General features: G+C 44.5%; 2 protein-coding genes across 10 annotated transcripts in view; one reads left to right on the forward strand and one right to left on the reverse strand.

The window, feature by feature from the left end:
• The first annotated feature begins 9,091 nt into the window (after nt 1–9,091).
• LOC112113545 (UDP-glucuronosyltransferase 2A1-like) lies at nt 9,092–43,698 on the forward strand. 8 transcript variants are annotated; one of them, XM_026653325.1, is made up of 11 exons: nt 9,092–9,116; nt 9,730–10,419; nt 13,605–13,620; nt 24,363–24,383; nt 28,588–28,619; nt 31,379–31,382; nt 34,444–34,472; nt 35,647–35,843; nt 38,791–38,878; nt 40,636–40,855; nt 43,005–43,698. In XM_026653325.1, the coding sequence occupies exons 1-11, from the start codon at nt 9,092–9,094 to the stop codon at nt 43,282–43,284; spliced, it is 1,602 nt and encodes a 533-aa protein (XP_026509110.1). In that variant the 3' UTR covers nt 43,285–43,698. The 8 variants fall into 8 exon arrangements, with proteins under 8 accessions (XP_026509110.1, XP_024065633.2, XP_024065634.2 ...); XM_024209865.2 differs by lacking the exons at nt 13,605–13,620; nt 24,363–24,383; nt 28,588–28,619; nt 31,379–31,382; nt 34,444–34,472 and adding an exon at nt 37,970–38,101 and having other exon boundaries at nt 35,695–35,843; XM_024209866.2 differs by lacking the exons at nt 13,605–13,620; nt 24,363–24,383; nt 28,588–28,619; nt 31,379–31,382; nt 34,444–34,472 and having other exon boundaries at nt 35,695–35,843.
• A 4,389-nt stretch (nt 43,699–48,087) lies between these two features.
• YTHDC1 (YTH domain containing 1) overlaps nt 48,088–71,016 on the reverse strand; it is a 31,528-nt gene continuing 8,599 nt past the window's right edge. Inside the window, exons 3-17 of one of the 2 annotated variants that reach the window (XM_026653344.2) lie at nt 70,238–70,566; nt 69,749–70,103; nt 68,140–68,229; nt 67,624–67,677; nt 66,950–67,044; nt 59,506–59,614; nt 59,273–59,390; nt 57,944–58,028; nt 56,248–56,414; nt 53,505–53,587; nt 51,735–51,771; nt 51,603–51,642; nt 51,455–51,517; nt 49,571–49,705; nt 48,088–49,050 (exon numbers count right to left, since the gene is read on the reverse strand). In XM_026653344.2, the coding sequence (XP_026509129.1) occupies nt 48,832–49,050; nt 49,571–49,705; nt 51,455–51,517; nt 51,603–51,642; nt 51,735–51,771; nt 53,505–53,587; nt 56,248–56,414; nt 57,944–58,028; nt 59,273–59,390; nt 59,506–59,614; nt 66,950–67,044; nt 67,624–67,677; nt 68,140–68,229; nt 69,749–70,103; nt 70,238–70,566 (1,979 nt within the window). In that variant the 3' untranslated portion in view covers nt 48,088–48,831. The remainder of the gene's footprint in view (nt 49,051–49,570; nt 49,706–51,454; nt 51,518–51,602; nt 51,643–51,734; nt 51,772–53,504; nt 53,588–56,247; nt 56,415–57,943; nt 58,029–59,272; nt 59,391–59,505; nt 59,615–66,949; nt 67,045–67,623; nt 67,678–68,139; nt 68,230–69,748; nt 70,104–70,237; nt 70,567–71,016) is intronic. The other variant, XM_026653345.2, reaches the window with a different exon arrangement.

Consider the following 71,016-nt stretch of genomic DNA (forward strand, 5'->3'; position numbering starts at 1 on the left):
ACTTTCCCTGCTGCAGGGCTGAGCATCCAATCTTTTCTTCTAGATCAGCATTGTAGAAAGCTAATACAGTGTCCGGTTTTGTGTAGATTTGAAAGGATTGGGTTGAAAATTAGCTGTGAAGTCATTTACCGTTTACTCATCTATTCAGAAAAACCTGTAACTCTTGTACCACCAGTACATTCTTTGTATCCATAGATTCAGCGGATTTGAGACCAAAAGGAGCCATTCGATCATCTAATCTGACCACCTGTATAGCACAGGCCATTACATTTCACCCAGTTACTCCTGTACTGAGCCCAGTAACTTGTGTTTGGCTAAAGCATCTCTTCCAGAAATTAGGGCTGTCAAGCGATTAAAAAAATTAATCATGATTAATCACGCGATTAAAAAAATGAATCGCGATTAATCGCATTGTTAAACAATAATGGAATACCATTTATTTAAATATTTTGGATGCTTTCTACATTTTCAAATATATTGATTCAATTACAACACAGAATACAAAGTGTATAGTTCTCACTTTATATTTTTTTGATGACAAATATTTGCACTGTAGTGTAATCTCTTTATCATGAAAGTTGAACTTACAAATGTAGAATTATGTACAAAAAATAACTGCATTGTTTTATTTTTCAATGTAAAACTTTAGAACCTACAAGTCCACTCAGTCCTACTTCAGCCAATCGCTCAGACAAACAAACTTGGTTACAATTTGCAGGAGATAATGCTGCCCGCTTCTTGTTTACAAATATCACCTGAAAGTGAGAACAGGCATTTGCATGGCACTGTTGTAGCTGGTGTCGCAATATATTTACGTGCCAGATGCACTAGAGATTCATATGTCCCTTCATGCTTCAACCATCCTTCCATAGGACATGCGTCCATGCTGATGATGGGTTCTGCTTGATAACGATCCAAAGCAAAGAGGACCGATGCATGTTCATTTTCATCATCTAAGTCAGATGCCACCAGCAGAAGGTTGATTTTCTTTTTTGGTGGTTCGGGTTCTATAGTTTCCGCATCTGAGTGTTGCTCTTTTAAGACTTCTGAAAGCATGTTCCACACCTCGTCCTTCTCAGATTTTGGAAGGCACTTCAGATTCTTAAACCTTGGGTCTAGTGCTGTAGCTATTTTTAGAAATCTCACACTGGTATCTTCTTTGCGTTTTGTCAAATCTGCAGTGAAAGTATTTTTAATACAAACGTGCTGGGTCATCATCCGAGACTGCTATAATATGAAATATATGGCAGAACGTGGGTAAAACATAGCCGAAGACACAGTTTTCCCCCAAGGAGTTCAGTCACAAATTTAATTAACACATTATTTTTTAATGAGCATCATCAGCATGGAAGCATGTCCTCTGGAATGGTGGCTGAAGCATGAAGGGACATAAGAATGTTTAGCATATCTGGCACATAAATACCTTGCAACGCCGACTACAAAAGTGCCATGTGAACACCTGTTCTCACTTTCAGGTGACAACATAAATAAGAAGCAGACAGCAGCATTTCCTGTAAATGTAAACAAACTTGTTTTTCTTAGCGATTGGCTGAACAAGAAGTAGGACTGAGTGGACTTGTAGGCTCTAAAGTTTTACATTGTTTTGTTTTTGAGTGCAGTTATGTAACAAAAAAAAAATCTACATTTGTAAGTTGTACTTTCATGATAAAGAGATTACACTAGCAGTGGTTCTCAAACTTTTTTTTCCGTGGACCACTTGAAAATTTCTGAGGGTCTCTGCAGACCACTTAATGATCTTTCCAAATATTGTTTGTACGATTAGCTAACTATTGTAAAGTGCTTTGGATAAAAGTGCTATACTGTGGTTTTTAAAAAAAAGTAATATTTAATGTTATTTGTTCTACAAATAAAAGCACACAACTCATATTTTAATATCAATAGTGTTAACTTTTTAATGGATGTGCCCTCTCTCCCTCACCACAGCAGCCCCTGAGCTGGGGGTGGGAAGGAGGGCCATCTTTCCCCAGCAGCCACAGCCCTGGAGCTGGAGAAAGTCACCTCTTTCTCTGGCTGCCGCAGCCCTGCATGTCCCAAGTTCCCCGCACCCCCTCTTCTCACCCCACTGCCCCCTCCCACCTATGCCCTATTCCCCCCAAGGCCACCAACTCACCTTACATGTGCATCTTCTCCAGGGTCCAGGCACCTAATTAGTCGAGCCACGCCTGTGTGGCTCCACTAGTTAGGTGGGTGGCTCTTCATTCTCTCATGTGTGGCCACCCAGGCACGCACCTTAGAGGGAACTATCCACGGACCACCTGAATGGAGCTCGTGGACCACTGGTAGTCCACGGACCACAGTTTGAGAACCTCTGCACTACAGTATTTATACAAGGTGAATTGAAAAATACTATTTCTTATGTTTATCATTTTTTACAGTGCAAATATTTGTAATAAAAATAATATAAAGTGAGCACTGTACACTTTGTACTCTGTGTTGTAATAGAAATCAATATATTTGAAAATGTAGAAAAACATCCAAAAATATTTCATACATTTCAATTGGTATTCTATTGTTTAACAGTGCGATTAATCGCGATAAATTTTTTTAATTGTGATTAAATTTTTGAGTTAATCACTTGAATTAACTGTGATTAATTGACAGCCCTACCAGAAAGGCATTCCGTGTTGATCTGAAGACATCAAGAGATGGAGAATCCACCACTTCCCTTTTTAAAATATGGACATCGGTGTGGATGCAGTATTCTGATATCTGTATTCAGAGGCAAAAACAGAATGCTGTATTCAGAGGCAAAATCACCTCCCCTGTTTATACACTCAAGGGTCTGGATGTCTGGAGACTGGTAATGGGGTGGCTTTTTTGGGGTTTCTCAATTGTCTGAAAGAGTTGGTTATAACATTCAGTGCATAGCTCTTTTGTATGTTCAGAAAGACTGAATTTTTAACTGAAGAGTAGGTTGCATTCCCTTAAATGCAGCCAAAATGTTGGATTGTTATTCATGTGCGCATCCTCTTTAGGCAATGGGTGTCTTTTTATTTTTTTATGATAAAAATAAAATAAATACATATATCTGATTGGTTAACATTACGTGCTTTCAAGATGAAAAGCACTATATATATATATATATATATATATATATATATATATATATATAAAATGTATAATCTACTAAAGCATTCTTATTATGATTTATTTATATTTGGAGAGTAATTTCTTTTCTCCTTTGGAATGACTCCAGTTGCTCCAAATAACCAGCATTTCCTGCCAGAGAATGGACTTACCAATGCCTTATCTCGCCCTCATCCCTAAACAAATTATTCGGTTTGAACCCTGATTGGCAGCTTGAGATGTTTGTCAGCTAGAGATGCATCAGAGCCAGAAGCATTTATCTATTATGCCCTGAAACTGTGGGGATGTGGATGTAAGGGTCCCATATCCAAATCACCCCAGATTTGGGTTTTGTTTTCCTAGAGCAAAATCCTGAGGAGCAAGTTTTGCAGAAGTGCAACAAATAAATAAATAAATTAGAATTTGCCCAATGCTATTGTCAACCTTTGCAGATGTGTTGATCTATACCAAGTGAGGTTTTCAAAGCAACCTAGGGGATTTGGATGCTCAAAATCCATTAATTTTGGCAAGAACTGGTTGTCCCGATCTTTTAAGCAGCTCTGAATAATCTCAGTTACCATATTTTATAGTAGTCCCAGCCAAAAAACGAGGTGGCATCACCTAAGGATTGAAAACGAGTATATATCACAAGGCAGGGATAGTTAAACCCCTTTCCTTTATTGTTTGTCTTTTTGTTGCAGACTAACAAAAACCTCGACACGAGCAACACCAATATCTGTGCACTTACATGTAAAGATGAGTCCACGACGCCGGAATGGGAATAAAAAGAACTAGTAAAAACTTGAATTTAAACAAATAAAACCTTGTAAAATAACAAACTTAACCTGTGAGATTTTTCTGGAGATGGTGCCTCACAGTTTGAACGCACCAGGCCATGTCCCCAGCTAGTGTTTATTGGCATAGGTTCACTGAAGTAATCGGAGTTGTGCAGATATACACCAGCTGCAGATCTGACCTGTAATTTCTTACTTTGTCATTTCATAATCTCTGTTATAGTTAGTTGTTTGGCATGGTAAACTCCAGTTTTGGTCCTGTCCCCATCCTTGCTAATTTGCTAGATTGCACACTGCGTAATTCACGCACAAAACTGTGTTGCTACACCACATTCTAGTAAAATTTGGGACACAGCGCTCAAGTGAGGTCTCATGCTGTAAACCAGGCAAAGCTCGGTCAGTACAAATCATAGCTTTCCTTGTCTACACTACGAGTTTGTACCAGTTCAGCTACAGCATTGGGACAAATTTCCAATGGATACTACTTCTGCCATAATAAAAGGATAAGCCTGTGCTTTACTGAACAGTTACACTTGTGCCCCTGCAGATATTTCAATTTGATGTTACGTCTATATGATTGCACTGTAACTAGCATCTCTAGTTAGGAATGAATTGAGATTTAAATTATAGACCTCTTCTTTTAGCAGTCTGATCATTTTCCCAAATAAAATGAGCTTTTGGGCTTAGATTCCTAATGGTAGCCTTCAGTTCAGAAGCTGCTTTTTTCAGAATAATTAACGGAAAACTGCAGTTGTTTGGAGTGATCCCAATATGAAGAAAAATTGTTTTCCAGTTCAGAATCTTCTTGGCTTTGGATGGCTCAAAAATGATTTGGAAATAAAATAGAAATGTCAAATACACCTAGACCACGATTCATCAAAGTACTTAATTTGTACATGTACTTAAATTTTAGCATGTGCTTAAGTCCCGTAGGTCACCGTGGGAACCATAACTCTGAATTTCATAACTTTTGTGTGACTAAATCTCAACCTTGAAGAACCAGTGGACACTAAAGCAGTGTCAATTACTATGATATTTGGGATTTGTAATACTAGAACTGTGAAACAGGTCTGAAACATAACACCTGCAATTTTCCAACCTACTTTTCTCATTTGTTTGCCACACAAACCTTAAAAAAAATTCTTGGTCAGTTAATCCTCTCAAAAGGCTTTTCTTCTACTTTTTGCGTTATGGATAATTGGATTATCAGCTTTGAAAAGTAACCACTGAGAATACTGGAACTTGAAACCATTTTGCTTCCATTAGAAGTGGCTCTAATTTCCCATGGAGCTATTTATTAAGAAGGAGGTCTTCAAAAGCACCTAAAAGATTTAGAAGTACTGCTTCCATTGACTTTCACAGGGACTTTTGCTTCTATGGGTTTGTCTACACCACAAATAAAGGTATAATTGCAACATGAGCAGGAATACCTGCCACTAGCTTTAATCTACCTAACTTCAGGTAACAACAGCAGTGAAGATATGGCAGCAAGGACCCCAGCGCAGGTCAGCAACTCAAGTACATACCCAGAGTCCCTGGAGGGCTTGTACCACCGCATTTTCACTGCTGTTGTTACCTGCACTAACTAGATTAAAGCTAGCACTGTATGCCTACCTGTGTTACAATCACACCTTAATTTGTGGTGTAGACGTACCCTTAATCTCTTACCAGTTGTGTCAGTAGAGTTATACAGATATAATCCCTTGTGTTGACCCTTCTTATGGTATAGGAATGCCTTATCTTGATTTAACAAAATCCTTTCCAACGCAACATAAACAAAACCAAAAAAAGACATTGTTATATCAGAACAAGTGTTTACGTGGGGTTATAGTGGTATGACAATGTTGGTTTAAAGTCACACCATAGGTTATACTTTCCCATGTAGACAAGGCCATAGGTACTGTTGAAAATCTTGCCTCACGTTCACCTTACTGGCCTGATTTTAGTGGTAGAACGTGCCCAACATTCTGAAGGTTTTTTCTGAAAGGTTGAAATTGAAATGTGATACTAAGGTCAAAATTTTCTAAAATGGGGGCTCCTAAGTCTGTATGAAGTGCATAAGTAAGCGTCCTGATTTTCAAAAGTGCTGCAGACCTAGCAGCTCCTGCTGAAGTCAATGGGAGCTGTGAGCCACTGAGCATTTCTGAAAATCGTCACTACGAACTGTAAGCAATAGTTTCTCTCTGGACTTCGGTGGGGAACTACGGCGTGCTCAGCACCTTTGAAAATTAGGCTTTTATGAAAGGGCCAAATTTTCAGAAAAACACCGCTCCCGTTTAGGCACTTAAATGAAGTGACCAGGTTTTTAAAAAGGCTCAGCACTCAGAAGTTCCCATGTTTTTCAGTGGAGCTGCCGGGTGCTGAGCATCTTTGAGAATCTGGCCTTGATTTAGATGCCGAAACTGAATTGATCTCTTCTGAAAATCTGGCCCTAGAAGTAGATACTTAGCACTTGAAAATCTGGCCCTATTTGGCTATTGGAGGTTGCCAGTTACGATGTTCCCACCCGTACTAGATCTGTGGAAATAATATTATTTAGTAACTGGAGCATAAAAAAGTGATCAATGACTCCAAAAAATAGTTCCTGGTGCAGATGAGGTTGGCTCCTTATCATATTACTTTCTTCCTGTTTAAAAGCTCTATTCGGGGTAAACATATTTAAGCTCCTTTTATTTTTGCCAGAGCACAAGGGCTGCCAGCGCTTCTAAGGGAAAGATCAGGTGAGTAGCAATGGGACAGTGTGTGCAGTTGGTAATACATTAGGTTGACATAAACTGTACTTCATTATGAAGAAAAAGAAGTAATTAGTTTAAATATATATCAGGATGTTCCGTTAGGTAAGAGATTTTTGCATGATTTTTTTTCTGCAATTTGCTGTGGGGAAGTTCCATATTTTGTGTGATTGGTGATATAATTTTATATCGATTTCTTACAGGATCATCTTATTGAGATAATGATAGGCAAACCAAAGCCCAGGTCTTGCAACTGCATCTGTGCTTTCAGGCTCCAAAGCAGGAATCTGCCTAAGAGGAACCAGTTGCCGGATTAGGGCCCAAGAAGACTGCCTTCTGGTACATGTGTATGCATCATCTCTTAGGGCTTGTTTACATGGGGAAATTGACCAGAATAGCTCCCAGTTTGGGCAGTCTATTCCAGACTAAAAGTCACTTTATTCTGGAATTATTAGTGGACTTTGTGAGTGCACAGATTATTCTAGAATACAGTGATTTTTATTCTGGAATAGTCTGCCCACAGTGGGGGCTATTCCAGAATAGCCACTGCATAACGGTAAAATTGCTTAGTGGAAAATCAGGCACTGGCGGAATAGTTAATGTTACGAGGTTAGTGGTGAACTGTGTTGGGGTATATAAGTGAACCCCACTTGTCTACTTAATTCATAGAATTAGTAGCAATTGAAAAACTACCTGTTGATTATAAGAACTAGGTATGAATTATTATTGTGATGGTAAATGATTTTGATTTGGGATATACTGTACTGTTTCAGGACACTGCCTTAATTTGCTTTAGACTCATGGATTTGGGGAACTTTGTCAATTTAAAAAGTCTGAATATGAAAAAGGCCAAAAATTTCAAAACTGGGGATGTAAAGTTAGATTCCTACATCCACATTTAGGCATCTAAATAACGGGTCTGATTTTCAGAGGATTTGAGCACCCACAACTTCTATTAGAGTCAGAGAAAGCTTCATAGGATACTTATTTAGGTACCTAAGTAGGAACTATGGGATTGAATTTTCGGTGCCTGTGTTTTAAATGTTATGTGTGAATTACTAGTTATGCTGGATGGTATAGGGAGTGACCAATATTCGCGGGTGTTGACGGAGGCTCAGAAGGGCATGGCAGTCAGAAAACATTGTTAAATCAGCATCTGTACTAGATGATTGGAGGCGAGCTAATGTAAGGCCTATTTTTAAAAAAGACTGCAGAGACGATGTTGGCAATTCCAGGCCAGTAAGTCTAACTTCAGTACTAGGCAATCTGGTAGAAATGGTAGTAAGGAACAGAATTATTAGACACATAGATGAACACAATATGTTGGGGAAGGGTCAAGATGGCTTTTGTAAAGGGAAATCATGCCTCGCCAGTCTATTTCTTTGAGGGTGTCAGCACACATGTGGACAAGGTGATCCAGTTGATGTAGTATACGTGGACTTTCAGAAAGCCTTTGACAAGATCCCACACAAAAGGCTCTTAAAGTAAGGAGTCGTGATAAGAGGGAAGGTCCTCTCATGGATCAGTAACTCATTAAAAGACAGGAAACAAAGGGTAGGAATAAATGTTCAGTTTTCAGAATGGAGAAAGATAAATAGAAGGTCCCCTAAGGATCTGTACTGGGACATAGAATCATAGAATATCAGGGTTGGAAGGGACCTCAGGAGGTCATCTAGTCCAACCCCCTGCTCAAAGCAGGACCAATCCCCAACTAAATCATCCCAGCCATCCCAGCTTTGTCAAGCCTGACCTAAAAAAGGAAGGAGATTCTACCACCTCCCCCAGTAACCCATTCCAGTGCTTCACCACCCTCCTAGTGAAATAGTGTTTCCTAATATCCAACCTAGACCTCCCCCACTGCAACTTGAGACCATTACTCCTTGTTCTGTCATCTGGTATCACTGAGAACAGTCTAGATCCATCCTCTTTGGAACCCCCTTTCAGATAGTTGAAAGCAGCTATCAAATCCCCCCTCATTCTTCTCTTCTGCAGACTAAATAATCCCAGTTCCCTCAGCTTCTCCTCATAAGTCATGTGCTCCAGACCCTTAATCATTTTTGTTGCCCTCCGCTGGACTCTTTCCAGTTTTTCCACATCCTTCTTGTAGTGTGGGGCCCAAAACTGGACACAGTACTCCAGATGAGGCCTCACCAATGCAGAATAGAGGGAAATGATCACGGCCCTCGATTTTCTGGCAGTGCTCCTACTTATACAGTCCAAAATGCCATTAGACTTGGCAACAAGGGCACACTGTTGACTCATATCCAGCTTCTCGTCCACTGTAACCCCTAGGTCCTTTTCTGCAGAACTGCCGCCTAGCCACTCGGTCCCTAGTCTGTAGCAGTGTGTGGGATTCTTCCTTCCTAAGTGCAGGACTCTGCATTTGTCCTTGTTGAACCTCATCAGAACGTATGCTGTTCAACGTATTCATAAATGATCTGAAAAAGGGGACAAACAGTGAAGTGGCAAAATTTACAGATGTTACAAAATTTAGTATTGATAAGTGCAAAGTAATGCACATTGGAAAACATAATCTCTACTCTACTCTACTCTACTAAATATATGGGGGGTGGAGAGGGATAGCTCAGTGGTTTCAGTATTGGCCTGCTAAACCCTGCTAATAGTTTTGTCTGGAAATACTATGGTACTACCACAGATAAAGCCAAAGGATTAAATTCATCCCTATGCAGAGGGATCAACACAAGGCTCCCACTTAAGTCTCATTTGAAGCCCTATTTTTGAAGACTTAACTAATGTTTAGGATTTCTACTGGCCCTCTTTCTCCTCAGCCGAAACTAACGATTAAAAAACAAGTGGAAAGAGAAAAGTTAAACGAGAAAGAAATGTCGTAACCCTTTCTGTCTTTTTAATCCAGACACCTAAACTGTACTTGTGTTCCAGGTGTATCCATCGCCATACAGGTTTGGAAAACCCACTCTTCTGGAGCATGTCCGTTCGTCATTAGGAGTACTGGTCAAGTGGCTATTCCACATCACTGAGAGAGACTGAGAAAGTGATTGAGAGTGAAAAATATAATCCCTTTCCAGTAACCAAACCTGCCATGGCCTCCGCCACAGCCCGAACCAGTGTGTCAAAGAAGCACATCCAATTTATAGCTTTTCAGGTCACTCTGATAGGAACGGTCTTCTGTGGGAATGTGCTGATTTGGCCTACGGAAGCCAGTCACTGGCTAAATGTTAAGATCATTATACAGGAACTGATACGCCGAGAGCACAATGTCACCATCCTAGTGTCAAACGCTTCCCTCTTCATCACACCGCATGCCGAGACGGCTGAGAGGTTCGAGGTGTACCCTGTGCCCTTCGGAAAGAACTACATTGACTCCTTGATCAAGGAGATGGTGAGCTTGTGGCTGTATAACAGACCAACCACACTGACCTTTTGGCAGTTCTACAAGGAACTGGGAAAGCTGATCAGCAAAGCGAATGAGATGAATAGACAGCTGTGTGATGGCGTGCTAGCCAACCGGGATTTAATGGCCCGGCTGCAGAGGGACAAGTACGATGTGCTTCTCTCCGATCCGGTGACTATCGGTGGTGACCTAGTTGCTCTCAAACTCGGAATTCCATTTGTGTACTCTCTGCGTTTCACACCAGCCTCAACAGTGGAGAGGCATTGTGGGAAGATGCCCTCTCCGCCTTCGTATGCACCCGCAGCCCTGTCTGAGCTCACAGACAAGTTGTCATTCAGTGAAAGAATAAAAAACATAGTGTCTTACCTCCTACAAGACTATGTGTTTCAGAGCTACTGGGGAGAATGGGATTCATATTACAGTGAAATTCTAGGTAAGCATTTAACTCTTTCATTCTTAAATGATATTACATCCAAAAATCTATGTCAGAAGAATGTTCATGTTGCAAAGACAAGCGCTTAAAAATTAGGAGGCACCAGAATTAAAGTTGCCCCAGACAACATCAGTCCGGCCCCACTGTGCATCTGCATGGGCATAACTGAGCCTTGCCCCACACCACACCATTGTGGCAGAGCTAGGAATAGAATTCAGCTCTCTTAGGTTCCAGTCCAATGCCTTAACCATGGGAGGACAGCCTTTATTATTATTATTTGTATTACTGTATGGCCTGGGAGTCCAAATCATGGACCAGGACCCCATAGGGGGACCAGATGTCCCAATTTTATAGGGACAGTCCTGATATTTGGAGCTTTGTCTTATATAGGCGCCTATTACTCCCTACCCACTGTCCCAATTTTTCACACTTGCTGTCTGGTCACCCCGGGACCCGATTGTGCTAGGCACTTTAAGGACCTTACAATCTAACCTTTCCAACTGTCTGTCTCATTTACTGTCCCTGAATGAGGTAGGGGTCCTGTAGAACAAATTGCATGTGGTCATGTAATTACAGATTGTTATAATGTGTACTTACAAGAGGACAGATGAGAGACCAGGGTTCTATTCCCAGCAGTGCCAGAAGTGAACTTGTGTCTCCAGTCGACTACAGTTATCCCATCTCTAAAAGAGGATTAATGATTCTTGTTTCTCTTCCAGGACAGGGGCACAATGACTAGCTCAGTAATAAGGGGTGTGAGGGAACTACTAGTGTGTTGGAAGAGGTGACACTAGAAGTCCTAGTCCCTAGCCCAGTGCTGCTCCTAGACCAAAGGATGTTTGATGGGAGTATACAAGTGCAACCCACTGGTTCAGTGATGTTATGTGTCCTCTTCAAGTGGCTGGTTCCCATAAGATGATAAAACCTACAAGGGCTGCTAGCTAATTGAGGTAGTTACTGTTTTAGTTCAAGTGGTAAAAGTCTGTACTGTGGTGTTGGAGGTCCTGGGTTCAAATCCACCTGAGAAGCAAGCAAGCACATCATTTTGCCCATTCCCTCTGTGCTTTTTGTTAGGTTCAGAGGAGAGCTAGTGCTGAACTCAGTCAGGAGTCTGCACACAATGCTAGTGTGCCATACAGTCATAGATTTTAAGGCCAGACAGGACCATTAGATCCCTTAGTCTGACCTCTATCCATGGATCACCAGCAGTCCCCGTGGTCTTTCCATAGCTCCTAAAAAAAAGCTGAATACCTTTCAGAGTGGTAGCCGTGTTAGTCTGTATCAGCAAAAAGAACGAGGAGTACTTGTGGCACCGGTGCCACAAGTACTCCTCCTTCTTTTTGCTAATACCTTTCTGTATTTTATGTGCCAAATTTTCTTTGTGGTCCCAGGCACAAGATGTCAGCCACAAAAGCACAGGGGTAGACATTTCACCCCTCCCGGAGGGTGAGCAGAAAACGTTACAATATTTTTTTTTATTTTGAAAAAAGAGTCAATTTTGTAGTGTGCTGTTTCTTAGGAACCCCTAGTTCAACTGACTTGAGATTCTCCCCATGAAGCCAACCCTGGCCCATGGCACAACCTGCCGACATTCAGAATGAACTGTCTTTTCTGGGGCATTTTTAGAATCTTAGTTACAGCCTAAATTAGAGAGGCTGCTGCCACGATGTTCTAAACCACCACCATGGGTACTCTCCTTCTTGAACCGCTTCCGTATTGGGTAGCACTGATCTGACCCAGAACCCAAGCCATATTTTCCCCTAATGGCAAGATATGGTAACTTTGGAGGCTCTTCTGTGATATAGAGCTCAATATAGGGGTAACTGGGTGAAATTCTCTGGCCTGTGTTACACAGGAGATGAGATTAGATGATCTAATGAGCCCTTCTGGCCTTAAAATCTATGAATATAGTGAAGATGGCTTTCCAGTTTTCTCTGTGTCAGTGCTACAAATCAGTTGTGGATAAAGGCTGAAGACAAAATACACTCTGCCGAAACCGTTCCTTCCCAGCATGGCAAGTTGGCCGGGTGAATGAGAGGAAAATTCAGAGGTTCTCAGCAGATATACTGAAATCAATCATGGCTTTGTAACCAAAGCCCATACTTACATCACAGGTTAGTTAAAACCAAGCCTCTCTTTTCAAAACAAATTATGCTTACATACACTGCATCCAGTAATACGCAATGAGGGCACTGCGATTTCTTTCATTTCACATAGAACCTTTGTTCTGAATTGTTATCAGTGGAGCTAATCTGTCTTGTAACGCTGATCGTTTACTTAAATATTAATTACATATGATCAGTGAATGACATTTTAATAGGTTTGAACTGTGAACTGCACCTTCAACTCCCACTGACTCCGGCACCTGACTGAGGCTCAGCTCCTTCACACTTCAAGAAAACGAACCTCTATTGTCATACTGCAATCACGGCAGATCACTTGACTCAGCTTGGTTTCCCATAGCGGTTCCATTACAATACCTGTCTGCTTTTGTATGGGAAGAATGGACAGAGAGAATGAAAAAGGAAAGAATGATCCAAACAGTACGCATAAGCTGCAATGAAAGACATTAGGACAACAACAATGTGACTTGGCAAACAATGAGAACTTTTGCAGAGCAGAAGCTGTTTTTCTCTCACAGTGAAAGGGACTTCAAGTGATTTCTGAAGTGCAGAGAAAATAGGTTACCAGGAAAAAGCTACAAAAACAACAAGGAGTCTGGTGCAGCTGAAGAAGTGAGGTTTTTACCCACGAAAGCTTATGCCCAAATAAATCTGTTAAGGTGCCACCAGACTCCTTGTTGTTTTTGTAGATACAGACTAACACGGCTACCGCCTGATACAGGAAAAAGCTAGTGCTTTACCAAAGACTTTCAAATCCAGTCTACAGTACGTTACTGTCACCTAGTGGCATACAGAAGAGCATACAGCTCTTATACCAAACATCTCATTGCATGGTATCTAGTCTAGTTCCATTTCAGGTACTGTATTTATTTGTCCTGTGTTACTATAGCATCTGAGCATTTCACCATCTTTAATGTATTTATCCTCTGTGACAAAGTTCCTCCTCTATCTTGGTGGGTCGGGGTTATTGCAGAGGGCAGTCCGTAGGTCTGTGAATGCTTCCTCTGCTGCGTCAGACCATCTCACCAGATCAGGTCCACGGGCTTTCACTAGGTCTGTCAGGGGGCTTACCCTTGTGGCAAAGTGGGGGATAAATCGTTGGTAATACCCCACCACACCTAGGAACGCCCGGACTTGTTTCTTGCAACTTGGTCGGGGCCAATTTTGGATGGCCTCTAACTTGTTCACTTGGGGTTTTACCAGACCTTTTCCCACAATGTAGCCAAGATATTTGGCCTCTGTAAACTCTACAGCGCACTTGGCAGGGTTTGCTGTAAGGCCAGCTCGCCTGAAGGTATCGAGGACTGCCTCCACCTTCTCCAGGTGGGTTTCCCAGTCTGGGGTATGAATGACCACATCATCCAAGTAGGCAGCAGCATAACTGTTATGCGGGCGTAATAGCTTGTCCATGAGGCGCTGGAAGGTAGCTGGAGCCCCATGTAGTCCAAAAGGGAGGACAGTATATTGAAAAAGACCCTCTGGGGTAGAGAACGCAGTCTTTTCCTTTGCGTCTTCTGCAAGGGGAATCTGCCAGTACCCCTTTGTCAAGTCTAGGGTAGTCAAGTACCGGGCATTACCCAGACGGTCCACTAGCTCATCTATGTGAGGCATGGGGTATGCGTCGAACTGGGATACTTCGTTTAGTCGCCAGAAGTCGTTGCAAAATCTTGTGGTGCCATCAGGTTTGGGCACCAGCACGACTGGGCTGGACCACTGACTGTGGGATTCTTCGATGATCCCCAACTCCAGCATTTTTTTTACTTCTGCTTTTATTTCCTCCCTTTTTGCCACTGGCACCCGATAGGGCCTCATTGTTACTCTGGCCCCAGGGTTCGTGACGATGTGGTGATATGTCTCGGTTGTTCGACCCGGTTTTGTCGAGAACACATCTTGGTTCCGGAAGATCATCTCAGACACCTCATTCTTCTGGTCTGGTGTTAAATCGGGAGACACTCTCACCTGTTTGGAAGGCTTGTTTTCCTGGGTTAGGTCTTTTTGGACCGTTGTGCATGCCAGGGTTTCAGAAGATTAACGTGATAAATCTGTTCTTGTTTTCTGCGTCTTGGCTGCCGCACCTTGTAGGTTACTTCCCCCATGGGTTCAACCACCTCATAGGGCCAGAAGCTTGCTTTCTGCCGTGGGTACCAACACCATAACCCGATCCCCTGGTTGGAACTGTCGCATTTTTGCCTGGCGATTGTAATGGGTTCGCTGGGCCTCCTGGGCCTTCTCCAAATGTTCCCGTACAATAGGGGTAACCTGGGCTATCCGGTCTCGCATCTGCATTACATGCTCTATTATATTTCTCCCCTCATTGGGTTCCTCTTCCCAGATCTCTTTGGCGATATCTAGTATGCCACGGGGGTGACGCCCGTATAATAACTCGAAGGGGGAAAACCCAGTTGAGGCCTGTGGTACCTCCCGGATAGCGAACATAAGGTAGGGTAGTAGGGTGTCCCAATCCTTCCCGTCCCGACTTACCACCTTCCTTATCATAGCCTTGAGGGTTCGGTTAAACCTTTCTACCAACCCATCAGTCTGCGGATGGTAGACCGAAGTTCTCAGGGTATGTATATGGAGCAGCGTACAGAGGTCCTTCATTAGCTTCGACATAAATGGGGTTCCTTGGTTGGTTAATATCTCCTTCGGTAGCCCCATTCAGGCAAAGATCCCCACCAGCTCTTTGGCTATAGTTTTAGAGGCCGTGTTCCGCAGGGGGACGGCTTCTGGGTAGCGAGTAGCATAGTCCAAAACAACAAGTATATATTGGTGGCCCCGAGCTGTCTTCTCCAGTGGTCCCACTAGATCCATGGCTATTCGCTTGAAGGGGACCTCTATGATGGGAAGGGGTACTAAAGGTGCCCTCAAGTGGGGACGGGGACTGTGCAGCTGACACTCCGGGCAGGAGGCACAGCACCTCCGCACTTCTTCATGTACTCCGGGCCAGAAGAACCGTCGTAGGACTCGTGCCAGGGTCTTCTCTACCCTCAAATGCCCCCCAAAAAGATGACTATGAGCCAGACTTAATACAGCGTTCTGGTATTTTTGAGGTACTAGGATCTGCTGTACCTTCTGCCCCTGTACTGGTGCAACCCGGTATAAGAGATCCTTCTTCATTATGAAGTAGGGTCCTGGTCCCTGGGTTTTTCCTTCCACGGGGACCCCATCTATTTCAGTCACCTCCTTCCTAATGTTGTCATACCTTGGGTCTTCTGCCTGGTCCCATCCAAAATTTCCTCTCCCAGGGCTAATCTGCCCAAGATCTAGGGTCCCAGTCTCTGTTGCCTCTACTGGTTCAGAAGCATTAGGGTGGAGGTCAGACTCAGGTGCTTCTCCCTCCTGCGTGGCCTCCTTTTCAGCTGCGCGGGTCCGCCTACCTACAAGAGCAACCCTCTGGCTTTGGGTCAGTATTCGGGTTCCCAAGGCCTTAGCTGCCCTTCTTTCCCTTTTTGTCTTTCTACCCTGTCTGGGAGTGGAGAACAAATCGGGGGATATTTCAGAGAAGATTGGGGGTTGACAGTCTGCTGTGGATGCCTCACCAATTTTAGGGTCACCATCTTTCTCCAATCCCCCTACTGGGAGTAAGTTTCCAAACCCTGGGAAGTCCCTCCCTATGAGCACTGGGTATGGGAGTTTAGGGACTACACCTGCTGCTACCTCAGTAGTGTTCCCTTGGATCTCGATTTTTACTGGGATGGTGGGGTAGTAACTAACTGTCCCATGGACACGTTATCCCTGTACGTTTAGCCTGCAGCAGCTGACTACGCTTCACGAACTTCCCTGAGATAAGCGTGATAGCACTTCCCGAATCAACCAGTGCCGTGGTCCCTACCCCATTTAGTTTCACTGGTCTAGTATACATATGTGGGGTTAGTGAGACCCCCACAAGGTGGATTAGGGAGCATGGATCTGCCCAGTTCCCCAGGTTACACTGCATAGGCTCCTCGGCATTGTAACACTGTGCAGCTATGTGTCCCCACTCCCCGCAGGCATAACATCTGTATGGAGCCCTAGGCGTTCCCCGGTCTCTTGGTTTGGGCAGTCTAACATCACGATCCTCTTCTCCCTCAGTGCTCCGACTCTTTGTGGCCTCTGATGGGCCTTCAGCCTCTCTCTTTTTCCACCTGGGCCCTCCTGGTGGCCCAGTCACCCAAACTTTAGGGCTTGGTGCTGCTAGTTTAACCCGGGGTGCCTCTTCCTTAACTGGTCGGGTCAGCTCCCTCGCTGTCCTTCGCCTCTCTACCAGGGCGACAACCTCGTCATAGGTGGAGGGTTCGTTCTGGCTTACCCAGGCATGAAGGTCTGGTGGTAGTCCCCTCATGTATTGGTCGATGACCAGAACCGCTAGTATCTCTTCCAGACTCCGGGACTCTGTTTGCAACCACTTTCATGCAAGATGGATGAGGTCATATAATTGGGACCGCGGGGTTTTGCCTTCCTGATACCTCCAACCGTGATACTGCTGGGCCCGCACTGCTGTCGTTACCCCAGATCTGGCCAGGATCTCTGCTTTCAGCTGGGGGTAGTCTGCCACAGCCTCTTCAGGCAGATCATGGTAGGCCTTCTGGGCCTCCCCACACAGGAATGGGGCAAGGATGCCAGACCACTGATCTCGAGGCCAGGCCTCCCGTAGGGCTGTCCTCTCAAAGGTCAGAAGGTATGCCTCTACATCATCCTCCCGTATCATTTTCTGCAGCCAATGGCTGGCCCGTATGAGCCGCGTCCCATCATGGCCGCGATTCAGCTCTGTAAGGGACTTTACCTGGTTTACCAGTTCCCGCAACATAGCTCGGTCTTGAGCAGCCTGGTCCATCAGCAGGCGATTAGTCTCTTGCTGCAGCCGCATTGCCTCCTGTTGGGCGGCTGCCTGGACACGGGTAGCCTCTTGCTGGGCCGCCTTAGCTTGTATCAGTGCCCGCACTACGTCATCCATTGTGGTGGGGAAAAAAAATAAACCCTCTCCCCTTTTTTTTTTTTAAATCACCCTCCTTCTTCCGCCGCACTGTGCACCCCAAGATCCCACTTTTGACACCAGTGTGACAAAGTTCCTCCTCTATCTTGGTGGGTCCTGCGCTTAATGGCGGATTTTCTTGCCTCAGAGATTCACCATGTGGGTTGGGGAACAGCCCAGAGACCTTCCCCTCTGGAAGAACCCACAGTCCAGGTCAATTGGGAGGTTTGGGGGGAACCCGGGCCCGCCCTCTACTCCGGGTTCCAGCCCAGGACCCTATGGACTGCAGCTGTCTATAGTACCTCCTGTAACAGCTGCCTGACAGCTACAACTCCCTGGTCTACTTCCCCATGGCCTCCTCCAAACACCTTCCTTATTCTCACCACAGGATCTTCCTCCTGGTGTCTGATAACGCTTGTGCTCCTCAGTCCTCCAGCAGCATATCCTCTCACTCTCAGCTCCTTGCACCTCTTGCTCCCAGCTCCTCACACTCCCACCACAAACTGAAGTGAGCTCCTTTTTAAAACCCAGGTGCCCTGATTAGCCTGCCTTAATTGATTCTAGAAGCTTCTTCATAATTGGCTCCAGGTGTCCTAATTAGCCTGCTTGCCTTAACTGGTTCTAGCAGGTTCTTGATTACTCTAGTACAGCCCCTGCTCTGGTCACTCAGGGAACAGAAAACTACTCATCCAGTGACCAGTATATTTGCCCTCTACCAGACTCCTGTACCCCACTGGTCTGGGTCTGTCACTCCTCCCAACACCCCTGTGAGGTAAGGAAGTGCTATTATCTCCATTGTACAGAGTCAAGGCCACCTCAGATCCCAGGGGGTCAGGGAAAGGAGCTCAACTTCAACTCCCCCAAAGGGGCAGAGGCCCTCAACTCCTGGCCCACATATGGGGGGCAGGGAGAGGAGCTCAGACCCAGTGTTGGAGGGGCAGAGTCCCCCAGATCCCAGCTTGCATGGGGGTTTGAGGAGAGGGGCCCCCCCGAAAAGTTAGAGCCCCTTCTAAATTAGCTGTACTACTCAGGGCCCATTCCTAAAAAGAGGAAACCCATTTATCAGAGGCAGATAGTAGCAACAGGCCTGTAGCTCATTCTCACATTTCTGCCAAGGGCAGAACATGGAGTGCAGCGCATATTCAATGGCCAGAGCAGGCCTCTTTCAGCCACCCAGTTACTGAGAGAACAGGCTACCTGCAAACCCTTTTGTTTCAACAGAGCCCTGGGCTTGCTGCACGTGGGTATTTCATTCTCTTCAGCAGGTGGCAGTGGGTGGGCATTGTTTGCTGCCAGGGTTATTTGGCCAGCCAGTAACACTGAGGAGTCCAGAAGGACCCCAACCTGCAGACCAATTTAACCATCTGAAAGACATCCTTGATCGTTGGGGATGCTGTAGAGGAGGCAAGTTCTTCAAACCACTTCCATCTTTGTGTGTGTGGTCAAACAGTGTTGCTTTAGAGCGGTTTCATTCTGAGCAGGTTAGGTGCCTAACTCCCTTTGAAGCTAAGGGGAGTTAGGCACTTGTCTAAATACCACTAGGCACCTAAGCAGGTTAAGCACCTGTCTGCCTCATTAGGCACCTAAATACCTTTGTAAATCTGGCCCTTATCTCTGATTAAAAGTCAGTGGTTGCCTAACTCCCAGTTGTGATGTTAGCTTTAAAAATCACACAGAACAGCAAGTTCATGGTGTTCACTGCTTGTACCGTCTGATAGGGAGAGCTGCAAAGTTTGCTCCATTCCATGCTGAATAGAATTCCCATCCAGGTTTTCCAGAAAGAGATGGGTGTATCATAAATCATGGGATGTTTCTTACTGACAGCATGAATTTTTTATGACTCACTCTTAAGGCAGATCCCTGTGTGAACACAGCCTTTGTCTGCTGATTCACAGCTGCTGCAGCGATGCTAAATTTGCAGTGCACCTGCAGGATACTTCTTTGCCTCTCCCTGCTGGCTGAGAATGTGCCCTCTGGGAAGGTGCTGGTGTGGCCTGCGGATTACAGCCACTGGATGAATCTGAAACTGGTGACTGAAGAACTGGCAAGCATGGGCCATAACATTACAGTGCTGGTCCATTCAGCATCCCTTTCTGTCAACGCTACTTCAGCTTCCGCTCTTCATTTTGAACCCATCGAGGTTGGATTTACATCTGACAGGCTGCGATCACTGTGGGAAAAATTCCTGCGTTTCTGGGTCTATGAGAAAGCTCAGGTCTCCTTCTGGGAAATGCATCGCACAATGAGGAGCCTCTCGCGTAGCGTTTCTCACACGCAGAGGCAGATATGTGATGGGGCAGTCAAAAGCAGGGAGCTGCTGGAAAAGCTGCGGTTGTCCCAGTACGATGTCCTTCTCTCAGACCCAGTGCTGCCCTGTGGGGAACTGCTGGCGGAGCTGCTCAGGGTGCCGTTTATCTTCACCCTGAGGTTTTCCCCAGGCTTTGCATTTGAGAGACTGTGTGGTCAGATATTGGCTCCTCCTTCTTACGTGCCAGCTGCCACCTCTGAACTACAAGAAAAGATGTCCTTCTTGGAGAGGACTGAAAACCTATTGCTCTATCTCATTCATGACGTTCTGCAGCTCCTGGTTTGGAAGGAATGGGACTCCTATTACAGCAGTGTATTGGGTGAGTTTCTGTAAGTACTCACCTCTATTTTCGAACGGGATGGGTAACATAAGGTGACACAATGATTGAGTACAGGGCCAGATCCTCAGCTGGTGTAAATGGACTTCAGTGGAATGACGCTGGTTTATATGAGCTGAGTATGTGGCCTTGTCAACTTAGAGGTTTCACTGGAGGGTAAACATCTGTATATCAGAAGTAGGGAAACATAATCAATGGTCTGTTTCCTCTGAGACAGAGGAAGATATTTGATGAAGTCAGTGGGGCTGCCTCTCCTCTGACACTGTTGTAACTCAGGAGTGACTCGACTGAAATCAACAGAGACACTGGCCTAAAACAGGGATAAATGAGGTCTAGGACCCTCTGATTACAACAGCTGTATTGAATCCATACGACCTCTCTCCTCCTTCCCCTTCTCCTCAGCCAGTGACGCTGTCTATTCTGATGAGGGAAGTGTGTGGCTGGAATCTCCTTGGAAGTACTTGTGAAAACCTTGTAGGAATGTTATTTATGTACAGTGGTGTCACACGTGGCTGCTACCAGTACGTTTCACCGAACCACAAATGGCCTGGAATGCCATTGGAAGAGAATAACAAGAGGACCCATGAGTAGTTATTTTCTTTGTCATGGTGCAGTATTTCTTTAGAGCAGGAGGATGCCATCATGCACATGGGTTGAAAATTTCCCTCCTCAGTCAGACACTTCTTGTTTCTCATGTCAAATGCAGCACGGTCCGCCTCAATTATCCAAACTAGGGTCATGTCCATCTTTGGTTAAACCAGCTTTGCACATAGACAAGCCCTTACACCAGAAACGCTTCTGCCATCTGAAACCTCACTTATCTCAGCTTATTCTTGCCTTCATTGCATTCAGATAATGGAGGTTGTACCTAATTTTGAAACGGCGAGATACATCTGAGAGTATCTAATGCCTATGAAGGAGCTGGAGCCGATGACTGCTATTGTCCTGTTGCTCTTCTGCGTGGCTTCTTGCAATTGCTTCATGATGAAACTGCATTTATTTTCTTTTGGGGATTACTTACCATTTTAGGTCTGATTGACAGCCCATTGGAAAGAATCCCATTGGCTTAACCGAGCCCTTCTAACACATAAGAGCAAGAAGTGGATTAAAGGCTGTATACTCCCTGCATAAGGAGAATTCCCAGGTGGCCAGGTCATCTGGCTTTGGGTCCCTTTTATGCCATAGAGTGATAGAAGGAGGGTATGACAGAGTGAAAAGAGACCCAGGGTATTTAACCCAGCCTACTAGCCTAGAGAGAAGCAGCCAACATAGGAAACAAGACTAAGCAAAAGGAAGAAAAAAACTGGTGAAAACAGAGGCCAAAAGAGTCACAGGTGAACTATCCCAAATAGAAGGGGCCTATGCTTGTCTTCACTGGACTTTTGTAGCTGGAGATAATTGATTGACAATTAACTTGAGGTAGTTGATTGCCAGTTAACTCGAGGTAATAAACATGTTTCTAAAGGCTTAATGTGGACACTCCCCACTGCAGATAGGCTATGCTGATCCCTAGAGAAAAGAAGGAGGCCTGTGTAACATGATGAAATGTGTGCCCTGTGTCCACACCAGCCTTTACAAATCTGTTAATTACCTCACGTTAATTGGCAATCAGTTAACTCCAGGTATAAAAGTCTTGTGAAAGCAAGCCCCTAACTTTACAGACTGGCTATAGTAGACATGCTGTCACTTTCCTGGCTTCCCTATCACAGCTCCTGTAGGATCTATCACTGGAAAACAGTTACAGAAACCCACATGCTGCAATACAGTTGTCAATACATTTCTTTCTTTCTCCTTAATGCTCTTTCGCCTACAGTAAGGCAATATTATTTTTCTAGAGTCCTTACTCTATCTGGTGGCTAGTTCTCTCTCTGCACTAGGGGCAGTAGCAGTTAGTAGGAAGAGCAGTAATTCATCCAGAGCGAGAATGAATGTTAGTGATTGCTCAATAGAGGAAGTGATCTGACTCGACTCTTGTTTCCTGCTGTGGATTGAAGCAGGCAATTCATACTGTCTTATCCAGGACAGGATTTTGTGCTAGCACAGGTTGATTTTACTGCCAAGGTATTTCCGGTGCTCTGAGATAACTACGGTTAATCAATGTTGGAAGTTTTAGAACATAATCTCCACCGTGGGCTGTCCTCTTGTGTACCGGCACCTGGATCGAAAGAAGTAGGCAAGCAAGCAGGCAGAGTGGAACAGCTTACAAGGAAACGCAGCCACATGATGTCAGGGAAGTGTATTACAGTACTCTTTTTGGTTCTGGGCTCTGGCTTGGGCTCAGGGTCCTGTGGGAAGGTGCTGGTCTGGCCAGCTGATAACAGTCACTGGCTCAATGTAAAGTCCATTTTAGAAGAGCTCGCAGACAGGGGCCATGAGGTGACTGTGCTGTTGTCTTCATCCTTTCTGGGCACAGATCCCACCAGACTTTCCCCTTTCAATTTTGAGGTGATCCCTGTGCCATTCACAAAGGAGGATATGGCGTCCCTGATGGAAGACTTTCTCCACATGTGGGTTTATGAACTGCCCAACTTTTCATACTGGGAGACCACTTCCAGGATGTGTAACTTAATATCACGGTTCGTGTCTATAAACAAAGCAACTTGTGATTCAGTGGTGTGGAATGAGGAGCTGATGAAGATGCTGAGAGAGGCTGCCTTCGACATTCTCCTTGCAGATCCATTAGTGCTGGGTGGGGAGCTAGTGGCAGAGAAGCTTGGAGTCCCATTTGTCTATACTTTCCGGTTCTCTATGGGGAACACAGTGGAGCGGCTGTGTGGGGGGCTTCCAGCCCCTCCGTCGTACGTGCCTGCCAGCATGGGGGGACTGATGGACAGGATGTCCTTCATGGAGAGGATGAAAAACATGCTCTTTTATGCTCTTCAGGATGTTCTGTTTCACCAGGTTTTTTGGAGAGAATGGAGTCAGTACTACAGCGATGTTTTAGGTAAGGCTGCTCTTGTTTGCCGTGATTGTGTCTTTACTGTGGGCTGCATTGTGTGAAAGGAAGCCTAGTCCAGTGGGTGAGGATTCCAGGCACTCGGCTTCAATTTCCTGGGCCAAGTCTACACTGCAAGCTTTTGCTGGCATAGTGATGTCCATCGGGGCTGTGAAGAGGTGTGATCTCTGCCGGCAGCTGTACTGGCCCTAGCCCCGAGCATAAACAAAGTTGTATCAGCAAAACTGCCCTTTTACTTGTATAGCTTGTTTTGCTTAGAGGGGCTGGAACAAGCTACACCGGAAAAGCCCAGTTTTGCTGGTATAAGCTGCAGTCAAGCTAGTATACTGGCAAAACACTCCTAGTGTAGGCCTGGCCTAAGGCACTTTTATATCAGTTTAACTGTGTCTGCACCAGGGGTTGTACCGGCATAGGTATTCTGGTAAAAAAAAATCACATCCCTAAACCGAAAAGGTACATCAATACAAGAACTGCATGGAGCCCACACCTTAATCTCTCTGTGCTTAGTTCCCCAGCTGTACATTCTTGTGACATTTCCAGCTTTACCACTTCCATTCACAGCTAGAAAGGGGAGTGCGAAGAAAAAGCCTTGGTCTCAGTGCCCAGCTGTGCCAACTTCCTGCTCTACATGGTGCAGCTGAGAGGGTGGGAGGCAGAGGAGAAAGGGAAAGACCCTAGGAAACGCTGCTGGTTGAAACACACAGCTTTTTCTCTCCCCTCCATGGATTATTTCCCGGTAGAGGAAATTGGGGCCTAAAATCATTCCATCCGTTTCTTTTGGCATGATCCTATAAAGCAGCACAACAAGTAACCACCAGGCCTTGTGGTGAAAGCACTGGACTGGGAATGCAAGAGATCTGGATTCTAGTCCCAGCTCTGCCACAGACTGCCTCTGTGACCTTGGGCACGTCACTTCACTTCTTCATGGCTCCATTTACTATGGGTAAAATAATCCTTCCTCTCTCCCATCTGTTTGTCGTCTCGCCTGTTTAGATGGCAAGCTTTCTTGTTGTTTGTTTGTATAACTCCTAGCACTACGGGGCCTGATTTTCAGTTGGCACCTCTAGGTTCTATTGTGACATTAGTAATAATAAGGTGGCTCACAATAGGTATACCAGGAACCATTTTGAAAGCTGTTTGCGGTGAATTGATCAAATGTTACACTCTGGGCTCTAGTTTCTATTTTGAACCTTATTATAAGAATAACAAAATGAGGCCTGATTTCCAAAGGGGCTAAGCGTGTGCGGGTCCACTTGACGTAAACAAAGCTGCCAGGGCTTTTCAATCAGGTCCTGACTAGTCTACGTTTTCAAAGAATCTGTTTCAAATTAAGGTGTGATCAGGGCAACTACTGCAGTGGAACAATGAGTAGCTAATTATAAGCGACTAGTGCTGTTGAAATGGAGACATTTGGGACATCACCCAGTGAAGGCGCAGCATACTGAGTTTCCCAAATGAGAAGGGGTAGCAGTAGCGTTGTTGTAACATTCATCTGGTTTTGTCTTTTGAGACTGTCGTCTCTTTGGGGCCCAGCCTGCTGTCCTGTGTGTATGTACTGTGACAAAGTTCCTCCTCTATCTTGGTGGGTCCTGCGCTTAATGGCGGATTTTCTTGCCTCAGAGATTCAGCATGTGGGTTGGGGAACAGCCCAGAGACCTTCCCCTCTGGAAGAACCCACAGTCCAGGTCAATTGGGAGGCTTGGGGGGGACCCGGGCCCGCCCTCTACTCCAGGTTCCAGCCCAGGGCCCTGTGGACTGCAGCTGTCTATAGTGCTTCCTGTAACAGCTGCATGACAGCTACAACTCCCTGGGCTACTTCCCCATGGCCCCCTCCAAACACCTTCCTTATTCTCACCACAGGACCTTCCTCCTGGTGTCTGATAACGCTTGTGCTCCTCAGTCCTCCAGCAGCACACCCTCTCACTCTCAGCTCCTTGCGCCTCTTGCTCCCAGCTCCTCACACTCCCACCACAAACTGAAGTGAGCTCCTTTTTAAAACCCAGGTGCCCTGATTAGCCTGCCTTAATTGATTCTAGCAGCTTCTTCTTAATTGGCTCCAGGTGTCCTAATTAGCCTGCCTGCCTTAACTGGTTCTAGCAGGTTCCTGATTACTCTAGTGCAGCCCCTGCTCTGGTCACTCAGGGAACAGAAAACTACTCATCCAGTGACCAGTATATTTGCCCTCTACCAGACTCCTGTACCCCACTGGTCTGGGTCTGTCACAGTATAGAACCTAGCCTATATCAGGGGCTACTGCACTGCAAATAATGCTGATATGCAAAAGGGGAGAAGACGAATCATTCCCCATGTGAACTCGGATATAAAATGGAGTCATGCTGGTTTGCTTTCCCTGGTTTGATTGGCTGACATTGCTCACTAAAAAAAGAATTTAAACCCACTGATATAAAGTCACTAGGTAGTTGGCTCTTTGTCTTATGTACAAAGGGTTTCAACTGTCTTTACAAAATAAAAAATCTAGACCAAAGGAGAGATTTTCAAAAGTGTGTAAGGGATTTAGGAGCACAAGCACCATTAAGGGACTTGAGCTTCTAAATCCTTTTGTTTTTGAAACCCTCCCTCCCCCTATTATTTATTCAAATCAACTAGCTACTTTTCTAGATACCAATCTAATTTATTATGCTTGTGGTAGTTGGTTGTTCGTTCTATGGTAGCTCCTGTGAACCACAATCAAGGCCCCTGTGCTAAGCCTTGTACAGATAAGTAACAGAAAAGATAAGCCCTGACTCCGAGATCTTGCAATCTGGGTGTCAGACCTGATGTGAGAGGTGGACAAAACGGATACATGCTATTGAGAGGATGCGGTAACAATACATTGATGTGAGTTCAGCAGAGAAGCGAAAGTGTCAGCTTGCCATATGACCTAAGAAGTGCCAGAGAGGAGTGATTTGTTGGCATCATGGCAGAAGTAGTTAAAACTTGGAGTTTGATTTTTATCAGAGTTTTGTGAAACAAACTACAGGCAATATTATGAGGAAGCCGGGCATTGACAATGGGGATTGGTCCTGCTTTGAGCAGGGGGTTGGACTAGATGACCTCCTGAGGTCCCTTCCAACCCTGAGATTCTATGATTCTACCTGTGTAACCCCCACACCTCCTGGGGTGTGGTGTTCTGTCCCATGTAGTGGCACCGAGACCACTTAGCGAGCTAACAGCCATGTGGCTTTTAGCTCATGCAGTAGAGGCTCATGCATTTAGCTCCAGATGTCCCAGGTTTGATCCTGCCTGAAGAGAACCGGGATCTGTCAGCATTACACCTGCTCTGAGAGTGGACACTTTCATGAAATCCTCTACTCCCAAAGGCTTAATTGGTTGATCAAGAATGGCATTCCTCCAACTGCAGAAGAGAACATTACGCTGAGAGACCTGGCTCCTAACCAATTTCCCTCTTAATGATAAAAGCAGGCTCTAATGTTCAAGGCTGAGTGTCCTAGCTTCTCTGTTATCTAAATGCACTAGCAGTATCGCACTTTGCAGTGCATGCAAAAAACTTTGGCCCTGATTGTGCCCTAGTGATGGAGTGGGATGGGGCCGAGGTAGAGGTGATGCAGTGTCCCATGGAAAGATAATACAGTGACCCATGCTCCATCCTTCAGTTGCCTTCACAGCCACCTCCTCAATTGCTCCCAGAGCTGGCAAAGAGCTCTCTCTGGGGCCAGGGATCTGCGCACACACAGAGCTGGGGTAGGGTGATTAGGATTGTCTCGCCATCAGCCCTGCAGTTTCCCAGAGGAAGATAATACGGTCCCCAGCTCTATTATCATTCCGCCCCTCCCCCACGGTGTGAGACTCCCCTTACAGGAGGGATCCTGGAGACAGCTATGTTTGGGGGAGTCCCTGTAATCCTGGCTCCACTGCACCGTGGCTAGGGAACGGCTCCGAGTCCCTCTGTGCAAGTGTGGAGGCACAGGGCTTCCATGCCATTTGCCCAGGCCTCTTGCTGATTTGGTGAGATCCACGTGGCTCTTGGGGGATGGTGGGGTGAGTGGGCTACCCCATTCTGTGTGGAGCCATCCCCCATGGAGCATCTCAGGAGAACCTGTCCCCCTTTGCTTTGCCCTGGGGGTTTTCCCATAGGGGGAGGGGCAATCTGGCCCTATGTTTTGTGTGAATTGGTGCTGGCCCGTGTGACACAGAGGCTCTCCTGCCCTGCCCCCACCACCATGGAGAAATTGGGAGCCAGCGAGATTGTTTCACTTGGGGAGCAAGGGATGCCACAGCAGCAGCCAAGTGGGCAAGAACTGTGACACTCTGATGTCCTAAAGCTTCCTCTGCCTGCCCGTCTCCTGGAGTGCCTCCCACGATTGCTGACTCTCCCCAGGGACCTCCTCAAGCACTACTCCTATCGCCCAGCGCGGAGGCAGAAACCAGGCGCCCAGTCACACATTCACATTCAGGACAAGTGTTCCCAAATAATTGCGTCTGTAAAACTATTCGTCAGCCAATCACAACTCATGAATAAGTTGGTGACAGTGAGTCATGATTGGTGGAAGAGAAACCAGTGATTACAGGGTCAAGTCCTGGTAACAAGGGTCTGATCCAAAGCCCACTGAAATCAGTGGAAAGACTCGCATTGATTTAGTGAGCTTTGGACTGGGGCCATAGTTTGCAGTTCAGACTATAATTTCCCTGCAGATCTGAAAATGCACATTGTGTAACAATAGCTGTCCAGCAGAGGCAGCGGGTTGTTTTCAGTCCTGCAGGAGAATCCATCAGTTTCATTCCGGAAGGAGAATCTTAGGTGATCCAGAACAGGATTTGGTACTTGCTGAGTCTTTCCCCACATATGGTAATTTTGCATTGAAATGACCTTATATGAAGATTGGACTGTTCAGGATCTAGTCTTTGTAGACTGTGCTTAGAAGTGTTTACACTGTGGACTTTGGAACAGAACTTAGCTCCGATAAGAGTTGCAGACGTGCAGCCATGATGTTGAAGAAGTGGCTTTTGCTGGTGCTGTGGGTTCACATGAGCTGCTGGAGCTCAGGATCCTGTGGGAAGGTGCTGGTCTGGCCCACCGATGCCAGTCACTGGCTCAACATAAAGCTGGTGCTGGAGGAACTCTCCCTTCGGGGCCACGATGTGACTGTGCTGGCGCCTTCAGCAAGTTTACTCATCGATTACAATGAGTCCTCTTCCCCATTTGACTTTGAGGTCCTGTCGGTGCCCTTTACCAGGGAGACCATGGCGGCCCTGATGGAGGACTTCCTGCACCTGTGGCTGTACGAGCTTCCCCATCTGTCCTACTGGGAGGGCCTGGGGAAAGTGGTGGAAAGCATGGCAGTCTTTATCAAGATGTCGAAGCAGACCTGTGACAGTGTCGTGCTGAACCCCAGGCTGATAGCAAAGCTCCGGCAAGCAGGGTTTGATGTGCTAATCTCAGACCCTCTTTCTCCGGGTGGTGAGCTGGTAGCAGAGTTGCTTGAAATCCCTTTTGTCTATACTTTCCGGTTCTCTGAAGGGAACACAATGGAGCGGCTGTGTGGGGGGCTTCCAGCCCCTCCTTCGTATGTACCTGCCAGCACGGGGGGACTGACGGACAGGATGTCCTTCACGGAGAGATTGAAAAACATGCTCTTTTATGCTTTTCAGGATGTTCTGTTTCACCAGGTTTTTTGGAGAGAATGGAATCAGTACTACAGCGATGTTTTAGGTAAGGCTGCTCTTGTTAGCGGTGATTGTGTCTATACGGTAACATCAAAAATGTAGGGCCGCACTTTCCGAAAGGAAGGCTAGTCCAGTGGGTAGGGTGCTACCCTGGGACTCCAGACACCTTGGTTCAACTTCATGCTCTGCCACATATTTCCTGGGTGTCCTTGGGCAAGTCACATAGGGCTTGTCTGTAGATAAAAGTTGTACTGCTTTAGCTATACCATTGTAGCTAAAATGGTACCACCCCTGGAGTGAGGAGGGACGTGTTAAGGTGTTTATAGCAGCATCGCCTCTTCCCATGTGGAAAGGGGAATACGTTATATGGGTATAAGGCACATTTCAGTCAACATCTCTGAGTCCTCGCTAGCGATTATACTGGTCTAGCTATTTTGTTTTTTAAAAAAAAAAAAACCAAAACATACCTTCATGGAAATAGTTGTACTGGTTAAAAACAAACAAACACAAAAAACCTGTTTAGATAAGACCTCCATCTCTCTGTGCCTCAGTTCCCTATCTGTATATGGGGATACTAGCAGTGCATTACCTCACAGGGGTGTTGTCAGGACAAATATATTAAACATTGTGATGTGCCGGTCAGATAAGGGTTAAACCTTGTTGAAACTGGTGGGTGTATCCGTGCCCCTCATTCTGGATAAATGTAAAAAAAAAGATAAATAAATAAAATTCTTCATGGAACCAGATAGCTGAACCAGTCAGGGGCCTCTGCCCAAAACAAAGTCACATGGAAGGCCGGAGTAGGAGTTGTCATGTGACCCACACTGTTCCTCTGTGATCTGATCACAGTCTCGGGGACGGGGGATTCATTGGATTGGATTGTGTCAGAGAAGCAGATGAACATACCGGAGGAGCTAGGAGAAAAGGAACCGAAAGCCAAGGAGACAAGCACTGGGACTGGGAGAGTGGCCCTTAGTGGGGAAAAAAGTTTCTATAGGAAGCTTTTTGAGCAGAGTGCTCTGGGCTGTCCTTACCCATACCCAAAGTACGCAGCTGTGTAGGGCACCAGGAAATTTGGGGCACCAAATTCAGAGCCATCCCTAGCTATTCTGTGGAGCCCCAGGCCTCCGCGGGGGGACTGGCCCCATGCCTCCGCATGGGAGGAGTGGGGGGACTGGCCCCAGGCCTCTGCCAGGAGGGGGCAGGGGGTGTAGCTGCGTACTTTGCGTATGGGTAAGGACAGCCCTGACCAAATTTCCTGGTGCCCTGCGCAGCTGCATGCTGCTCCAGCCCCTGCTCCGGCTCTTCCCCAGTCGCGCCCTCACTCCCCTGAGGACTGTAGTAAGGCCGGGTCTGACCTCACTGGCGATGGGAAGTGTGGACCCGGCCCCAGCCGCACCACTGGTGAGTGCTGGGGGGTGGTTCCCTCCTGTCCCCCAAGCCAGCCCAGCTCCCTCTCCCCTCGGAGGCCTGCCCCCTCCTCCCCCGCAGAGGCCTGGGGACAGCCCCCTCCACTCTCCCCCCGCAGAGGCCTGGGGACAGCCCTTAGTGGGGAAAAAAGCTTCTATAGGGAGCTTTTTGAGCAGAGTGCTGGCTGGAAGACACTGCCTCCTACTGTTTGATTCCTCCTGTGTTGAAGAAAACCGGGTTTTGTGCTCTCTTGACAAGTAAGCAGGATTGCGTCACAGAGATACCTGTCTCCGTTCTCAATTTCTCTTGCTAACGGAAACAATCCACAGGACCCTGAACTTTGGTTAACCGTTCAGGGCAACAAATGGGATCCAGTTTTCAAGGAGAGAGCTTGTGAGTTGGCCTTTCTGTTGAACCAAGATGGAACAAATAATGGAAGTGCTCAGAGAAATCGAAACTGGACAAAAGGAAGTATAACAAGACCTAAAACAATTGGAGACTTTGCAAAAGGAATTAAAGCGGCATCTGGAGTCTTCCCAGAATAGCCTGAGGGATGAGTTGCAGGCAGAGGTGAAATCTCTATTGGAGTGGCAACTACAAAGAGTCGGGACAGACTGGAGTTGCAACACTCCCAGTTTGCAATAGTAAGACAGATCAGTGAAGTGATCAGCAACCTGACTGCCATAGACCAGAAGAAACAACCAGGAGTCCATTGTTTTTGCTGATACAGACTAACATGGCTACCGCTCTGAAACCTACAGACCAGAAGGTTTTCCATAAATTAGCGGAGACCAAGAAAACTCTGGCCGATTTGGAACTTGCTAACAGAGATGAGCTGCAGCAAGGACTTCAGGATCTGTGAAATCGCCTTGAAAAGAAAATCAAAGGGTCACAGACCACAGTGAAAGGCGGCCGCCTGGATGAGCCAGCTGGAGGAGTTGGGTAAGACCAGACATTTAACAATAAATGCCAAGAAAAGGGGTCTTACAAATTCATTATGTGGACATTTCCTTTAAAGATGTGGCTCAGGTAAAGCAAATATTCACTGCAAACAAGAAGCTGAAGTAAAAGGTGCCTGTGCAGAGAAGTAGCAGTTTCAGTTTGTCACTTGCCTAAACCGTACCAGAGACGAGTTATCTGTTGGCATCGTGACAGAGGTAGTTAAACCTGTTTGAGTTTGGGGGCTGGGACTAGTTCTGAGAACACACCACAGACACAGCATTTGCCCTCAGGCAAGGTAACGAGGAAGCTGGGTGTTTGCCAGCTACCTGCTTTGAGAATGGAAACTTCACCAGAAGGAGGGTTACACTTTTCAACTCCCAAAGGTTAATTGGTTGATCCAAAAATGGCATTCCCCGAGTCGCTGAAGAGAACATTAAGCAGAGAAGCCTGGTTCCTAACCAACTTCCCTCTTCCTGATAAAAACAGGCGCTCGTGTTCAAGGCTGTGAGTGTGTGATGGCTGCTCTGTGACCTATATGCACACTAGCAGTATCACGCTGCGCATTGAATGCAAAAAGCTCTGGCTCTGATTGTGCCCCAGTGATCTGTGAGTAGGGCAGGCGAGGCGGTAAGGGTGATGCAGAGTTTCCCGTGGAAAGATAATGTAGTGACCCATGCGCTATCATCCAAGGATGGATTGCTCCCTTCTCCTTGTAAAGAGGCCTCAGCTGCATCCACAGCCACCTTCTCCACACATTGCGTTACAACAGTTGTCCTGCAGAGGGAACAGTGCCTTCTCTGTAGGAGAATCGTAGGTGATCCACCACAGAGTTTGGTACTTGCTGAGTCTGTCCCCACGTATGGTAATTTTGCATTGAAATGACCTTATATGAAGATTGGAACGTTCAGGATCCAGTCTTTGTGGGCTGTGCTTAGAAGTGTTTACACTGTGGACTTTGGAACAGAACTTAGCTCCGATAAGAGTTGCAGACGTGCAGCCATGATGTTGAAGAAGTGGCTTTTGCTGGTGCTGTGGGTTCACATGAGCTGCTGGAGCTCAGGATCCTGTGGGAAGGTGCTGGTCTGGCCCACCGATGCCAGTCACTGGCTCAACATAAAGCTGGTGCTGGAGGAACTCTCCCTTCGGGGCCACGATGTGACTGTGCTGGCGCCTTCAGCAAGTTTACTCATCGATTACAATGAGTCCTCTTCCCCATTTGACTTTGAGGTCCTGCCAGTGCCCTTTACCAGGGAGACCAAGGCGGCCCTGATGGAGGACTTGCTGCACCTGTGGCTGTACGAGCTTCCCCATCTGTCCTACTGGGAGGGCCTGGGGAAAGTGGTGGAAAGCATGGCAGTCTTTATCAAGATGTTGAAGCAGACCTGTGACAGTGTCGTGCTGAACCCCAGGCTGATAGCAAAGCTCCGGCAAGCAGGGTTTGATGTGCTAATCTCAGACCCTCTTTCTCCGGGCGGTGAGCTGGTAGCAGAGTTGCTTGAAATCCCTTTTGTCTATACTTTCCGGTTCTCTGAAGGGAACACAATGGAGCGGCTGTGTGGGGGGCTTCCAGCCCCTCCTTCATATGTACCTGCCAGCACGGGGGGACTGACGGACAGGATGTCCTTCACAGAGAAGATAACAAACTTGCTGCTTTATATTTACCATGATGTGTTTTTCCTGCATTTCTGGGTGGATGAGTGGAATCAGTATTACAGTGATGTCTTAGGTGAGACAGTGACTGGACAGACATAGCTTTTTTGCCCAGGCCAAGACTTTAAAAATTGGGGGACTCAAGTTAGGAACTGAATTTAGGTCCCTAAGTGGTCTGCTTTTTCAAGAGCACTGAGCACTTTCACCTCCAAAGCCAGATACAGATATTGAAAGAAATTTTAGATGTAATTTTCTTTTCACTGTTTGATCAATTTTTGCATTTCTCTGAGCTGGGACAATTAGTTTTATAAAAGTTTCGAATACATTTCACTTCCTGGTTTTCTCATGTGAGCACAGTCCTGCAGGGACCGCGGATAAGAATAAGTTGTTTACATTTTAAATGAAATTGAACGTCCTAGGTTTTGTAGAAACTTGTATTCATAAAGCCTAAAGTGTCAGCCAAACACGTCCTGAACGTGGGCACAGCCCTGCTCCCTTTTTAATAAACAGGAGCTAAGCTTTACCACTGATCTCCAATTAACCACCTTTGCATTCTTAGTCCCATTTCCCTGGGAAGTATCTACATGAGGCACAGGGTCAAAGTTAAGCCCCCAATTCAGTAAAGTATCCCTACTCAAGAAGGGTGCTTAAGCATGTGCTTTAACTTGAAGTCAATGGGAGCTAAGCACGTGTTTATGTGCTTTCCGGAATTGGGGCCAGATTGTGCTGATATCTTAATTACCTTGTATATTATAAGAATAATGTTTGTTTATTATATGGGCAATGTAAGAGCTGTGATCTTAAATACTCGTTTCCTTGCTTGTAAGTGCTTGAGTTTTGTAATGGACATGAGAGGTAAGACCAGGCTTTCAGATAGCAACTTGAAGACTTGATCCTGCAAAGATGATGACCATATACTAGTTCCAGTGCCGTCAATAGGCAACATTTTCAAGCACATTTTTGAAAATGACTAAGGATCCGATTGGCAAAGGGAATTTAGGCGTTTAGCAGGATTTATAAAAGCACCTTTCGTGAGTTTGTCCCTTTGAGTTTCAATGGGAGTTAAACACCTAACCTGCCTAGACAGATCTATAAATTCCACACTGCCACCTAGCTGCATCTTTAGGCACTTAAATACCTTTGAAAATCTAACCCTAAGACACTTAGGATATGTCTATACTGCAGTTAAAAACCCACGGCTGTTCCATGCCAGCTGATTTGGGCTCACGTGGGCTGTGGGGATGTTTAATTGCAGTGTAGTGTTTGGGCCCAGACTGGAGCTTGGGCTCCAGAGCCCTGTGAGGTGGGAGTTTTTGACATTTTTGCGCATTGAGACAACTTCCTGGAGTGAAGTTGTATGTGCAGGCTTGAGGCCTACACTGGCGAGGCATGTGCAGCACAGCCTGCCTTCCCTCTCAACATCAGGAAAAAGTGATCAATGATCAGAGCAAATTAAGTATCAGACAGAAAGCAGCCAATACCCTAATCCCTAGGCCAGTGGCCCTGCCAACCAAGTCCCTGACCCTCGCCGGGCCTTAGTTAACCCATCTGAAAAAGATAAGGCTACTAACAATGATGTATATGTCTGTAGTGCTTTATCTGTAGATCCCAACACACTTTAAAGATGTGGGTAAGCATTGCGAGCCCAATAGAACGCTTGGCCCAGCAAAGTACAGACGTGCTGTAGCCTGATGATTTGAGAGGTCTTTATAGTGTTGTCAGCTATGGACTGTTTTCCAAACTGTCTCTATGCAGAAAGGAGAGCAAACGCCTATATGATTATCAGCTGCCCAGCAGGGGAGCAGTTTGCTGGGAGTGCTGTTGAACTTATTGGCTCCTTTAGCAGAGTCTTCCCTGCCTCCCCACCGCTCCCCTTCTCCAGTTCGGTAGGTTGTGCTCTGCAGCAAGATCAGTGGCTCCGGGCGGGGATGCCCTGTGGGCGGCCTGTGGGGATGGTGTTACTAACTCGGCATAGAGAGGCACTTAGGTCGACTGAGCCAAATTTAAATGAAGACACTTCCACACTTAGGTCGGCGCAAGGCAGCTTACATTGACCTAACCGTGTAATGTAGACCAGGCCTGAGTACCTTTCCCAGATCTGAAGGAAAGATCTGTGTAGCTCAAAAGCTTGTCTCTCTCACCAACAGAAGTTGGTCCAATAAAAGAGATGACCTCACCCACCTTGTCTCTCTAGTATCCTGGGACCGACACAGCTACAACAACATTGCATACTAACTAACCTGTGTCATGATCAAAGTTTACTGTATCATGGTGTCATGTGGGTGGAAAATCCTGTTAGTCAGCACTTCAGCTCTGAACAGGGCAGGACATGGGGCTGCATCATTGACAATCTTCATTCCTAGCTGTGATCGGCGTGATTGAGACTCTAGACAAAGTTCCCTATTATTTATTTGTGAGTAGCAGCTAGTGTCCCCTGTGCTAGGCCCTGGACAAATGCATAATCCCTGCCCTGAAGAGTTTGCAATCTAAGGCCTGGTCTAAACACACAGTTGTAGCGATTCAGCTAAAGGGGTAACTTTATACCAATTTAGTTAAGCCTCTGTAACGTTGTGTGGCCACTGCTATTGATTCACTTTACATACAGAAGTGTACAGGCACCAGTTCAGCTGATAGATGTGACTAAAACAAGTTCTAAGAAAGTCCAGACACACAGTTGCACCATTTGAACAAACCCAGTTTAAGGTAAATCAATGGCGCTGCAGTGTGTCAGACTGAAGGATGGGAGGGGAAAGAGAGTTGAGGTCACCTGCCCAAGGCCATACAACAATCCAGCGGCAGAGCTGTGACAAAACCCAGGTCTCCTGAATCCCAGTTCTGTTCACTAGGCCACGCGGCACTGAACAGTGTCCAGGAGTGCTGGGTCTCAGATGTAGGGCTGGTATGTTTCAATAGACAATGAGCAAGACTGCTCCCTCCTGCGGCTCATTTTAACTCCTTATCTTTTGCTTGCAGGAAGGCCCACGACGCTGTGTGAAACGATGGGCAAAGCAGAGATGTGGCTGATCCGAACGTACTGGGACTTTGAATTCCCTCGCCCTTTCCTGCCTAACTTTGAGTTTGTCGGGGGACTCCACTGCAAGCCTGCAAAGCCTTTACCTGAGGTACCTTAATACTCTCCCTTGGTCTAGTCATCTGCCCATCAGCTCAACAGCTGTTTGTTTCTCTGGTTTCCACACGCAGGGTGTGCCATATCCTGGGGCGCTCGCTGAGAACAATGTCCGCTTTGGGCAAGAGAAATCTGTTCTGCATCACTGCACTGTTGGATGATGCGCCATTGCTGATTTGAAAATACAGGGCCAGTTCCAGAGCTGTGCTAATTTACTCCAGCTCAGGAGCTGGCCTGTAGTCCATCGCCTGTCTGCCTGCTGGGGGGACAAGGTGGGGGAGGGGATATATTTTATTGGACCAACTTCTATTGGCGAGAGAGACAAACTTTCCAGGCACACACGGCTCTTCTTCAGGTCTGGGAAACAGAGTGTCCCAGCTAAATGGAACAGATTGTTTAGCATAAATAACTACCACATGTCAAGTGACCATTTGAAGGGAAGTGACCTGTTAACATCTCTCTGGTGATAGGGAGGAAAGGAGGGGGGGGGAAACATCTGGGGGGGGTGTCATTTAGGGGGTTAGAGATTGTTGTAATAAGCCATAAGTCCAGTGTCTCTGTTCAGTCCCTGATTTTTAGTCTCTAGCAGAGTCATGAATTTAAGCTTCCCGGCTCATCTTTTGAAAGTGTTGAGCAGGTTTCCTTTGAGGCTGAGAGCTCCGATATGGAGCGATCGTTCTGTGAAAAGTGTTCACCCACAGGTGACAGGGTGTTTTTCTCTTTTATCATTTCCCTGTGTGAGATCATTTGAGAGTGTAGTGATTGTCTGGTTTCACCCCCATAACTGTTGTTGAGATATTTAGTGCATTGGATGAGGTACACCACGTGTAGGACCCACCTGTGGATCCTTATGGGGGAGAGGGTTGTTAAGGCATAGCAGTAATATATGGAGCTGGAAGGGACCTTGAAGGTCATCAAGTCCAGTCCCCTGCCTTCACTACAGGACCAAGTACTGTCCCTGACAGTTGTTTGTTTTGTCCCTCCCGGCCCCCTCAAGGATTGAACTCACAACCCTGGGTTTAGCAGGCCAATGCTCAAACCACTGAGCTATCCCTCCCCCCAGTAGTGAATCCACTGCTCAGCTGAAAAAATACCCGAGTACACTCCTCATCCCATGGCGCTCTACTCACCCAAGCTGTGCCTCCCACATCTATATTGCTGTTTTTAGCAGCATCACATCTGGCCGCTGGAGCCTTTGGCGGGGGGAAGCATCAGGGAAAGGCGCCAACTGTTCCCTCCCTCCACAGGGAAAGGCTCTGCCTGTTCCCCGCTGCAGGGAAAGGCTCCGGCAGCCGGGAAAGGCTCCGGCAGCGGGGAAAAACAGCAGGGACAGACTGAGCCTTTCCTGGCTGCCTCCCCTCTGCCAGAGCCCTTTCTCTGACACCCGCAGCATGGACGTGGCGCTGCCTTTCCCTGCAGCGTGTAGCTGCATGTACGCTACGCGCCGACGAACGTGGTGTGTAGTGTAGACGTCGCCTGAGTCAGATAGGAATGATGGGCAGATTGAACTGCTGGGTGCCAGGCATGTATCTGTGCTGAACAGCTAACAAACGATGATGATGAAAGCTTTGTTAAACCAGCTACCCACGCAATCGCTAGCCATTGGCTCGTTATACCTGTGTCAGCTAGATTAAAGAACCTTCTGCTATAAGAAATTTCCCCATGTAGGTACTTAGAGACCATGAGCAAATAACATTTTAGCCGTCTCTTTGATAAGCTTTGTATTTACATAAATATGTCTCTTGCCATGTGTATTTCTACTGAGTACCTTTCACCTACTTCAATATGCAGTGCATTGAAAAGTGGGTTAGAATTTAAAGTGATAGCTTGTCATTTTAAGGGGTTTTCTGCTCCTGCTTGCAGACCACTCTGTAGGGAAGCTGAGATCAGCAGTCAGTCTGCAAAAGAGCCAGCCTAGGGCATGGTGAATTGGGTTGTGCCTCTCTCCCTGAGGTTGTTGTGTGTGAGAGTTCTGGAGTCTAAGGATAAAAATAGTGTTGCGCTTAGACTTTCAGGTTAGAGTATTTCGGTTTTATTTCGTAGGTGTGCCGTGAACAGAACACAACAGCACTGGGCGGTGTGGCTGCTTTCCAAAATTAAAAGGCTCTTGTCTCTCTTCAGGAAATGGAAGAGTTTGTCCAGAGTTCAGGGGAACATGGTATCGTGGTGTTTTCTCTTGGCTCGATGGTTTACAACTTAACTGAGGAGAAAAGTAACATGGTTGCCTTGGCCCTCAGCCAGATTCCACAAAAGGTCAGTTTCTGTCAATGAACTGCATTCCTGCCAACAAGATCAGCAGCGCTGCTGCAAAATCCCTCAGGCCACAGCTTTCAAACTGCCTTGCCTAAAGGTAGGCTCTTTACTTCCCCTCAATAGAAGTGCTCTGATTTTTCTCCTGCAGCTCCAATTGAAGTCACTGGGTTTGGGGCTTGCAAAGAAGCAGGGTTGAGTCTTGAGTGGTCACAGAAATTAACTTGATAGTATTTTTCTTGTATATGACTCATGTGAACAAAACCATGTGGGGTGAGTTCCCATGCCGCAATGAGGCAGTGTGGACTAGTGGATAGAGAGCAGGACTGGGTTCCATTCCTGGTTTGGCCACGGGCCTGCTGCGTGACCTTGGGCAAGTCACTTCCCCACCCATGCCTCAGTTTCCCCATCTGTACAATGGGGATAATGAAACTGCTCTCAAAGCGCTTTGAGAGCAATGTTGAAAAGCGCTGTGTGAGAGATCTAATCAATAGTAGAATCCCTTATGATGTAAATAACGCAAGCAGCTCAAAAGAAGCCTTGCTAAACAAGGGCCTGATCTAAACCCACTGAAATCAATGGAAAGACTCCAGTAGACGTCAGTGGGCTTTGGATCAGGCCCCAGACTGCATTGCCGTGCGACAGTGCAGCTTGAACTACAGCACGTGTATCTTCAAACATTTTCATTCAAGGTCCTTTGGAGGTACAAAGGGAAGAAACCAGAAACGTTAGGACCCAACACGAGGATTTATGACTGGATACCCCAGAATGACCTGCTTGGTAAGTCTCTATGCTGGAAATGTTCCTAACTGAGCTTTTCTCAGTATTGACAAGCGTGTTCCCTCCCCCCTTTACTCATTTCATTTATGACACAAAGAGACTAGATGGCCCATTATACACAAGCTCATCCTGTAGCCAAATGCAGTACCTCAGAGGTCGCTTGGAGGCCAGGGTACTTAGTGTGTTTGTTATCTAGGGAGAGGTGCTTACTCAGCCTTAATTACACTCGTGATGGTCGCAGAGCAAGGATAGGGTTCACAAACGGTACTAAGGTGCTTAACTCTCACTGATAACAGTGGACTTTAGAAGCCTGAATACCTGTGTGGCACTGGCCCTTAGTAGCTTAGCTTCAGCAGTGAAGACTTGTTCTTCTAGCTCTGTGTGTCCCAGGTTCAAAGCTTGCTGCTGGCCTACGTAGGCTCAGTTAGACGAGCGCGATGGGGACCAGAGCTATGGAGAGAGTGGACCAGGCAATGACCTGAGACTCAGTATGGACAAGTGGAGAGTCTTCTCCTGGGGCAGTGGGGTGTAAACTGCACAGTTGACTGTTAGGAAAGCAGTGAGCCAAGTGGAAGTGACAGTAAAGCCCTATCCAGGTAGCAGCTTTGGGTCTGAAGTCCTGAAACCAGCCAGTGCTGTCCTCAGCTGTATGGACCGAAATAGCATTGCCATAAAACCAGAGATAACAACATTACTTTGTCCTGGTGCCACTACCCTTGGAATCAGTGTGGGTGGCTCCTGTGACAAAAACTAGAGTAAACACAAAGAAGGGCAGCAGAAGTGATGCAAAAACTGGAGTTACACTGGGATAAACGGGAGTGAAACAGGCCCAGTAACTGGGGTGTAGCATTTAAACATAAGTATCTAGAAGGCAGCCATTGCCTTTCTCTTTTTATTTGTATTCTGTTGAATCTTTTTTTACAAAAATAAGGGGAGAACGGGGGAGTAAAAAGAGCAAAGAAGTGAAGGAAAGGAAAGAAAGGGCGGGGGAAGGAGAGTAACATCTCCGTTTCCATCCTCTAGGGATTAGTCAAAGTTTTCAAAAAGTTTAACCAATTTGAAAATACTTGGTCTGAGGTCCCTCTTCTCTGAAACGGTACCCGCCCAGAGAGAGTTGCCCAGTTGATGGGATAGATCCCAAAGCACACTTCAGGAAGTAGTTTTTAGGGAGGTTCTGTATCTATCATCATTGTAACCCTCCTGCCTACTTTTAGCTAAAAGGATTGTGTCCCAGTCCCAGAACATGTGGTTTGAGCATTGGCCTGCTAAACCCAGGGTTGTGAGTTCAATCCTTGAGAGGGCCATTGAGGGATCTGGGGCAAAAATCTGTCCGGGGATTGGCCCTGCTTTGAGCAGGGGGTTGGACTAGATGACCTCCTGAGGTCCCTTCCAACCCTGATATTCTATGATTCTATGTGAGCCAGCCTGGCTCCAGGAGACCCACTTCTCCAGCTCCACCCATGCAGTGTAACCTGGGCAGGGATCGGTGTGAATGAAATAGAACTTCCTGCTGGGTCAGCCTTAATCGTAGATCAACAGCAGAGTTTGTAAAGTTTTGCAAGGTACTTCCCCATTGGCTAGGGTTCGAGCATGTACACCCCATTATCCGTTCCTAATGCTAATCTGGAGTAATCAGGACTAGCCCCTTGTCAAACAAACCATTATTTACCTAGTTAGTCCAAAATTGTTGCCTTTTCTCTGGAATCTGAGCATTTATGTACCCATTGTTCCTAAACACTTCTCTCCTCCTATTCCAGGCCATCCCAAGACCAAAGCCTTTATTACTCACGGTGGAACCAACGGGATCTATGAAGCGATCTACCATGGGATTCCCATGGTTGGGATTCCCATGTTCGCTGACCAGCCGGATAACATTGCTCACATGAAGGCGAAAGGGATGGCAGTCGAACTGGATTTTAACACAATGCAAACCCAGGATTTAATCGATGCATTGAATATGGTCATTAACAACTCCAGGTGAGTTCAGTCTCTGCCTAATGGGACAGGGTTGTGGTAGCTGTGTTGGTTCAAGGATCCTAAGGAGACAAGGTGGGCGAGGGAATATCTTTTATTACCTTGTATCTCTAATGGGACAGGGTCAGTTTACTGAAACAGTGCTGTTGAGGCGAGAAACCCAGCTGGCTTTCTCTTCTGGGAACTTTTCACCAAAAATGCTGAACAGTCTGGGCATAAAACAAGTGGTAACCTCACAAAGGTTCTTGCATTAAGCATGTCTCTATCTGAGCATGCAGCAGCTCCTGGAAGGGGTGGACAGGAAATCAGTTTCCCTCACATTGTATTTTGTGATCTCTTTGGGAAAGATCCCTCTGAAAAGGCCCTGGAGCAGCCCCTGAGATTGTGTAGTTTTCTGCTCCCTTCTTGCAGCAAGTTCGAATGAAGTCACCCAGCCAATTTCCAATGCACACATGCGACCATGGGCAAACTTCCTTCTTGGCTAGTTTGTGACACTGCGTCTTGGCTTCCCGACTTGCTACCACTGTCCATAGGGCACTGGGGGAATTCCACCAGTCTCAAGCTACGAAACACCAGATCAGGAGGGAAAACCCTGCAAATTATCTTCCCAGAAGTATTTTTTGCAAGGGAAAATGACAATAGAAAAAGCTGGACGCTAGGAGTGTCTTGTGGCGAACCCTCTGAAGAAGTCTCATTATGTAATAGCAAATTGGGGCTAGTTCATCTTTTCAGCTCACTTTACATCTTGATTGAGGCCATGCCTACACTACACAATTAAGTCAACCTAACTTATGTCAGCAGTCACCGCAGTTATTAAATCGCTTGTGTGCGCACACTTGGCTCCTTGTGTCGGCGGTGCGCGTCCTCACCAGGAGCGCTTCTATCGACTGCATTGTCAGTGTGGGGCATTGAGGGATGGCTCCTGAAAGCCGGTAGCAGTCACCGTAAGCAATGCAGTGTCTGCACTGACACTGCATTGACTCATAGACTTTAAGGTCAGAAGGGACCATTATGATCATCTAGTCTGACCTCCCGCATGATGCAGGCCACAAAAGCTGACCCACCCACTCCTGGAATAATTCTCTCCCTTGACTCAGCTGTTGAAGTCCCCAAATCATGATTTAAAGACTTCCAGTTGCAGAGAATCCTCCAGCAAGCGACCCCTGCCCCATGCTGCGGAGGAAGGCGAAAAACCTCCAGGGCCTCTGCCAATCTACCCTGGAGGAAAATTCCTTCCCGACCCCAAATATGGTGATCAGCAGAACCCCGAGCATGTGGGCAAGATTCTCCAGCCAGACCCGCATTGACCATTGATACTAATTACCTGCGATGGCATGTTATTGACCTATTGACTAAAATCCCATCAAACCATCCCCTCCATAAACTTATCAAGCTTAATCTTAAAGCCAGAGAGGTCTTTCGCCCCCACTGTTTCCCTGGGAAGGTTGTTCCAGAACTTCACCCCTCTGATGGTTAGAAACCGTCGTCTAATTTCAAGCCTAAACTTCCCGACGGCCAGTTTATATCCATTTGTTCTCGTGTCCACATTAGTACTGAGCTGAAATAATTCCTCTCCCTCCCTGGTATTTATCCCTCTGATATATTTAAAGAGAGCAATCATATCCCCCCTCAGCCTTCTTTTGGTTAGGGTAAACAAACCGAGCTCCTCGAGTCTCCTTTCATACCTAATGCCATCGACCGTGACTCTCCACCGCTCGGGGAGGGGGTGTTAATAAATCGGCGTAGAGAGGCACTTACGTCGGTGGGCGCCAAATTTAAGTGAAGATGCTTAGATCATAGAATATCAGGGTTGGAAGGGACCTCAGGAGGTCATCTAGTCCAACCCCCTGCTCAAAGCAGGACCCATCCCCAGACAGATTTTTTCCCCCCAGATTCCTAAATGGCCCCCTCAAGGATTGAACTCACGACCCCGGGTTTAGCAGGCCAATGCTCAAATCACTGAGCTATCCCTCCCCCTTCCACAGCTAGGTCGAGACAAGGCAGCTTACATTGACCTGACCCTGTAGTGTGGAGCAGGGAGCCAGGTCAGTGATCCCTTTGCTTGCAAGTTGCCCCATCCTGTAGCTGTGCTGAGGAAAGCACTGTTTCAGAATAACCACCACGTTGTTTTGGTTTCCCCCCATTCCTTCAGCTATAAAGAAAATGCAGTGAGGTTATCTGAGATTCACCACGACCAGCCCATAAAGCCTCTGGACCGAGCTGTCTTCTGGATCGAATTTGTCATGCGCCACCAAGGGGCAAAGCACTTGAGACCAGCAGCTCACGAGCTCACCTGGTACCAGTATCACTGCCTGGACGTCCTGGCGTTCTTGCTCGTCTGCGCAGCAGTTGCTGTTTTCATTGCTGTCAGGTGCTGCTTGTTTTGCTGTAAGAAATGCGGTAGGATTGTAAAGAAAAAGAAAACGGAGTAGATTTGCTGTTCCCATTGGCCACGCTTGTCTCTGGTTAGGCCGTGGTTCAGCCAGGGACTTCAACTTGTTCGTGGTCCTGTTGATCTAGGCATATGCTGAAAATGAGGCGCATGCTGCAATACCCATGCGTAATCAGGGCCATGTTCTGGTGAAGTGGTATCAGGAAAGCTGCACACTTAGCGAATGTGATGTTTACAGTAACTTCCTTTTGGCTTGAATAAGAATGAATCATTAGCTTAAGCCACCAATCGGACTCCTTCGGTGATTACACAGGGCTTGTCGTATGCTAACTGTGGCAATGACGTTCAGAATGTAACTTTCCGGAGACTTTATTTTAAAAGGATAAAGCCCCATATGTTTTAGGTCCTTTGCTGTCTTCCACCTGCGGGTATTAAAGTTGATTTGCCCACCCTGCGATCTGTGAGTGTGTCCTCACTAGATCACCCAGAACCAAAATGTCTGCGTGTCTGTTGTATGGCTCCTGGAAGAGCAGACACTGACTAGTTCGGAGTCCAGATAAGCGGTCAGATGCGCCTAGAAGATGCCCACCCGAAAGGCCAAGACGTCTGAAAATAGCCATCTGCCTGTAGGTTCCTATGTCCATATTTAAGTCTCTTAGTAGATAACCTGATTTTCAAATGTTCTGGGCATGCAGCAGCTCCTTCCGACTTCAGTTGGAGATGCTGGGTGCTCAACATGTTTGAAAGTCAGGTTTTTTTAGCAACCATGGTGAGGGATCAAGGAATTGGATTTTCAAAGGCACCTATGGTAGTTAAGTGCGCCACTCCCATTGAATTTCACCAAACTCTCTTGGCCTCCTTTCAAAATCTCAGCCAAAGAGAACTTCACGTCCCGTATCTGAAAGCCTGATCCGGAGTATAAAATGGGACTGGTTTGTGTAGTGATATGGAGGCTCCAATCAGATCCCTTCTGCATTGGCTCTTGTGAAAAATCTTTCCAAAGTTTGAGACTTTACCCTGAGTTTAATTTCTGTGGGTGAAGACACAATTTGATGGCTGAGAATTATAGCGCTGGGAATTCAGTAGGCATGTGCTAGAGTGTGGACCCAAGAAAGGGGGTGGCTGTTAGAACGGCAGCCTTCCCAGACGTGCAATTGAAGGGCAGTAACTCTATATGCAGGGAATATCACAATCGCTACAGCGTAGAACTCCCAATGCTCAAACCAGTACACAAGGGGATCCAGGAAATGGCAGAATAACTCAAGGGGTTTTATGTGCATCTAGGTCTGCCCCCTTTGCTCCATAGTCCAGTGCTCAGCCTCCAGCGCCGGCTCACTGCAACCCAGCAAGCTGAAGAAACAGCTGCTCTGCCCAACCAAGGTGGGGAGACGGACTGGTGCGGGGAAGGCATTCCACTGTGTCCCATCCCCTCCATACACACATGCATGCGTTCTTCGGGCCTGCTGTATAGGGCTCTCCGTGCTGCAGGACTCTCTCTTCCCAGTGCTCCCCCTTCTGTGGGGTGTGGAAAGTTAGCCTTAGGGCACATGGTCTCTGTTCATCTTGCTCGCTGGCCTCCACAGCAGAACCAGCAACTTGCACATCCTGACAGCTGCCAAAGCTCCCTGCAGACTCGCATTAACTTCAGTGGGCTTTGGCTCAGGCCTTTACTGGCTTAGCTCATCGTGCCATCAGTAATTCCCAAGCGTCTGCTGCCGTACGCAGGAGTGGGTCACCTGTGCTACAGCATTCCAGAGCTGCTGAATACTGGACCTTGTGGCTTCACTGGTCTGTAACTCCTGGAAACACCAAGTGGAACTGCTAATTTCCCTCAGTAATGGGCAAACCTATTATCTGCGGAGTGGGCCAACTCTTCAGCAGCTGTAAATCCCTATCAATTATTCTGTTGAGCACCATGATGATTTTATAACAGCTGAGGATCACTTATGTAGCAACAGTATTGCCTGGTTGCTACAATAAGCAAGCCACCAGCTCATGTCGAAGAGTGCCTTTAAACTTGCCTTTATTGTCAGAGTTGGGTTGCATTTGTAAATACGATCCAGCGCTTAATGGAAGGCAACTTATATTTGCCTGCAGACAGAGCAGCTGGAGAAAACAGCAAGGTTCTTCATTTACTGAATATTTTTTCTTGCCCCATACAACTTTATTAGCGCTAATTTTTGGAGCGGGCTGGGACAAATCTTAAGCCTTAAATATAGAAGATGGAAAAATGGCTTTGTTCATAAAAGCTAAAGCTTTGATGCTAAACTGAAAATGGGACATCTTGATGTTGATTTAGGAGAATCTAGCCTCCAGGGCCTATCATAGCACATATACGGAGTATAAGGCACACGAATGTGAACAGTCATGTTTCTGAGCATACTTACACTGCGTATACAGAAAAATACCTAAATTGGTAGTCCGCTACAGCCACCAGAGTTATGTGATTTATCATTGAGATTTCCCTTGTTACTGTAAATCACTGGAAACTTGAATCCAAATTGGAAACACTGGGTTAGCTCCTCAGCTGCTGTAAACTGCCCTCTTGTAATCACTTGAGTGGAGCTAGGCCAGTGCACCCCAGAGAATTAGGTCAATTAGCTATTATAAAATGTCTACAGAAATCTACAGGTTGCCTAGGTCTGTGCTGGAACTCTGTACAAATCTGTGCCCCTGATCCTGCAGCGAAATGAAGTCAGCGGGAGCCGCATGTGCCCATACAGGCAGTTGGCAAGATCACAGCCTTGATTGTTGCCATATAAAACATTCAGAGATTTGATACTTGGAAACATGAAGCCACAGTAAGTTAGGTAGACCTGCTTTTGGGGGAGAGGGAGTCGAGTCTGTGTAAAGTTTCACCAAGGAGTTTTGACCAGCTCTAGTCTTACTTTTCCCTGCACAGGGAAAGACAAAACTGTGAGCCCACTCCATTAAACCCCATTATCATGACTGTCTCTACAGGAAGATCTCTGCATGAGAGGGGGCAGGCACTTTATCTGAATGTAAAAGGTCGTACAAGTTCAGGCTCTTGTGTAATTCAACGCGTGTTGCACTTGTTAAATGAGCTAGCTCCCTTCTTTGTGCTGCTCTAATACCGCTACATCGCCACTGCTGCTAACCAAAATATTTGCTACCTCGTGGATAGAGCATTCAGCTCCTTGGGTTGATTTGTTATTCCTATTGAGTGTCAAACTGATTAAGTCTATGAAAGATTCCCTCTACTAAAATATGCAACGCTTAGGTTAATACATGTCAGTTTCAAGTGAGGGAATTCAGTTGTAGAAGATTCCCACAGTAACCTGCATTGCAATTTGTGCAGATGGACTGCTACCCACAGAAATTACCAGGCACAGTTGCAGCCTTACTGGACCAGGTTATTTAAAAGTTTGCCTAAGCAGGAGACAAATGCTGTCAGAGGAGGTAGGACTGAATGAAGATGGACGAGAAGAAGTATGTGGAGACAAAAGGGCTGCCTTTTTCAGAAGAAGTTAGCAAGTTGAGTGCTAGACTTTCACAAGCCTGGCCGCACGTGAAGGAGCTGAACATGTGAAATCTGGACATAAACCTGCTTGGCTTTTATACTCCGGTGCCTCAGTGCTACTGCCCTAATTTATTCTTCTTAGGATGACGCGCACACACACGTGCGCAGACACACATACACACTATAATGTGCCAGTTACTGAAGTAGCGCTACAAGTCATGGTTCAGGTGACAAATTACAGCTAGCATATGCATGGCTCTGCACTGTATGATAGCTGTAAGTCTAAACTTGCTAGGATCCAGGAGGTTCCTGCCTCCTGAGATGATTGAGGCCTTGTCTACACTACCATGGTAAGGTGACCTAAGTTACGCTACTCCAGTTACGTGAATAACAACTGGAGTCGATGTAGCTTAGGTCGACTTACTGCGGTGTCTACACCGTGCTGCGTCAACAAGAGATGCTCTCCCATCGACTTCCCTTACTCTTCTCAGGGAGGTGGAGTATCGGAGTTGACCAGAGCATGCTCTCCCTTCGATTTAGTGGGTCTTCACTAGACCCACTAAATCGACACCTGCTGCATTGATTGCAGCAGTGCTGATCTACCAGTAACTGTAGACATGGCCTAAGAATAATGCATTTCAACCCAAAAGTTAACTCACAGTAAAGTGAGAACAGGGAAATGCCTCTAACTGCATGCAAAGAAGAGTGGTTTTTCCATTGAACTCTCAAGTTGTAGGTTAGCTCTCTGGTTTTTACTATTGCAAGTTTAAATTCAAATCTGTCCTGTTCAAGAGCATTTACAATACAGAAATCAAAGAAATATCCCAGGGCATTTGCTATGGCATGTTACGTAGAGGCATGCCTATGTTGGCTCTGCACAGTGGGTGTGTGCCCTGTAATTTTGTCTGGATCGAGCAATTGATTGACATGGGGGTGGTTTGGATCTCTCTTTAAATGAAGTGGTGTTGAGACTGGCACAGGGCTAGGACATTAAAGGCCATGTCTGCCCTCCCGGTGAAATCGATGGAGCGGTGTTGATTTAGCTGGTCTGGTGAAGACACGCTAAGTCGATCTGTACTCCAGCACCCCAAGAGGTGGAAGCTATGTCGACAAGAGAGCATCTTCCGTTGATACAGCGCAGTGTAGACACCGCCATAAGTCAACCTAAGTCACATCAACTTCAGTTACGTAAAGCGTCAGTGTAGGCCAGCCCTTAGTTTTGGTGATACTGAGCCCTAGCTTACAGCTGTCTGGGTTGAATTTCACCCATTGGAAACTTTTAAATACACAGGCCAGCCTTCCTATAACTGTTAGCAAACCTGGAAGCCTTTAAAATAACAAGCCAAGCTAAAATTTCAATTGTTACCAATTTATTATTATTTTTTTTTTTATAAAAAATGGTAGCAATGTAGAATACAGCAACGTTTTCTGCTTCCACACACGCAAACTGTGAACGTTCCAAGCAATGTGTACGTTTTAGAGAGGCTAGACAACAGCATGGACCAGAGGGTTACTGAACACAGGAAGATTTTTAAAAAGATTAAAAATTAGATATCAATAGTGTCTTCTTAATATTGCTTTCATTATTGAAGACTGACAAAACACTCTACAGCAAAGGTTAAAAAACAGAAAAACAAAAGGCTGCTACAACACTGCCATACAGTCAAATCATCATACTTCAATAGTTGCATACTTGATAGCAGCATTTTTTCCCACTGAACCATGTGAAACTACATGTAAGAAAATAAAGCAAAAAAAAAAAAATTATGGCAGTTATCCAGCAATATTTAAAACAACCTAGGAGAAAGTCACTAGATGTAGATGAACACTTATTGAAAATGAACCAATATCTACATTCTTAACTGTTTCCCATTCGCCAATAAAAATGTCAACTCAAATATCAACTTTGTGCATTTTCTCTTTTGGCTGATTGAGTTTTTCCAGTTCGTAGTTTACTGCATGCTGGGAACAAAGAGGGTCATTGTAAAACCTTCTACACAACAAACTTTAAGTAGACAGCTGAAAATAAAGTGTACTACTTGTAAACACACAAAAAAAATACAAGCTTTGTTGTTTTGTTTCAAATGACCACTGGTTCCAGATGGATTATCTTCTATATCTGCCTCTTTCCCCCCTGTCTCTGTCCCGCTCACAAATTCTCTCTCTCTCCCTTTCCCGATCCCGTCCCCGTTCTCTGTCTCTCCTGTTGTCTCTGGGACGATCGCGCTCCCTCTCCCGCTCTCTCTCCCGAGGTCTGCTTCTCCGACCACTGACCACTGCTTGTGTGCGACGCAGAAAGTCGTCTACCCTCATATCGTAGTCGTGCTGTGGAAGAGAAGGACAAGGCTATTTATTTAATTGCCCAGTCAAAGTCCCAACACTTCACCCATCCACTACTAGGGCCTTTTGGAAAGCTAGGATCAAAGGCAGCTGATAAGAAGAAACTTTAGCATCAACTTTTTCATAGCAACGACACAAGTTTCCTGCCCTCTCCAGACAAGCTACAGATACCAAAAAAATCCTTCCCGATTTGAACTGAATTTCAACCAGGGAAGTGTACACATTGACAGCTGGAAGCCTTCCACAAACTTGGGCCAAGAAATGGTGGGACTTGTGCTCCTAAGTCCCTCCGGGGGATTTTCAAAAGCACCCACAGCCTTGATTTAGGCACCTCAGTGACCTGATTTCAAAAGTACATTTAGGAGCCCAGGTGTAAGGCCAAGATTTTCAGAAATAAGAAACCTCCTGTATGCTTAGGCTCCTAACAACCCCCAAATTCCCCCCATTCCTACTTCTGCCGGTCTGTATGATTTGCCCCTTCCCCTTTGCTTTCATGTACACTTACTACTCGCTTGTCTCGGTATCTTGCTTCGTGGGGTACGGGGTGGTGTCCTGAGTATGGAGGGTGAGCTTGAGGTGGAGGAGCATGGTGCTGATAATAAGGGTGATGTGGAGGCTGTTCCATAGCTGGATAGGGTGGCTATAAGGAAATTAAAGGTTGTTTGTTGAACACTCCAAGATACAGAGCAAATCATCCTTAACGTTAGGATTACAAGGACAAGTTACCTGCCACTCTGAAGGAAAACAAATACAACATTCAAATATATACTCCTCTGCAGGTGGACTATGGTTTAAAACATTATCTTGCATATGGAGTGGATAGCAGGACACTGCGTAGATTCCAACCAGATCTTCTCACTGAACTTCAGCTACCAGCATTTATTTAAAACTATATCCCAAAAGCACTTAAAGATTCTCTCTGTCAGTCATGAAAATGAGTAATACTGTGAACACTTCAGCTTTCGTTAGTTCACTAGGTGTTGTATTGGCTACCTCAGATAGGAGTCATGCAGACAAGCATATCCTGGGCTGAGTGAGATTTCAAGGCCAAAGCACCTGTTGTTCTGCTGAGTTTTATTAGGATATCCACATTTTGAATGGAAGGCCTATTCCACAAGATAAAAATAGGCTGCCAAAAAGCCAGAAGCTAAACTGATCTTAAAAAAAACAAACAAACAGGCAATTTGGCTATTCTCCATGTCCCCTCAACTTGTCTTACTTCCACTCCCTGCATCAGCTAGGCCATTCTCCCATAAATAGTCACCACAGTGTTTTGCTTGCATAGTGGTTCCAAATTGAACTGCTTGGGAGGGCTGGATTCTAGTGTAAATGCGTATTTAGCCAACCTGTAGAGACGGGCTGGGTAGAAGGATGGATAGATGGGTCAGAGAACTGAGTTTTCTTTGAAGAGCTCTTCCCTTCCTGCAGTCTGATAGCCCCATTTGTTTGGGTATTTTTGTGCACACAGACTTTTTGTTTGGTTCAGCCAAGAGTGAGAAGCCATGGGGGCATCTTTGCTGCTGACAAACCATTTGACAATTCCCAAGTACAAGAGTCACAGCAGAGATCATGCTATAAATATGCAAGTGTTATTGAGAAATAACTGCACAGTGATTATCCAACTCCAGACACAGCCAGAATGCAGGGAATTGGATAACTGAGACTAAATAGTTATTCCTCAGTAACTGCAGATCATTTCTGCCCTCCTATTGACAGAGAACCCCATCTCAGTATAACAAAGGTAGCGACTGGTACATTATCATGCACTCAGTGTATGAATAATAGTTTGCTGGTATGTTTATTCAACTGAATACACAAAGTAACCAAAAAGCCAGTGCCACAGAGCAGCATACCTAACCAGGACCATGCTAAATATACTCCAGTGCTCCCTAGATGCTTCACTGCCAATGCCAGACAACTCTTACACTCAGAGATCCCCTCAGTGGCCAGTTTCCCTCCTGCTACATTCTGTATTCCTACTCAACCTTCTTCAAATATTGATGGATTATTGGTCTGATCACATCCGTTACAGTGCATTGTACGGAGAGTTCTTTGTTTGTTTTTGTTTTATGAGAACAAATTTCCTCACTTTTTTATGCATTCAAATTAAGCTGGATTCCTATGTCCTAGTACATATTAGGTTGTCAAGACAGCTTCAAGATACAAACATATTGTTTGATCACTGTATCTTGACATTACCTACTGTAATTTACCCCCTTCAATTTTGTTTTCCTGCAACACTTCATAATGTAGAGTACACAGCAGAAGTACCTGGCACCTTACTAAACGAGTACGAAGGCCGAGAGCAGCTCAGGAAGAGTGGGCACATCCACAGGGTAATGTGGGGGTTTATTTTCAATTAGAAAATGAAGCTGAACAAGACACAAACCATTCCTTGCCATGGTGGCGGTGGTCCCATACTGTGGAATTCCCTCACGTAATCATTGTAGGACTACAATGAAAGAGAACAACATGAACATTTGATAACAACTTTGGAAGTGCAAGAAATTACGTTAAAAATAAATGCGTCAACCTACCCCATTTAAAAACACATCTCGGCGAACTCCTGAAAATCGTCTGTTGGGAATAAGATTTGTAAAACTCAATCCAGGCGACTGATATTAACAAGTTACCAGGACATAAAAATGAACAACATGAACACATCTTACCTGTCTACTTCTTGATACCTGGGATCCTTTATATACCCTGTTCAAACATCAAGCAGTGTTATCAATCAAATTTACCATTTCACCATAACAATCCTAAATTACAGTCGTTCGCATCCACCCTTTCTCTGCAACAACCTCCTCTTAAAGGTATGTTCTTGTATGTACTGCTGTTCTTATCTCATTTCAGAAGCGCTTGCAAAGTAATTTCTACAGACTTACTGCATGTCTTTGATGGGTAAAGTAATGGCATACAGAAAAGGGCATTCCAATGTTAAAGAATGGATAAATGCACTCTTATGAGCCTGCATGCAGTACAAAAGAAATTGGGAAAGGGATATTTGTGCAGACAAAGACTAGACTGAATTGCTTGGCAATGCTCATGCACTTGACTATTGGCATGTATTGATTAACTGGTCAAGATTTCTACCTATTAACTGCATGTCCAATAGACAGGGTTAATCTGGACAGCTGTATGCAATAATTGATGGAAGTTTCTTGAGATATTAAAAACTGGGTGAAAATTTACAGCGGATCATGATGGCACTAGTATAGTCTTAAGAAGAAGAGAGCAATTGGCATCTCTTGCTTTAAGCAGTTCAGCAAAAAGCATTTGTAAAAGGTGGGAGGAAGCAGAACGACGTAAAGCATTTTTGCAGTGCTATAGAAGTGGTTTTTTTACTTTAATTCTCAGCTGTAAATAATGCTCTTGGAAGTCTGACTAATGATGACAGCACTCTATTAAAGTAACTCTTCTTTGAAGAAATCAGCCTCTGAAGTCTATTCAAACTGGACACTGAAATATAAGCAGGCTTTTAAGGTTTAGAAATCTACTGCGGAAATAATGCATTATACGCAGAAGTGCACATTCCATTAAGACTTCCTAGACTGAAGTCTGTTCTGTCCAGACACTGCCTTTTTCAGCAGCAAAGGTACACTGGTAATACTGCAATCTGTGGCTGTTGCATTTACGCTGCTGAAAAAGCTATTTTATTTCTGAAGACCCTAACTTTTCCAGCTGAAACTCCTCCCCACCTTGCCAGTGGACCGCCCTTGAAAACAGCATGAGGACACTCTGACCTGCTTCATATCAAGTTTTTAAAAGTTTCTCTGAAAACAAAATGGGAACTTCTAGTATCATCCCACACATGACTTAAGGGTCATGGGACCCCAGTTGTGAATCCCAGTTCAAAGTCTACAAAAAAAGGGTACAAAAAGCTCTCAATTCATTGCAAATAAACGTTTGTCAATTACCAATTTAAATTTGAAACCAATATAAAGATTATGGAAAAAAGTTAAAGGTCTATCATGGCCTACTTTTGTAGCTATATACATTCAAAGTGGTACTTTGGTCACCTTCATGATTAAAGTTTCAGGTTACTGTTTACGGGCAAGAAAGGCACTGCTCATAGAAATGAAACACTCCCACCATTTAGGAAGCAATGGAGTTTGAAGTGGCTATTTTAACTGTCTGGGTTACCACCTAATATAAACGGGGTGGTCCAATTACTTTAAGACTACTGAAGAATTTACACTAAATTTAAGGTGGGATTTTCAAGAGGGCTCAGCGCTGGCCTAACTCAGCTCCCAGTGAAACAAGTGGGAGATTTACCATCAACTTCAATGAGAGGAGAGGTAAGCAATGCTGAACACTTTTGAAAAATCCCATTCTAAATCCTAGTCACATATTAAAAGCTCATTAGGCCTGTATGAATTCAAAATTCCATCATAAAAATTCAAATACTTTTACATTTGTGCACATGAGATATTAACCTGGTCTTTGGTGAAACTCAGGGGGATAGTCAATCCTTGGTTTCTTTCTGCTGTTATGAATATCATAATCCTCTGGTCGACGCCTATACAAATTAGACATCAGAGATTAAACAAGGTTGCTTGGCGTGTTCTTCACAGCAGCATCCCCTCACAGAAAAAAATCACCATGAGTTGGCCAGGATCTCTGTTTAGCGTCATTCGGAACTCAGTCAGTTTTGCATATGCTTCACAGTCAAGAGTTTATAAATTTAAGCTTTAAGTCTAACTTCAAATCATCAGAAGCCCTACTCTGTGCTAGATAAATACACTTGATTATCGCTTTATAGTTATAAACAGACTTTGGCAGTAAGAGAGGAACTTGATCCAACCATAGCTTAATATCCAAAGAGAATATTTAACAAGCTGATCTAAAACAATCTCTTAACTTACGCTTTAACATTATACTTTCCACTTTACATCTTAATTTAACCTAAAAGAATTAGACAAAAAAGAGATTTAGTAAATCTGATTAATCAGTCAAATCTAAATATAGTTACCTCATTTGCAAAGTGTTTTATCCATTTTACATGGACACATTTTTACTAAAATGTTAGCCACAGGGCAGACAAAATAAAAGCCTCTTTCCAGGTACATTTAAAAATAAAAGTGTGCATGATTTGCACACATGCCTCTTTCACCATCAGCTATCTAACATGATTGGGCTAGAAGTATTTTTGGATTGTCACTGACTAATCACTAAATTACTAGTTTAACCTCAGTTCCTTCCAAGGAAGGATTCATTCTAAGAACTCTGAAGCATCATAACTGAAATAATTAGAGCTCTTCTCTAAAGACGACTGCTCTGTTGCATTAATATGAAGCATTAAACAATCTGCAAGAACTTCACTCATGCTGGGGGAACCCATTTTAAAAGCGGCTCCATTCCAGTTATGGGCTTGAGTTAGTTCTTCAATAGACTTCTACTGCTCATTAGTGCCCCTCCACCAAGAAAATATATAGCATTACAATGGCCAATCACTTTTTAGTATTGGATTGTTTAAAACATTCTGCTAAAAATGAATTTTCCAGCAACAGGTACAGTTCCCTTGATAAAAGATTCAAATTAAAGTTCCTTCAAATCAGTTAACCATTTTGCAAACTGTACCAGCTGTTAATAGCTCTACTAATTGACCTGTTTCCATAACAACCATTTCTCCTCCCCCTTCCCACTTTCTAGTTTTTAAAAGCCCACTTTACCCAGTATCAAGTTTGGTTTTTTTTAAATGAAAGCAGATTCTTCACCCTCTGAGCAAAAAACCCAAAAAACAAAGCAGTTGCATCTACAGCAAAATCAGATTAAGAAAAATAAAAGCTGGTGTAAAGAATAAACATACCGCTTTCTTGTAGTTTTGAGAGTGCATTTACGACCGGTATAAAACATGATAGTAACAGTTCATATAGTAGTCCAACTACTGACTTTAAGCTGTAAGCCACATACATAAATGGAGGCCCTGGCAGGCTTGAGAAGGTGTGGTGGTGTTATATGTATAGTTTGCAGTCCATTGCAAAACCTTCACTTGTAAATACTTTATTGCACTGGAAACCTCTTAGCTTAACTTCAAAAGCCATCTTGGTGCTCAGTCCTTTAAAGCCAAAAATATGGGGGCGCTGCCAGGTTTCCTCCTACCTACTCGTTACAGTGTCCTTTTTAAGCTCAAGGAAATGGGGACTCTTGTTGGGTATCTGTACCTACCACAGCATGTTTCCGCAAAGAGGAAACTTAACCAAAGGTTTCAGCCCAAACCATACAGTCTTTAGCAGGAGAAAAAAAAAACTTTAGATTTATCTGTAAGCAAAGTGGCTACACACAGGGAAAAGGTGTTTGGTAGAAGGGCTTATATCAGTTCTTTGCAAAGACTTCTCCAATTCTGTAACAAGTTATACCCCCTTTTCCTGGTAAATGCTGTTAAGTTCATAAAGCAGTGATCAATAACCATGTCGATCCTCTAAAAACACTTTAAAGTCCACAGGTACTGCCAACATCTGGAAAGGTTGTATATATAGACACAGCAACAGCCATTCTTTTTGGTTTGTTGCCGGGTCTCCAAGGGCCACTCGATCCCCTTTGGAAAGAACCTACTGTTTTCAGAAGCTCAGCAAGATGTGTGAATTCAGTGGTTACATGTTAGAGAATATTTGGCAATGGGGTTAACACATCACGGTGATACAATTTGAAATAGTCCCAATAATGCTCCTCTTGAATATCAAAATTATTTAAATATTTTATCCTCAAAATGAGGCGGCATCTTCTGCAAAATTATAAGTGATCCTTATAAAAGTCCCATATTTCATAAGGCTTATCCAGAGACACACCTGAAAGAAAAGGCTTTTACAAGATATTAACATATTTTGGCATATAAAGACTTCCTCTTCCTCCATCTAGCCTGCTCATAATAAATCCAAGCTTACCTATGGCTGACATTACATGTTGTGTTATCTGTATAAAAGATCTAGTCTAAACTAGAGAGCTTTATTTATTTAAGAACTATTTTTCTGCAAAAGCAAAGATCCCCATTTTCCTCTTGAAATATGACAGATCGGGGGACAATGTGAAATCCTCAATGAAGCCACAAACTCCTCCATGCAGCTTGATTTGAGGATTTTCTCTCTTCTTTATCGCAGGGAAAGCTTTTGATGAATCACATTCCTCCATCACGTTATTCTGATACATGTGCCTATTATCAGTCCAAAGAACGTTTCTAACCTTCCCACGTCCCGGACTGGTTCTCGACGGGATGGACGTCCTCTTGATCGGGGCTGTGAATGCATTCGTCGCTTGTGCCGCATTTTATGAATGACTTGATACAAGTCAATGCTTTCATCAGGAGGGAATAGGAGACAAAGCTGGGTTCCACATTCAAGCTCAATTTCCTAGAATTAGTTAGAAGTTAAACAGTGATTTACAAGCTGAAAACAGGGAACATCTCCCATTAATTACTTTCGCCAGGTACAGAAACACTTTGAAGAGGAGACTTCAATCCCACAAAATAATGCGCACAGTAGAGTTTTATTAGCTTCAATGCTTTGGGGGATATTTAGCATCATCATAAAATACCCCTATGCTGGGGATACAATACCTTCCTCACAGACATTCAGGTCAGCTTCATTTCATTATTGTTTAAAGTTGAAAGAGTTTTTTGTAATCACATAAAATTAAGGAAAATAATCACCACGTACCTTAATCAGTTTACACTGTAGTCTGGAATATATGGATGATAATCCCACAAGCATGGTGAAGCAGATTTATTTTCAAGAATTAAATGTTATCCAAACTCAGTGAAAGAGCCACAAGTAGTTTGTGAAAGTGAGGTTTAATTTGTGTAATTACTGTAGAATATGTTTCTAGCATATAAGGCAATTTGTTACAGCTAACTTAATGCATACATTTTAATTACATGTTACCTGAATATACTGGAATATTCTCTCCAAAGGTTCAGCAATTTCATATAATCATTTTAAAAAGGGATTGACTGCAATTCTACCGACAGTTAGGTGGACAGAAAATATTTTTGTTTTAAACATTTGTTTAGCCATTTAAAGGGCAACTGTCAAAGAATCAGATAAAATTCCTTTGAACAGTATTAATAATTTTAAAACGCAAACTCTGATTTGCAATGTCCATTTGCTTTTTGTAAATTATTAATTTTGAACAGTAAAATCAGATAGATAGTTCTACTGCCTCTAGAGTCACTTTTACTTTGTTCCTATGTACAAGATGAATTGTGTTTGGATCTATCACACTGCAGGGGAATATTTAACCCCCATCCTCCCTCAAAACAAACAAATTGTTTTTTTAAATAAATAAAAACCATTCATGTTGATTTTGTAAGAGTGTTTTTAAATAAAGCCCAAGTTACTGGAGTTGACAGTGTCCATTTCAGTGTATTCTCCAATATTTGGTAGAACTAAGAGGTACCAGTTTGCATTTTAAAGGTGTGCCTATTATAATGGTAGAATCTGTGTCAGAAGAAACTTAATACATAAGGCAAACGCAGTGCAAAAGACAGAACTGAAAGCACCAGAACTTGTTCTAAACAGCACAATACTCTACGACAAAGTGAAGGTTATACTACCGCAAACTTAACATAAAATTTGTTACACTGCAACTTTGAAATGTTACAAAGTTTGTTAGCACCAACTGCTGCTACGTTATATCCAGACCAAAATTGCTGATAATTTGCTTAACCTAACTGCTACAAACTTACTTTTGCAATTCTGCTCCCTCTCCAGTACTATGAGAAATCAACCTTGCCCCACATATGCCCTTGTCAATGAAAGCTGTACTGCAAAGCTGAATAGTTATAAGCGCTTAAAAGTTATCACATCTTGAGTAAGTTTATCTAATCATGTCTTTTGTTTCACTTTATTACTAAAGGCATTCATTAAAAAAATTGACAAACCTGTCCATCACGTCCAATCTTTACTGGTTTATGTTCATTCCAAGGATTGGTCAGGTGAGCAGATTTAGTGAAGGGTAATTCACGCCTAAATATGCAAGTGGGATCATTTATAGTTATTTTGTCTGTTAGTTTAAAAAATGCACTCAATAGGACATTACGTACTGTATAACCTCATTAATTTGCCCCACGACATTATCCTTTGTGAATTACTGACTTAAGAATCCATGCATTTAGACATCTGTAATTCAATATTATTTGGTTCAGACTATACTAGTCTTTTTTTTTTTACAAAACAAAACAAAAAAAAAAACCAACTACAATCTTAGCACTGAGACCTCTCACTACAGCACTCTGCTAGTTAACCTCTGAGGTGAAAAGAGCATGTACTAATTTATAAATGCTGGTTAGCAAGGTTCCATTGCATAGATAAGACTATTAGCGTTGTGTGCTGCTAAATAACAGAAGTTCCAACTCTGACATACTGCCGCCTAAAATGCTAACACATATAAATCTGGTAACGTTCGAGTTCTGGTGGGTACAATTCTCTAGAATTTTATCTGAGCCAAGTGGGAGTAGCATTACATCTTTGAGGATGCATTAGATTATTGGATAATCACTGGAGGAAATTTCCTACAAGTGCTTCCTGAACTTGATGGTCTTGCTTGCTAATGTTTGTTTTATGACCTTTTAGCAGGTGCATCCTATCACTTTACCTACTGTTTTACATCAGATATGCATAATTTATTCCATCCAAAAAGGAGCATCTATTCCTCCCGACCTAGCCTTCATTTTAACAAGTTTTGAGGCAGTAGCATCTTTCATGTTTAGCCAGACCCCATGGTACAAAACACTTCCCCCTTTCTTTATTCTGCTCCCCAGGGCTGAGAGTCCAGAACATTTCAAAGGAACACTTTGTTTTATAAAAGGAAGATTTTAAGGTAACTGCAAACAAATGCATCTAATTTCAGTTTATTAGGCTACTGAAAAAAGAAGAAGAAGAAACGCTCAGTTAAAAATCCCTGTATAAAATGTTTAGGACTAGGCAAACAAAAAGCATTTGCTATAGCAATCTCACTTATAGGAAGGAGTCCCAAACCCAGCTATAGTAATAATGGGGCAGATTTTTCCCCATTTAAGTGAATTTCAGTCAGATGGGAATTTTCAAAAGGGGCACAGCCAAACAGATAGAAAATGCATGTCTCCATTCATTCTACTTACAAATGAAAGTTAGAAATAGTGCTGAGATTGAGATACTACTTATTAGACTTGCCACAATAGCATTTGTAGTATAGTATAAATGCTACCATTTAAAAGAAGAGAAATATTTACCTGCAAATCCAGTCGATTTTAAAGACACCTCCCAACATTTTAGCATTCATTCCTGCAGGCAGAACCCAATGTATTGGGGATCCTCCATGATGGGATTCAGATGAGAGCCTTGCAAATCCTAGAGGAGTCGAGATAGCAGAGGGTAATAGAACAGCTTCTTAAAAAACAAACCAAAAAACAAACAAAAAATAAAACCACCACCAACACACGTATCAAATGTTACTTTCATTTACCTTGGAATTTTCCACTCTCTCTCACAGAAAATATTAAAATAACACTTCTTGCTGCTCTAAATGCAGCATTAAGCTTCTTCTCGTTCACTGGAAGAGTTGACCAAACACCCTACAAAAAAAACCCAAAGGAAATGCACACAAGTCAGTCACTGCAAGGAACTGTTCATTAACTCAATATTTTAAAAGAGATTTAAAGGGGGGAAAAAGGCCAGGCTAGTGGTCTGGAAGAAAATACTGTGGGGCAGCTGTATTGGAGACCTAGTGGTATTGCCAACCCCAGTGTTAAAAAGTCATGAGATTTAAAAATTAGTCTCACGTTTAAGCCAATGTGTTGGTTCTTTGCCTTCTGGTTTCTGAGTTTTTCCTCTGCAACAATGACAGCAGGAAATTTAGTTTTTATTTAAAAAAAAAGGATTCTCACATAACCTGACTCCAGGAGGTGGGGCTTTAAGTTTAACACCAAATATCAAGAGACTTATGATAATTAAACCAAAAAAAAAAATCACAAGATTGGCAACACTGGGATGGCAGAGCTGACGCATACTGTAGAGAGGCCATAGTTAGTGTCAGGGGGAGAGCTCTGCCTGCAGAGTCTTTCAGGCTCTTTGCTTCAGTTACTGCACTGAATGTAGCCCGTGCTTAAGGCACAGAAGAGCAGTTACTTTACATATAAAGACTGCAAGTAAAGTAATAGTGCTCAAGAATTTGAGCAGTGAATGTGCTGTTGCCAGCTCAAAACACAAAGACCACATGCTATTGTGGCTTTATTCCTCTCAGCAGAAAAGCAAAGGTGCCGAGCACCCACAGCTATGACTTTCCACAGTCCAAGCCCAAAGTTAAAACCCTACTGTAAAGGATTTAATTTTAAGCTTCATTTGATGGTTTTACTTTTTCAATTTATTTTAGCACAGTTTAATTAAAAAAAAAAAAAAAAAAAAAAAAAAAGGAGATAGGCCTCTTGCCCCACCCAAACCGGGTAACACTACTGACTTTTTCCTGTATTTCCTTTCCACGTTATTGCCAACATGTAACGTGCAAATACAACCTGCCCAATCGTCCTCTGTGTAAGTGGAAAGACAGCTGAGCTGCCCCTGTGGCAGCACCTCTTTCAGCCTAGAAGGGTGATCTGGAGGGCAGGCAATAGGGTGGCCAGAGAGATGCACCATCCCCACACGTTACTCAGAGTAGACACACAATAATACAGCCAGAGACTACAGGTCTGTGCCCCCCTCCAACCCAGCCTATCACATGGGTGTAGTTGAACTCCCATTTTAAAAGGGAAGTGGAAGTCTCAAGGCAGCTGATGGCTTCAGAAGCCATGGCAGTAAAAGACCCTATTACCAAGAATTAGTGATCCAACCCAGTGACCTATTCTACAATGGGGCAAACTCTGCCCCTCAATGAAATGGTGAAAACCCTGCACCTGGAACTTCTCTCTGACAGGAAGCAATGAGAACTTATTTCCTTTCTGAACAGTCTGCTCCCCGCTCCACCCTCATTGAGTGAGGCTACAATCCAGGCTGTATTTTAACCGTTTACTCAGGCCTGGTCTGGGAGGGGAAGAGAGAGAATCGATCTAAGTTACACAACTTCAGCTACTTGAATAATGTAGCTGAAGTTGACGTACTTAGATCTACTCACCGCAGTGTCTTGGCTGCGGTGAGTCGACTGCTGCCGCTCCCCCATCGACTCTGCCTGCGCCTCTCGCGGCCGTGGAGTACAGGAGTCGACGGGAGAGCGCTCGGGGATCGATTTATCGCGTCTAGACTAGACGCAATAAATTGACCCCCGCTGGATCGATCGCTGCCCGCCAATTCGGTGAGTAGTGTAGACATACCCTCAGTGAGGGATAAATTACCTTGCAAGAAAAGCAGACTAAACAGACAGGAAAGGTCAAACTTGGAAGCCTGAAACTAGGCACCTAAATAACATGTGGTCTGATTTCACAGATTCTGAGCACCCCAGCTTACATTACAGTATTTGTATAAGGTGAATTGAAAAATACTGTTTCTTTTGTTTTTTACAGTGTAAATATTTGTAAACAAAAATAAAGTGAGCAACTGTAAACTTTGCATTGTGTTGTAATTTAAACCAACATATTTGAAAATGTAGAAAACATCCAAAATATTTAAATAAATGGTATTCTATTATTGTTTAATCACATGATTAGTCACGATCAACTTTTTTTAATCGCTTGACAGCCTTAGTTCTGGGGAATGATGGGATGAATGGGAGGATATGAGGCCCTTCCAGAACCTTACAGTTAATATGTGAGTGAAAACCAAGTGCCCCTCCACAGGAGTATGGAAAGCACTAATGGCTGCTACGTGTATCTTGATAAGAGTTGAGAGTTGAGTTCCAACACTTTCAGGGACAGGAGATATTCCAAGAAAAGAGGAATGCCCATAGCCTCAGGGGCAAGCCCTTTCTGCAGGGCCCAGGAGGCAAAATGTTTCCACTCGGCTTGGTAGGATCGCCTGCTTACTCACGAGGACGCCTTGTACGGCCGATGAGCACTCCCGTTCTAGTCAAGATGCCCATCCAAAAACCAGTGTCTCAAGTGAAGCGTCTGTGGATCTGGATAGCTGATCCTGCTGTTATGTGTTGAGAGCAGGTCTGGGAATGTTGGTAACAGAAATGAAGTCTGGTTCGACAGGCGGAGAATAAGCAGAAACCACAACTAGAGAGGCCAGGACTGAGCGATCAGGATGACAGTCATGCTCTCCCCCGCGGAATCTTGGGGAGGACCCGGGACAGGAGAGATAGGGAGAGAAGGCATAATTGAACTGGTTTGACCAGCAGATGACTAGGGTGTCACCTTGGGAACAGGCTCCGAACCTGCCCCAGAACAGTAGAGTCTTCATTCGGTGCTGGCATGGGAGGCAAAGAGATCCTTGGTCAGAGTCACCCAACAGCCGAAAATGCCTGTGACCACAGAATTGTTTAGCTCCCATTTGTGGTCAGCCATGAAATTCCTGCTGAGAACATCCACAATCACATTCTGAGTCCCTAGGAGATAAACCACTGACAACAGGATACTGTGTGCGATGCCTCCACACACAGCGCTGGTGACCTTGTACATCCTTGCTTGTTTATGTAAGTAAATAGTGGTGGTGGTGTCTGACATAATGAGAACATGATGGGAGTGGATGTATGGGAGAAATACATGACATGCTCTCCTTACTGCCCCAAGTTCTAGAATGTTGATGTGCATCCTGGATTCCCAAGCACTCCAAGTCCCTTGAATCATGTGTCGCCCATGTAGGTGTCCCATCCACCGACTGATGAGTCTGTAATGATCGTCATGGTTAGAGAGGACAGAAGGAAAGGCATCCAGGTGCAAACCTGAGCTGGGTCCGTCTACTACCAAAGGGAGGAAAGAACCTTGGGAAGGAACAGTCAGTAGGGTGTCCATGGAATGGAGCATGGTGGAACAGGCTCTCTGGTGCCACAGCTGTAGACAGCAGAAGCAAAAAAGCGCGAAGGTGGTGACGTATGTGCATGCCACCATGTGGCCAAGAAGGGAAAGGCAAGTTCTCGCCAGAAGAGAGGGATTGGAAGTCACTCTAGTAATCAGTTGTAGTAGGGTCAGGAACCTGTCCTCTGGTAGGCAGGCACATGCAGACTGTCTTGATGTGTGCCCCAATGAATTTCAGGAACTGTGTGGGGTCCACCGTTGATTTTTATATGTTTACACTCATGCCCAGGGAGGAGAGGAGTAGAAGCAGCAGGGAAGTCAATGCTTGAGCCTCCCATCTGGTCTGCACTATGACCAGCAAGTCATTGAGATGAGGAAAGATGAGGACTCCTTGACACCAGAGATGGGCCACCACTACAGAGAAAGCCGCTGACAACAGGATACTGTGTGTGATGCACAATCTCCAGAGGCGAACTGCTTCCACACACAGTGCTGGTGACCTTGTGCCCCCTTGCTTGTTTATGTAGTAAACAGTGGCGGTGTTGTATGACATGACGAGAACATGACAGGAAGACCCGAGGAGCAGTGGTGAGCCCGAATGGCAGAACTCTGTACTGGAAGTGCCAAGGGCCCATTGTAAATCTCAAGAACCATCTGTGGGTTGGGTGGATACCTATGTGGAAGTAAACGTCTTGCTGTATACCACATGCCTCTTTCTAGCGAAATATGATGGCTGCGAGAATGACCACATAAAACTTTGGCTTGCATATGAAGTGGTTGAGACCACAGAGATCTAGGGTTTGTCTCCTTCCCCCTTTTTTCTTGGGTACCAGGAAATAGGTGGAGTAGAACCCTGCGCCCTGAAAGGTCATGCGAACAAGCTCTATCACCCCTCTCTGCAGTCCACCTCTAAGGCATGGATACTATTGTGAGAGTTGTCTAAGAGGTGGGATTGGGACGGGGGACGTGGATGAGGTAGCACTGTGAACTTGATCATATAGCTATGTTGAACATCATACAGGATTCACTTGTCCATTGTTATTGCACTCCAGGCTGGTAGAAAGAGTGCTGGACAGCCCTGAAAGGAGTGGGTTGTATGAACTGTGGGATGCAAGATGGTTGATGGCTCTCTAACAGCACAAAGAATTATTGCTTACGCAAAGATGGAGTGTGTGATGTCAAAGACTGAGCTGACAGACCACGCAAACAGGGCCGTTGGATCTTTTGACACTTATGGGGAGGCTCATAGGGTTGGTGATGGAAGAATTGAGGAGCTCGGTGTTATTGTGCAGGAGGTGGATGATAGAATTTGCACATGGGTGTATAAATACCCAGTGATCATAGGGTGGATCTAGCGTCTTTGAGGGAGTGCAGAGAATCATCAGTCTTCTAGCTGAAGAGGTGAGATTCATCAAAAGGGAGATCCTCAGTTGTGTTCTGCACCTCCCTTGGGAAACAACATGAACGCAGCTAGGATTCCCTCCCCACGACGATCCCTGTAGCCACAGTGCATGAAGATGGGTCCACTGAATCCACCATGGCCTGAAGCGCTGTCTGGATGACCAGTTTGCCTTCTTTTAAAATAGCCTGGAAGCAGGCATGAGCCTGCTAGGGAAGCTTGGTCATAATTCAAAAAGTCATATTTTGTCAGTAACGCCAAGCAATTAGAGATACGAAACTGAAGGCTGGCTGAAGAAAAGACCTTATGATCTAGGAGGTCCAAAATCTCTCTTACCCTCCTTGTCTGTTGGAGTGGAACGTGGGTGTTGCTGCCTGGCCCGTTTAGTACCAGCCTGAATAACCAGGGAATTAGAGTGTTGTGGGGTTGGGGGTGGGGGTGAGAAAGCAGAAACTCAGACCCTTTGTTGGTACATAGTATCTTTTTTATGTCTCTTTTGGGTTGGGTGTGCAAGTGGCCAGGGTATGCCAGTACGGGCCAGTTGGAAAATGGCATAGTTGAAGGACAGAGTGGCGAGATGGGGGAATTCCTCTTGGGCAGATCAGGAAGGTTCCATGGGCAGATATTGGGGCCAAGAGCCCCAGTATGGCCAACCAGGAGGATCTTGCGGTTGCTACAGGGGTCCCCACGGAGTGGGGTACCAGTGGCTCCTGTACTGAGGAAAGGGAGGATATTGCCACTGAGCTCATGGAGCTTTTGGGTATTCATGCCGACAGAATGGGAGAGGCAGATCATGTGTTCCATCTGAGTCCTCAGACACTGAGAAGTCAGATCCTTGTTCAAATGGTGCTGCCGTCAGAACGAGTAGATCCGAGTGAGTCGCAGGGATTTGCTCAGGAACACGATCCAAAGGTGGCAAGTCCAATGCAGAGGAACGGGGTCTCTTATGGGACAAATGAACTGGGAGACATGGCGATGTAACCTCATCCAGGACAAACAGTTCATGAGGTCCAGGAGCTGACTTGAGTCTCCCCAGTGTCAGTGGCATGCATTCCACAGATGGAACCGGGGATGGAATGGAGGACTGCCTCAGAACCAACAATTCCTGTGACTTTGGAGATACCGATCCAGAAAGGGTACATGGCTCTGTAACCGGGACTGGCAGATCCAGTGTTCTATACAACTTCTTGTCATGTTTGGGAGCCTTGGAATGCACCACTTCTCCATGCCTGGAACTCATGGAGAATGCAACATCCTTCTTGGGCTTTGAGGCAGAATTACTGTCGTGCTTATGCACATGCTTCCTTGCCTCACGGCTAGGCCCCCTGCACGGGATCTGTAGTGCTCGTACCAGTAGAACCGGACCGGAGCTCCACAGTAGAAGACACGTTCCTCAACTGCTCAGGCCGATGTACCAGGGTGGTGGGAGTGTTTTCCCCAGCCTGGATCCGAGTGCGGCCTCATGGCAACCTCGATGAGGTGCTTCTTGAGGCGGAGAGTCTGGCCTTCCCAGGTACGGGCTGGGAGCAGAGGCAGATACTGCACCTCAATGAGACGTGCAGATCTTGAACCCTGGCGTCTTTGGCGTAATCCAATACCCAGGCCTAGGTGTTGGGGAGGCGGTTAGCTGGTAAAAAGGCATCCCAAAGTCCTTAAAATCCTAAAAACTACTTCTAACACTAAAACTGCTACAACAATAACTATATACAAGAGTAAAAGAGTCCTTTTTCTGTATTTAGGAAAATGCATCACAAGAGACGAGAGAATAGAAAAGGCTCCAACTCAGACCATGCGGCAGTGAGAAGGAACTGAGGGTGCAGTCGGTATGCCCCGCCCTTTTATCGCCTTGGTTGACACCATGAGGCAGAGGCAAGGGCGCATGTGGACCAGCAGACTACTACTACTTTCAAAAGCTTCAGCTCAGAGCGCTTGGTGCATGCGTATAACCCCCAGTGCAATACAGATAGGGACCATCATTTGAAGAAGAACTTCTATTTTCCTGACTAACTTCCTACATGACCATACTCAAGACAGGACTAAGTATTATCTAGACATCTGAATACAAAAACATTACATTGATTCTTTAATACAATAGCCTACATTTTTCTTTTGCCAAAATGTAATATTATTAAGAGAATCTTGTCACAGGAATAACAGACATCAACTCAGGCACTCAGTTTTTCGTTTGTTTTACTTGGAATTACGTACAGATCAAACTCTCACCATGTACTAAAAGAGATATATTTAGAGGCCAGAATCTGGCTGTAGCTTCCCAGCTATGCCCCTGGCAAGGGAAGAGAATAACTCAGGTGGCATAAAGTTGGCTGGGCCATCCATCACCAACTGCCCTCTTGATATAGGAGGTGTCTCAGTGGTGGATAAAAACGACACTCCAATTCTCATCTGGCATACAGTCCTTAGTAATTACAGCCTGCTGGCATAAGTGAAGAGCAGTCAAGGAGCTGCTCTAATTTGTGTTGGAGCCAGAGCAGCTACAATTTGAGAATTAGGAAGCTAAAAACAGGTTTGCAATTTTGGCACAGGAGATAATACGGGCTTGAGTGTCAGTCCCTTTCTGTACTAAGTTTCATGATAAAAAAATCAGTTTCAGGAAAAGTTTGACGTACCTTAGCTTTGGCAAGTGAGACATTTTCATGGTTGTTACTCTTGATGAGAAAAAATCTTGCATCTTGGAGAATATATTTAAGTTTACTGGTTTGGTCTGAAAAACAAATTTTAAATAAGCTCAAGTTTAAACTTTTAAAAATTATTTCCACTAGGTAGTGGATGTTTATGTTTAGCCCTCCCAACCCCTACCTAAATCAAGAGTTAAAACCTTCCACCCCCAGCTTCAACCTTGAAATCAATGCCAAAGAGCACGCAATGCCAAGCTTTTATTTAAAAAAAATAAATTAAAAAATAAAAAATTAAGTAACTTCAGATAAAAATCAAACGTAGCCTAGTGATGTTCCGATATACTTGTATCCCAGCTTACAGCTAATGTGAAACATTTGCATCAGGCATTGTTGAATAGAGTATTGTTAAATATAATCCACTTTTCAAGTAAAAGCATCTCATTGCTACTTTGCTGCTCCTGCAACAAGCAAATAATTGACGTTTTTTGCACCTCTAATGACATGCAAAAATAAATCAGGATGGAGATGCATCACTGTTTACACTCACAAATCAAGTATTCAGATTGTTATATCGGAACATTACCACTTTGACATAACATCAATGAATGGACAGAGACAATGGCTTGTGATAGGGCATGCATTAAAAATTCAAATTTAAATGATACCTTTTTGGACAGCACGAACGGAAGATGATAATTTCTCATGCTTCTTTTCTGAACCTGTGTTTAGCCAAAGTACATTTGTTCAGATTGAGCCTTGATAGAGATAAGATACAATTTCTACAGCCTTGTCACATACAATTTTCATTCATGACAAATTATTCCTCCTGGCGCGCACCCACACACACAAAAATACTGCTCAATGTGCACGAGTGTTTTGTTTTAGTTTTTTGGGTTGTTTTGGTTGTTTTTTGTTTGAACAGTTTCCTACTCAGAAAACTAGTCACTGAATCATCATCTTCCAAGTTTTTTTAAAGTGAAAATTCCACTTAAGCAACAGAATAGCATTAAAGTAACAAGAAAGCCTACTTCCCCAAAATTATCCACACAGAACATGCCAAAAGTCAATACAAAATTAACAATTAAAATATTAAGCTGCATACCCCACAAATTTCTACAGTGTTCACATTTCAAGATTTGATACAAGTCAGCATGACAGGCAGTAAAAGGAAAAAAAAATACCTGCATATGATTCTGATGCAGAACTTCCACTTCTATCAAAAACAATTGGAGAGATACCTCTAGCTCTCTTCCTTTCCTTCTTTTTCTCATCTAAAAATCCCAAAACAAAGATAAGCAGTACTGTAAATATCACACATGGAAGACAAGAATGGAAGGAAAGTACTGGCAACAGATAAGTGTGATTTGTGATAACTACAAGGATATATGGTTCTAACAAGATTTAGGTTTCTGTCCTAAGGCCCCTCCTTCCCAAATATCATGTACAATAATTTACCCTAATTTTCAAACTTGTAGTTCATGAGGGAAAGGTAAACAGCAAGAAATCTGCAAGTTCCATACAAAGTTTAAGATGCAGAAGTGATTCACTAGGTTTGGGGCTGCTTTAGTTCTTCTCTCCAATGCTTTAGAAATTTGCAGTGACACCAAATAGGAAAATTGTGTTGTGACCAGTGACACTGCTCCTGAATGCTACTCTCTGTATCTGAAAGCTCAGAAAAGTGATAGAAGTAATAATAAATAAATAAATAAAAAAACCACTGGGGAACATTGTCAATAGGTCTCTTTTCCCCTAAAAGTTAAATTATACCTCAAACTTTTTTCTTGGGGAAGAAAAAATTACTACAGCTTCTTTTATTTTTTAGGCTGTTCTCACTCTCTAACTCCAAATATCAACACTGGCACCTGTGTCTAAATTAGTCAGGAGGACCAGCTATGAAGTCCTCAAATAAGGAAGCTAGCGTGACAGGAACCTTTTTTAACAAGATTGTAAGCATGCTTCTCATCAAAACCAAACAACAATAAAGAAATGCCATCAAGTGATCTCTCCATTGAGCCAAATTATATTATATGATCTTTTTCAAGATTTCATCCAATCTTCCAAGTTAGTCTATACCAAAAGAATCAAGTAATCAATAAATTTAGCAACACCCCAGAAAAAGGGCTTCATTGATTCTTAAATTCTGAGAGGAATTTAATATTCCTGAAAATTAAACACTAGCAGAAAAAGCGAGAACCAGGCATGGTGCAGGCAGTTGCCATGCAATTTTCTTAAGTCCCTATTTCCCCTATTATTCTGATCCTGGACTCCTCCTCATTCCAAGTTGTGTGGTGTTCTCTCAAATGAATGAGAACGCTAAATGCATTTTTACCAAGACCCAGCCATGCTATCTCTCTCTCACCTTTGGAGAAATTGCTAAGGCAATAGCCTCAATATTCCACCCAGCCACACATCTTGATTTATATTGAACTTCTTGCCATCAACTTTAAAAGATAAATCATAAGCGAATCTATATAAGAAGTGTCAAGTAGTACTGACTGCAGAAGCTTTAAGTGTTAAAATAGCAAAGCCAAATCCACTTCATCTACAGCAATTTGATCCTAGTATAGTGGAAAGTCATTATTTCCAGGCAAGCCTTAGTACTAATGTTCCATTATACTGTCTTGCTGTAAAAATTCACATAAAAAAAAAATAAAAATCACCTGATGACCAAAGTCAAAGCTAATCCTCACTAGCACAAGCCAAAAAGAAGTAGTCAATCTTGAAATATCAGTAGATTGAAAACAAATAAGAAAAATCAGATATCAAGTAGTATAAGAAGCAGCAATCTACCTGAAGCATCCGAGCCGGAACCAGATCTGACTGACCCATCTGTGAAGGATGCGGATTCAGAATCAGAATCACTGGCTTCACTTCGTGTGTCATAGTCATTTCCTTCCTTTTGATCTCTCTCATCTTGTTCATATTCTTCTTCCTCCTCCTCCCCCTCTTCTTCTACCTCTTCATCCTCCTCCCCTTCATCATCTTCCTCTTCTTCCATTCCTTCCTCCTCATTTTCTGTGTTTCCTTGCTCAGAGGAACCGCTGCTGCCAGTCTCATGTTCTGAGCCATATTCCTCAGAGTTCACCTCTTCTTTAGAAGAATGGCTGGATCTGCTCAGTCTTCTATCTACGTCGTGCCTAATTCTCTGATGTTCAAAGAGAAAATCAATCAGCAGTCATAGAACACATTGTCTGGATGCACAAAGTGCCTTAAGAGAATGCACCTTATAAAAGCCTCAAACAATTGTTTTATTTCTAAGGCTGCAATAACTTTTACTACCTCAGAGCCATCTGGTGTGGAAGACTTTGCCCTCCTGTCAACATCTCTTTTCCTCATGCAAGTCTTTTCAAGTTGTCCTTTATATGGTTCCCTTGAACTGCTGCTTGACATACGGGTCTTTCGATCATCTGGGCGCTTGTTTCTATCAGACCTCTGATATTCCTCATTCTTGTACTCCGACAGTGGCTTTCCTTTTGTACTCACCATTCTTTTATTATTGCTAACTGATGAGCTAGGTGGCTTTGGAATCATTTGCCTTGATGAATGCATAGAAGGCTTCTGTCTTTTGCTTTCAGCACTTTCCATCCTGTCACTTTTTCTTTTTGACCCTTAAATAAAGACCAATAGAGACCAAGTTCAAAGTTATTTTACACATCAGATTAGACGACTTTTTTTTACGTTTGATAATATTTCTCCTTAAAATCAGCTTTACTGTCTTGACGTTTCAGTTCCAAAGCACTCTTAAAAATAATTATCCTTTCAAGATTATAGCATTTTACAAATATTAAGTCCTTAACCTCCCAGTCACATTCACGTTTTCCATAGTGAGAGACGGAGAAACTGATGCTGAAAGGTTAAGTGACAAGCCCAAGGCCAAACAAGTTACTAGCAGAGCTGGGACTGGAAAAGAAGACTTCCTTGTTCCTACTCCTGTATTCAGTTTACTAGACCAAAAAATAATTGTATGATATCAGCAGAAAACCCAGATTCACTGTGATCTTCAGCTAAAGAGAAGCCCTACTTTATTATGTTTGTCCAAAAGGTCAGAGATTACATTA

Source organism: Terrapene carolina, unplaced genomic scaffold (assembly GCF_002925995.2).
Source record: "Terrapene carolina triunguis isolate 2854851 unplaced genomic scaffold, T_m_triunguis-2.0 Scaffold136, whole genome shotgun sequence".
NCBI classification, from domain to species: Eukaryota; Metazoa; Chordata; order Testudines; family Emydidae; genus Terrapene; species Terrapene triunguis.

Coding starts and splice junctions, on each gene's coding strand:
- LOC112113545 (XM_024209862.2), top strand. CDS start 22,236: ATGTTGGAAGTTTTAGAACATAATCTCCACCGTGGGCTGTCCTCTTGT. Junction 35,844..37,969: donor CTGCAAAGCCTTTACCTGAG/GTACCTTAATAC, acceptor GTCTCTCTTCAG/GAAATGGAAGAGTTTGTCCA. Junction 38,879..40,635: donor ACCCCAGAATGACCTGCTTG/GTAAGTCTCTAT, acceptor CTCCTATTCCAG/GCCATCCCAAGACCAAAGCC.